Source organism: Carassius carassius, chromosome 11 (assembly GCF_963082965.1).
Source record: "Carassius carassius chromosome 11, fCarCar2.1, whole genome shotgun sequence".
NCBI lineage: Eukaryota > Metazoa > Chordata > Actinopteri > Cypriniformes > Cyprinidae > Carassius > Carassius carassius.
This window is the reverse complement of record NC_081765.1, coordinates 18,493,313-18,565,401: the sequence shown is the minus strand read 5'-3', so window position 1 is coordinate 18,565,401 and position 72,089 is coordinate 18,493,313. Positions and strand designations below refer to the sequence as shown.

At 38.2% G+C, this 72,089-nt stretch overlaps 2 protein-coding genes across 2 annotated transcripts; both read right to left on the bottom strand.

Moving 5' to 3' along the window:
- Positions 1-29,998: 29,998 nt before the first annotated feature.
- Positions 29,999-47,110, bottom strand: LOC132152946 (ephrin-B2a-like). Its single transcript, XM_059561966.1, has 5 exons — positions 46,258-47,110; positions 39,734-40,017; positions 33,672-33,764; positions 32,571-32,678; positions 29,999-31,975 (listed from the first exon to the last, which is right to left on the bottom strand). The coding sequence occupies exons 1-5, from the start codon at positions 46,368-46,370 to the stop codon at positions 31,572-31,574; spliced, it is 1,002 nt and encodes a 333-aa protein (XP_059417949.1). The 5' UTR covers positions 46,371-47,110; the 3' UTR covers positions 29,999-31,571.
- Positions 47,111-50,412: 3,302 nt separating this feature from the next.
- LOC132152945 (arginine and glutamate-rich protein 1-A-like) lies at positions 50,413-56,928 on the bottom strand. The gene is made up of 4 exons (XM_059561965.1): positions 56,406-56,928; positions 54,850-55,075; positions 52,648-52,731; positions 50,413-51,513 (listed from the first exon to the last, which is right to left on the bottom strand). The coding sequence occupies exons 1-4, from the start codon at positions 56,693-56,695 to the stop codon at positions 51,349-51,351; spliced, it is 765 nt and encodes a 254-aa protein (XP_059417948.1). The 5' UTR covers positions 56,696-56,928; the 3' UTR covers positions 50,413-51,348.
- Positions 56,929-72,089: the final 15,161 nt, after the last annotated feature.

The following is a 72,089-nucleotide window of genomic DNA, read 5'->3' as shown; positions in this document are numbered from 1 at the left end:
TGCTAAAGTAGTATTGGTCTGTCAAGTAGGGGTTGGTAAAGGGTCAGTTGTTCTCAGAAGTTTATTATATCCGACAAACCCTTTCTTTCATTAAATTGTGTTTATCCGCTGTATTTCAGGAGTTGGGTGTGGGTTAGTCTGTAGCCATTAGAACTATCTTTGAATAAAAACAAAAGAAGAATACTGATGTCCTCATTTAAACAGCTAGGTTAACGTATGTATGTGTGTGAGTGAACATTTCTTCATTTACGCAGTATTCAGGAGGGGTCAGATATGTTTACTTATGTGTTTGCATGAGGGGGGTTGTTTGCGACCCTATAAAAGTGTGTATGTTCGGCAGGATGTAGGAGCTAACTGGAGCTGACCAGCCATTCAAAACCCAGCAGGATTCTGGGAACGTGTGTGAACACAGATGCTCTCTGCGTTGCCCAGCACCATCAATCTCTCTTACCTGTCGCATCTGTCACATCAGAGCGAGAAAAACAGAGAGGTTCATGAAGAAAGCGACATCGGAGAGACAACATGAGGTAAATGGATCAGGATCCACTCCCCTGATATGCTATTAAGACCCTCGTGAGAACAACACCAGTTATCCAGAGGGACCTCAAACACTTAACACACACTTCCTGTCCATCTCCTCCCCCAACAAACAGGTCCTTGTTGTTTCAGATGGAAAGGTGACCTCACTTCTGCTGTGCTCTGGTTCCCACTGCTGTCATAGAGGGAAAGATAAATGAAACATCACTATTACACACACACATTGCATGAATGTAATGCATGCAGATTTCCATAAATAGACCCACCAGGCCCACACAGAAACCTCTTTGCGTCATGTTTGTGGACTGTAAATCGCAGAATAATGAGGCAACAGAGAAACAAATAGCAACTTTATGAGATAAAGTTAAGTAAGTTGAATTTGATTGGAGTGTTTGTCGTAATGTTGGCTCTGGCTCTGTTTAATAGCAGCATAAATGTTAACAAGTGTACAAGCACAAATGAGCAAAGCAGCAAGTCACAGGGTTTATTAGCACCATGGGGAGCAATCGGCAGGTATTCCCAGAACCTAAGGAGAACAGTACATCTAACACATCCACTGGGTGGCTTTCTGCCCTCTGTTTGAGTCTGTTTGTCATGACGCCGAGGGGTGAACACACTCACACACTCACAGCAACACACACTCACAGACGTACACGACTCCTTAACGTTGGATGACATTAACATGCTGGCTGCATAGGTTACTTCCAGCAGGCCCTTTGTGTGTTGCTGCTGTGCTGTTAGCAGTTGTTTGTTGTGTGTGTACATGCGTATGCAGAAAAGAGTAAAGTTAAATACACACACTCTTGTATATACTCCCTGGTTCACATCCTTATAGCAAAGCATGGCTGAAACACAAAATCCGAAGAGCCGCAGTGCAGAAGGGTGGTTTTTGAAGATAAAAAGAAAGAAAGAACAAAAACATCCTAGATGAGAAATATTTGGAGACTGATCAAATAGGCTTTTAAGGTTGAATGTAGAGCTGGCCCACATAGACACAGAGTGTTTGTGTATGATTGGAATTTAAAAAACAGGAAAGAGTGGGACAGTTTTCCTATTCATAGGGTCCCTATGCTTACTGCTCTACACACTGAGTAGGAGTTTCATGTTAGACTTTATATTATATTATTAATATAGCTTAATATAGCTGTAATATAGCTTACCAATATATTACTTACCATTTTCACTTAATTAAAAAAATTATCATGTATAAACTACCAACGGAAAAATATTTAATATTTTAATGGTTTTAAAATTCCCTTATGCCCATCAAATGTGCATTTTGTATCAAAAATACAGTAAGAATGTAATACTGTTAATAGTAATAACAAAAATATTAATAACATTTAAAATAAAATACATTTCAAATTAGTTTTCAGTTTTACCTGTGCTTATGGCTGTAAGTGTGTTTCAGTCTTTTATTCCTTTCATTTAGTTCATTTACACCATCATGACTCACAAAAACGGGTCAAATAGTGTAGTGTCATGAGGAATTGTGTTTTAAAAAGAGTGACTTTAAGGGTCAGCCTCTACAGTTCCTGACAGGACAGAGTGATGCTATTTCATGAAATGAAATTTTTCTGAGATTCTGAAATTTGTACAAAGCTCACAGTTCTGAAAAGAGAGGTGTGCTCTGATTGGCCAGGTATCCAGTGCAATTTTATTGGCCGGATGCCTCAAGTGTGTGATGGAAATGTTACACCCCTTAACATACTGTGATGGCGTGTCCCTGTGTGACAAGACAAAACCATTCAAACCCATTACAAACGAGGCAGTTGTTGCATCCAGTAGGAACATAATTATGGATTATAATGACTTATACTGTCTTTTTACGCATTGTGTTGCATCGTGCCACGTAAACATAAAACCATGTTTGCATTTGTGATCTGAGAAATGACAAACTACCACTGCTCTACACTGCTAAAAACACACATTTGAATAGTCAGTGGCAAATCCGTTAAATATGAAAACTTACTTACAGGCTGTGAGTCAGCATTATTTGTCAGAACACCAGCATTGTAAGCTGTTCTCCTAGGAAACAGTCCTTCTCCTCCATAAAATACGCTGCACACATCAGAATATTTGGTTTGAACTGTTCTGGAACTTAACCATTGAATTCTAGTTGTGTCCTCTTTTGGAAGACCAAAGTTTCGCTTTCACAGTGAAACACACAGCGTCTTCACGACATGGTGGCGGCAGCATCCAATACTACAACATGAAACAAAGTAATGCCTTCCTTCTTTGCTTGAACATTTGGGTGGTGTTATGCAAATCTTACCACACAGTGACGTAGACATTTGGCGGTGTGTTTAAACGAAGTGTTTTAGGAGGGTGTGGACAAGTCTTAACTTTTAGGAACAATATCACTTTGGGTTTGAGATTTTAGTCTTTGCAACGTGCATGCTTGTAACACTCCAAAGAGAAAAGAAAAATTGAATTCGCATCATATGACCCCTTTTAAACTGTGGTAAGAACTAACCAGTGCTGAAACAGGATATTTCATAAACCTTTAATGTCTTGAAGGTCTGTTCTCTCTTCTTGAGTAATATTATTCTATCCCTCTCTTGCCCACTACCTCCTACTGAAATCACAGACTCTCTCATCTGCTGTGTGTAATTCAGCCATATGGCCTTTGCCATTCCTCTTCCATCTCCAGATAACTGTGTCAAGATCACATCAGTTCACCAGACCAAGACTGACATGATGTGCCGAACAATGTAGAATAAAATTATAGCCTACTGCTCTTATGAATGCAGTATATAAATTGTGCACAATATATGTATGCCTAAATAAGAAATATTACAATGATATATATATATATATATATATATATATATATATATATATATATATATATATATATATATATATATATATATATATATATAAATGTCATCTTTAATTTGATTTAATATGTCTACATGAGTCTGAGAACATGAGTCATTCATATGCTTCACATGTGCTGTTTTGGACCTTTTCTTAATTTCTGTTTCGGATTTGTAGGTTAGATTGAATTAATTGAAAGTAAAACATTCATGTCATTCAGCGGTCTTTTTTCTCAAGTTTACTGTTACTGTTTTACAGATTGAGAAAACTGCTCTAAATGAGTGAACTGAGTGAATTGCGAACTTGTCCAGAACGTTTTGCTAGGAAAACTGGGCATCGCTAATTTTGAATCTAAAAGCCGAAAGAAAACTCTGGACACATGAAGTGGTTGCTGAAATAGTGGTAGGAAAATATAGCCTAACGTTGTATTGTTTCTCAACACAACACAGCCAAAAAACTGCATTCTTCCATCTTAGAAACATTGCCAAGCTACGAAACATGTTATCTGTTTCTGATGCAGAAAAGCTAGTTCATGCATTCATGACCTCTAGACTGGACTATTGTAATGCACTTCTAGGTGGTTGTCCTGCTTCGTCAATAAACAAGCTACAGGTAGTCCAAAATGCAGCAGCTAGAGTCCTTACCAGGTCAAGAAAATATGATCATATTACCCCAATTTTACAGTCTCTGCACTGGCTACCTATTAAGTGCCGTATCAGTTACAAATTATCATTACTTACCTATAAGGCCCTAAATGGTTTAGCTCCTGCGTACCTAACTAGCCTTCTACCACGCTACAACCCATCACGCACCCTAAGGTCACAAAACGCTGGACTTTTGGTAGTTCCTAGGATAGCAAAGTCCACTAAAGGAGGTAGAGCTTTTTCACATTTGGCTCCCAAACTCTGGAATAGCCTTCCTGATAATGTTCGGGGTTCAGACACACTCTCTCTGTTTAAATCTAGATTAAAAACGCATCTCTTTCGCCAAGCATTCGAATAATGTATCTCTTAAATTGTGAGTGTAGTTGCATCTGCATTTTTATTCTTTAGCTTGGGTTAAACTAATTTTACTTTGTTGGATCAGCAGCTATGCTAATGATGTCTCTATCTTGTTTCTATGTTTTGCCACGGGATTTACATCCCGTGGTAACTAGGATTTACACAAGCTCCAGTCTGGATCCAGAACACCTGAGAAGAGATGATGCTGACCCTCAGAGGACCCCAGATGATCCTAACCTTGAATCAACAAACAGAACTAACAATTATTGCTACATGTGTGACTGCATCATATAATTACTATTAATTAATAATATTGATAGTTCATCATCTAGCTGACTACGTCTTGTATTATTATTATTATTTTTATTTTTCTAAAATCCTGTCAAACGTGCACAAACTACTAGCTACTACTAAATATTGTAGAAACATAATTTTCTGTAAAGTTGCTTTGTAACGATTTGTATTGTAAAAAGCGCTATACAAATAAACTTGAATTGAATTGAATTGAATTGAACTTAATCAGCAAGGTTTGGCTACTGAAATGTGAAAAGGTATGTAAACTTGCAACACTACATCGATACTGGGAATGTAGTTTAACAAATTGATTTCTTCTTCATTTTTTTTTTAAATAAATTTTTAAAACTACATTTCATGTAAAATATTAATAAAAATCAACATACATGTAACTTTTGTCATGTAACAGTATTACTGAATAGCCCACTATATGCACTGTTTCAGAATGTAGGCAGAATATTCTGAACAGAATGCATTCATTCTGAGCATAGCCTGAGAGTGTCATGATGGTTCCCTCACTTCATCTGCGTGTCGTTGAGCATCTAGAGTAATTGGTTTAAAGAATGACACTGCTCAACAGAATAACACAGTTCTCCACATGCACGAAACACTCTTTGGGCCATCAGGGAACCTCTGATATATTCAGATGAGATGGTACAAGCGAGACGCCGCTAGACTCTCCAACGAGACAATGGAGACGCTATAATGAGATACTGATGAGATCTGGGATCTGTGGGGAAACACTGTATTATGGATTATGAAAATGCGATTATTGATTCCATTGAGATTCTGGAGATGTTGATGTTCAGACACAAAGCAAGTTCAGCTTTATCTGATGAGGCCATTGTTGAGAGGATCCTGACAGAAAAGGGTTTATTTTTCTACTGATGGCAATCCCTAATGACTGATCATTAAGTCATTTAAAATGTATTGCCTTGAAAAGTTCCAGATAGTTCCAATTTACCCTTTAATTTACTGTTCTGATGGTTTATCTTTTTCCTTTTCTCTCATCTCAGAAGTCTCACTATTTAGGCTCCTATACTGACTTGAGCTTCCTGCTGCAGGCCTTTGTTTCTGCAAAATAACTTTTTGAAGTTCTAGTCAGCTCAAATTAGATCTGGTCTGTTTCTGGATGATTTTGTGTGTACGCTCAGAGTTCAAGTTCAAGTTCAAGTCTGCTTTATTGTCAATTTCCACATGTACAGTACATACATACAGAGAATCGAAATTGCGTTACTCTCAGACCCCGGTGCATACACATAAAATTAACATTAAAGCCTAAAAATCTAGATCAAATATAAAATGTAGATACATTTGTATCTGTAAGTATTTGTAAGTGACAAGTGACAAAGGGCTCAAGAACAGTTACTTTATTTAACTAACTGATGAGGTAGTGGAATGACGTTAGCTCCATGCTGAAATAGGTAGTGAGCAGACCAATGCTGCACAAAGTGACTAGTGCATGCCATCATATAATTAGTGTGTGTGTGTGTGGGGGGGGGGGGGGGGGGTGGGGGGGTTCATAGTTCAGTGGTGCCTCGGGCAGAAGATGGGAGGGGGGGCAAGTTCGGGTGGGAGTTCAGCTTCCTGACAGCCTGATGGATGAAGCTGTCCTTCAGTCTGCTGGTCCTGGCCTGGAGACTCCGCAGTCTCCTCCCTGATGGCAGCAGACTGAAGAAGCTGTGTGATGGGTGAGTGGGATCACCTGTGATGCAGAGGGCTTTGCGGGTGAGACGGGTTCCATAAATGTCCTGGAGGGAGGGGAGAGAGACACCAATGATCTTCTCAGCTGCTCTCACTATGCGTTGCAGAGTCTTTCAGCAGGACGCGTTGCAGGCGCCATACCACACAGTGATGCAGCTCGTCAGGATGCTCTCGATGGTGCCTCTGTAGAAGGTGTACATGATGGGGGCCGGGGCTCTGGCTCTCCTCAGTTTGCGGAGGAAGTAGAGACGCTGTTGTGATTTCTTGGCCAGTGCTGCGGTGTTTTCAGTCCAGGAGAGGTCCTCTGTGATGTGCACACCCAGGAACTTGGTGCTGCTCACTCTCTCCACAGTCACACCGTTGATGGTCAGAGGAACGTGCTGAGTGTGTGCTCTCCTGAAGTCTACAACAATCTCCTTTGTCTTCTCCACGTTCAGAGAGAGATTGTTGTCACTGCACCACTTGGCCAGGCGGCTCACCTCACTCCTGCAGTTTGTCTCATCTTTGTTGCTAATGAGACCCACCACAGTCGTGTCATCTGCAAACTTAATAAAGAGGTTGGAGTTGTGTGAAGGTGTGCAGTCATGGGTCAGCAGAGTGAAGAGGAGGGGGCTCAGCACACATCCTTGGGGGGCCCCAGTGTTCAGTGTGATGGTGCTGGATGTGTTGCTGCCAACCCGTACTGCCTGAGGTCTTCCAGTCAGAAGGTCCAACAGCCAGTTGCACAGCGAAGTGTTGAGCCCCAGCTGAATCAGTTTGTAAATGAGCTGTTGAGGGATGATTGTGTTGAATGCTGAACTGAAGTCTATGAACAGCATTCTGACATATGAGTCCTTTTTGTCAAGATTTGTGAGTGCTGAGTGAAGGGTAGTGGCGATGGCATCATTGGTCGACCGGTTGGACTGATATGCAAACTGGGGAGGGGGGGGGGGGCAGACTTGATGTGGTGCATGACTAGCCGTTCAAAGCACTTCATGAGGATGGGGGTAAGTGCAACAGGACAGTAGTCATTGAAGCAGGATGGAGATGGCTTCTTCGGAACTGGAATGATGGTTGTAGTTTTGAAGCATGTGGGAACAACAGCCTGACTCAGTGAGATGTTGAAAATGTCTGTGAAGACATCAGTGAGTTCTGCTGCACAGTCTTTCAGTACACGCACAGGGATGTTGTCAGGACCCGGAGCTTTGCGTGCATTGATCCTGCTGAAGGATCTCCTCACTCTGTCTGAGGTCAGCGTCATCACGTGGTCGCCGGGAGGAGGTGGAGTCTTCTGTGCAGTGGTGCTGTTTTGTTGCTCAAAGCGAGCGAAGAAGGTGTTCAGCTCGTTCAGTAGAGAGATGTTGCTTTCACAGGTCCGTGGTGGGGGCTTGTAGTCCGTAATGGTCTGTATCCCCTGCCACAGGTTCCTAGTGTCTCTGCTGTTGCTGAATTGATGAGCTATCCTCCTGGAGTGCTGTCTCTTAGCCTCTCTGATGCCACGGGACAGGCTGGCCCTAGCTGTTCTCAGGTCCACCTCATCTCCAGCTCTGAAGGCAGCATTCCGTGTCTTCAGGAGTCTGTGGACCTCCCGTGTCATCCATGGCTTCTGGTTGGCCCGGACAGTGATGGTTTTTGTGACCGTTACATCATCAATACACTTGTTGATGTAGGCAGTGACAGTCTCTGAGTCCTCCTGGAGGTCAGTGGTGTTATTTCATGTGGCAGCCTGCTTAAACATGTCCCAGTCAGTTGTGTTGAAGCAGTCTTGAAGAACCTCTGATGATCCTTCTGGCCACACTTTAATCTGTTTGTAAACTGGTTTGGCGACTTCAATGAGTGGTCTGTATGCAGGCATTAGCATGACAGTGATGTGGTCTGAGGCTCCGAGGTGGGGGAGGGGGAGGGCTTTGTAAGCTCCTCTCTGTGTGGTGTAAACAAAGTCCAAAATGTTATTACCTCGTGTTGGAAAGTTAATGTGTTGGTGTATTTTTGAAACACACTCTTTATGTCAGCATGGTTGAAATCCCCAGCTATGATAAGAAAAGCATCGGGGTGTGCTGTCTGCTGCTCACTGATGTGCTGGTACAGTGCGTCATTTAGTGCGTCTTTCCTGTTGCTGATGATGTTGAACGGGGGTATATACACCGAAATGAGCAATATAGCAGTATATTCCCTCGGCATATAGAACGGCCGCCACTTAATAATCATAAACTCCACCAGTGGTGAGCAGTGTTTGCTGATCACAACAGTATAGCGGCACCACGCGTCAATGATGTAAACACAAAGCCCGCCGCCGTGGGTTTTTCCTCCCACGACGAGAGCTCTGTCCGCTCAATAGCACGTCAGCTGGTCGAGCTGAATAGCGCAGTCTGGAACGCTGTTGCTGAGCCATGTTTCCGTGAACACAAAAACACAACAGTCTCTTACAGTCCTCTGAGTTGAGCGCAGTAATCGAATGTAGTCCAGTTTATTGTCCAACGAGCATACGTTAGCGAGTACGATGGTGGGTATAGATGGCTTGTGTGGGTTAGCCGTTAGCCTAGCCCGGATACCTCCGCGTTTACCCCTCTTCTGCTTCCTCTCACACCGCTTGTGGCGCCTCAGCTGTGGGCGAGATGCAGTAGTGGGGGTCGGTGATGGTGAAGGCCTCCTTAGCAGACCGAGATCCCGCAGCTGTTCTGCGTGCGCAGAGTTTAACTGTAAAAATGCGGTTCTGCCGACATCGAGCAGAATCTCGCTACTGTATTTGCACTTACAGACAGGTAGACGGGACGACATCGTACAAAAACACTGCGACTCCCAAGACAAAAAACACGAAAACACCATTCTGTCAGGACAGAGAGAAGCCGCTGCGTGTGGACGCGCCTCCATCTTGGTACATTACTTGGTACATGGAGAATATGGTACGATCGATCAGACCTCCTCTAACTCCATTTACTAATTGACAAAACTTCCCTTCGTTTGGGTTTAGCCACTTGAGAAATCAGTTTCCTAATCCTGAGGCCTGTATATTATTGACAAATGTATTCTGCTGTGGTTTCACATTCACACCTGCAGGGGCTGGTTTGATGCAGCTGATGGATTATTTAGAAATACATACTGAATTTGTAGATTTGGCAGTTGAGATGTGTGTGTGTGTGTGTGTGTGTGTGTGTGTGTGTGTGTGTGTGTGTGTGTAAGTGCTGGCATGCACATCAGCACATGGTCTAAAGAAGAAAGGTTCCTTTCATCAGCATTAAGTCTGACGCATGCTCTCGCTTCAACAACATCCAAAATCAAAGAGAGTGAGCTCTCATCCTTTTTTCTTCCTTCATTACTTCCTCCATAATCCCTTTAAGACAAGTAAAGCCCAAAGTGTACTTCAGTTTTGAGACAAATGCTAGCCGAATGCTTAGCTTTTCAAATATACTTTATTGATAGTGTGTGCAAACTTTAATGTGTCTGTCTTCATGCGCACTATCAAATAAAGTTATTTGTACTTGATGGATGATCTAAGAATGTAACCTTTAAACAATATTTTAATCATAACATAAACATGGACACGGACATTTTGACGTTCTTAGAATATTAAAAATAAACATTTAAATAATATTCTATTTTGAGTAAAAATTCAGATTAGTAGAACATTGTTTTTGTAATCTTTGAATATAAGATAATAAAACTGGACATTTCAAAATTGTAGAGCTTTCAAAATAATTCTCAACTCTCAACATTTTTTTTTATAACCAAAATATGATACCTGCCTGTAGAGCCCCATTCTGCTTGAAAATCTGACAGTATCATAAATATTCTTAAATATTTAGATGGGAAAAAAATATATATTTTAATTTGATGCAAATGTTGAAAAATCTGATCAGTGAGAATATTAGAGTGAGGGGTCTAATTTTTGGAATTCCTATTGCCAGAATTTTCAGTGTGGTTTCAGGATTGTCTGATTCTTTGCTCTACCTTAAAATGCATCTTTATGCATTGTTCTCCATCAAACGCTCTGTCAGTGCTCTTATTCTGCTGTGTGAAGTGAGTTAGTATCACAGTGTCTCAGTGCTGTGCTAACAGAGAAAACATCAGCATCTGTTTATCATCTCTGCTTGACATCATCAGTCAAAAGAAAAAGATTGATACAGAGAGAGAGAGAGAGAGAGAGAGAGAGAGAGAGAGAGAGAGAGAATTAGTGGAAGATTGAACATTTTCTGTTCAATTGGCTTCTTCATGTCCACTTATTTTACAGTTCCTGTCCATTTTTTGCCTCTCTCCGCTTCTTTTAGTCCCTGTGTGTTTTTTAGCATTAACCTTTCTGTTCTATCTCTCTCTCTCTCTCTCTCTCTCTCTCTCTCTCTATGAGTGTCTGCAGTGGGCTCACCTCAATAGCTTTATCTTTCTTTTTGTCTTGAGATTAGGTCAGATACTGAAAGCTGAGCATCATGTTGTTTGAGCCTCTACAAGAGTACATCTCGCTCAATACCAATTTAAACACAAACACAATTACAAACACTGACTCAGCTTTGGATGGGTTTTGCCAATGGGCCAAATGCACCACAAACACACACACTCTCTCACACACACACACACACACACACACACACACACAAGATGTTTGAACAGCCTCTTTCATTTGCATTCTGTCTTGTCAAATTGATTGACATATATTTTACATTTTCCTGCATCATAACATATTTCTGTCATTTCCTGTCTGGGCAACTGGGCAAACTGGGCAATGTGACCCAACAGAGTGAGTGCATTGGTGTGTGTGTCTCTGTGTGTGTGATCATGCAGTAGTGAACTGAGACACAAGGAACATGATTTAAGTGTAAAAAAGGGACTACTGTGTGTGTGGTCCTGGTATTCACTACATTGTACTACATTGAATTCAATACACAAGTATAGCAATACCCGAAATATTAGATCTTATGGGGATATTTCTGGTCCCCATGAGGAAAACAGCTTATAAATCATATTAAATTATTTATTTATTTATTTATTTACCTATATGAGGTATGTTTATAAAACATGGAAACCCATAACACTCATTATATCAATATTTGAAAATGCATATTGATAATTTTATGGGGACATGAAGTCAGAAAATGCCAGGGTAATTCAAATGTCCTGACAGGTCCATAACAACAAAAAAGCCTTATTAAAAGAATGAAATTCTTGAGAATATTCCCCCGTCATGAAATGTGTATATTTTTAATTAAATATTTGTTTTATTATTATTACATTTTTGTATTACAATAAACAGCCTTATTAATACAACTTTATTAAAAAATTTAAGTAATAAATTTTTTTGCCAACATATGGCTTTACATGTTGTCGATGACTTAAATGAACTGTTGAAAAAAAATTTTGAACAGGTTTGTTGACACAAAATGTTCAGAGAAGCATTTTGCAGAAATGAGTCAGACGTCACATTATAACTGTCTTCAGGCTCGTGTCTGTTCTACAGTTGACCCATCTGATGACAGACCTTCTTTGTCTTCTTGTACCTGTGCCCCAGGAGACCACCGTGTCCGATCAGAATCTTCCTCACATCTCAAGGTGTTAATGTGAACGGTGACAGCTGTTGGTGATCTCTAACCCTTCCCAGGATCCTCTGTTCTGATCTCCATTATTGTGTCGATTTCTCTGGTCCATAAACATGTCAGTTTTGTGTTTGTGTGCTGTGAGTACAACCATATGTACATCCATCTAACCTTTGATGCCGCCTAAAAACAGATGCTAAAAGGGACAACAAATTATGTTAACCATATGATTTTTCCCTTAAAACCCTTTTCTAAAGAATCACAAAAGGCCAAATTTAAAGTATTACTGAGGACAAATAAAGATTAGAATATGTAACAACTGAGAGTGCATTGAAAAATAAAAGTATAAAAAAAATATGTATAAAATATAATATAAATGACAATATGTCTTGAAAAGTTATTTTATTGAATGATGAATGATGATCTTGATCCATTCCACTGATATCATAATGTGATATTATGTTTTTGAGGAGTAGTTTTGCTCTTAAGACAACAAAATCATAATGGTGGGTGATATTGTATGTGTTGTATTTTCCATTTATACATTTTAATCTCTGAGTCTTTTTATTCTCTTCTTACATGTTCTCCAGTCATCTTTCTTTTCATCCGTACTTCATCCGTATTTGACAGAGGTAGCACAGATGTTGTTAAATCTCTTTAAACTTGGGTTTGGGATTGTTTGCAGGTTGATTAATGGGAAATCTCGCTGTTAAGTGACAGGCTGCCTTGTAAGTGAATCCTTCTGTCTGTTCGTTCTGTTGGTGTAGGACCATAGACAATGTCCAAAACAGTCCAGAAACAATCTTGTTCAAAATCATATTTTGCTTTTTCACTTTTTCAACTTTAGTTAGTCTGTAATGTTCCTGTTTGAGCATAAAAAGATCTGCAAAGTTACAAAGTTCAAAGTCCACTTCAAAAGGAGATATTTTATTTAACAGAAATCACTTTTCAAAAACTAGACAAACGACTCGTTTGGACTACAACACATACTTCCGGGGATTTGTGATATCATAAATATTGATGAATGGGACGAGACCCGGTTGAGCTGAACTTGGAGTGGTGACAATCATCCGGGTTTAAATCACACTCAAATTGACTTGATTTTGATGCAATATTTACACTGACCTAATCAAATTGCAGAAGGCGGGCCTTCATTTGATACAGGAGCTATTTGAGCCATTTATGCCAGACTGGGGAGAGAGGTGTTGTAATAATGTAAACCATGCAAAATAATGTGTTTTTCGAACAACCTAGTATGAGAGCCTGTTCTAGTACACGCCCAAAACAAAACTGAGACTTTATAAAAGAGCATAATAGGACCCCTTTAAAACAGTCATCATGAGATCTCCATACTTGCCTATATACTGTAGAATGTGAAAACAGTAGCATGACCAAATTCACATTATTTATAAAACAGTACATGAGAAGCAGCCAGGTGATCTACTACTTCTGGCTAGATGTTGAAATGTCCATCTAAAGGACACCTATCTATCCCATGATGCCTTTTGAAAGGCAGTGAAGTGACGCTATTGATGCTTTGCCTGGATCACATTCATACTACACACATTCATATTATAAGAATATACTTTTAAACAGTTGCAAGGTAGTTATTTTTTCAAAAGAAGTACCTGCTAAGAGGGTATGTGATTTCAGATGCAGCCATTGTTTTTGGTGCCACTTGTGGATATGAAATTATACACTGTAGATTTAAAGGATATTTCACTCAAAAATCATTTACTTACTCTCATGTCATTCCAAACCACTGATGTTTTTTTTAACTGGAACATAAAGGAAGATATTTGAAAATCTATTTATTTTTTGTCTCTGAAGTGGAACTGAAACTGTTTGGTTGCCAACACTTTTCAGATTATTTTCTGTTATGTTCCACAGAAAGAAGAGCATCAAACATGTTTGGAATGACACGACAATGAATAAAAGATGACATAATTATCCTTTTTGGGTGAACTATCCCTTTAAGAGAGCTCTATGTATTACTCAATCAGGAAAATGCACATACGCTCCTGTCGCCTCCATCATCCACCAAAATATATGGCATGTTTGAGTCTTTATCACATGCATATTTTATGAAAATTCTTGCTGCACTATGAGGCACTGTAAACGGTTCCTGATCCACATAAACTCTTCTCCAACACCGTAAAAAATTAAAGCTCCAAGGACTACTGGCATAAAAGTCTGATAGATCCCATCCTGTGTGAAGATCTTCATATTTTGAAGAAAAGGAATACTGAACATTCACAAACCGGGAAGCTAAAGTGAACTGAAAGCCACAGAGACAGAGGACGTGCCGTGGAGAGATGAGACTAATGGAAATGTGTTTAGTCGCACTTCAGTCAGCTTTAGACAGAGAGATGATGGAAGCTACACAATAGCAAATGCAAATGTGTGTGTGGGTGTGTGTTGTAGACAGAAGTAGAGACAGTTGTAACAAACAGTGCATACATACTGCAAAGACAATGACAAACGCGTTTAAAAATTGGAGTGAATCACATAAAATTATCATTATGTGTGTGTACAGAACACAGGAGTCTCAATGGTTGATAGTGATATTGCAATGTTTTGATCTCTCATGATCTAAATCTGTGACAGATGGGTTTGGTTCAACTATAAAACTATAAAATATGAGGCAGAGTTTGCAACAGCAGTTTATAATGTATCAGTATGAATAATTCATCTTATTTGAACTGAACTAAAGCTGAATTAACTTTATTTAAGGTGCCATTGTTATGCATACCTAAAACGTTGTGTACTTGGAAGAGAGACCTTACAGTCTTGATTTTGTATTTATTTATTTTTTGGAGATATTATTTTATTTATGATTTAATTTGTAATCAATAAACTTTGAAGCCATTTGTCTAAGTTAAAATTTTTGTGTAGTTACTACATACACATAATTTGAAAGTTTAGTTGACACTACATCTTTTTTGGAGTCAATTTGGTTGTTGTCACCAAATATCCAAACAGTGTGTATAAAGAATAATAGCAAGTCTTTGTATATGGTATATGTGCATTATGTATCAGCATAGCATTATATGTGTGTGTGTTTATATAGGGAATATAATCCACCTGGCCTCTACAACACACCTAAACCCTCATGTTTATAGTCACTCAAAAATAAAAACATTAATAGAGCTGACAGTCAAAATTAACTTTTAAAGTTTTAAGCCCTATTTAAAGATAAAAAGATAACAAATACATTTTGTGTAAAAGTCAAGAATATATCAAGAACATCATCTAAACCCAACCAATGAAGATAGATAACCATTCACACATCTCTGTTGGACTCCATTTTACCCCAAAACATCCAAAAATGCAAGTATTTAGGACTGATGTATAATCATAAGTGAGTCAAGGCAAGTATAAATGAACAGGCATGCTTGGGTTTACACTTCTAAATAATCCCTACCAATATTTCTAGTAATTACACAAAGTATTGAATATAATGTAAATAGTGTATGTTTATCTATAATTTTTTATCTCAATCGCAAAATTAAAGTATTTTCATTTTCTATCTGAATGAACATTTATTAGAATCTTGCACATGACTGTGCGCCAGTGGACTTCTTTATGTTTGATGGATTCACTTTGACGTTAACCTCTGCAGACAGCATGCAGCCTCAGAAGATATTGCTCTCTACGTCTGTAAGGCAGTGGTTTTCAAACAGAGTGTAAATAAGCAAATAGTACAAAGGGTTAAAACTGTGGTGCATAAAATTAAAATTAGATAGATAGATAGATAGATAGATAGATAGATAGATAGATAGATAGATAGATAGATAGATAGATAGATAGATAGATAGATAGATAGATAGATAGATAGATAGATCATATTTGTTGATCCTGGAACTACATTCTAATCAACCAATCAGAACAGAGATATAACTTTTCAGGAAATATCTGTTTTATGCTCACAATCAGTGTTGGATGCTTCAACACCCTTGTTAATCAGCTATCATTTCCCACTGATTTTAGGAATGAATTATTGCTAGGGTTAGGTTTAGTTGTAGGAATTAGGTTAATTCTATATTTTTGGACATTAATGTTGATGCAGGATCATCAGAAGACGTTGATCCAGGAACATGTCTTACTTGGCATAATCACGGCAACCAGATAGATAGATAGATTCTTAGGGTATTTTCAGACACCCTACACCCTTCTGTGATTGTATCAGGTGAGAGCTCAATCAGTCTCTTTTTTTTTACCACAGTAAAGCAGAGCGTAGGACTGTAAACAGCTTTAGTGAGTGTTTTCTCACAGACATCGTAATGTGACACTGGCCCTCTATCCGAAGGGTTTCGGGGTGAAAGTGTGTGTTTGGGGTTTTGAGTGATGGTGCATTTGTGCAAGTGTGTGTGTGTGTGAGTGTGTGTGTGCTACTGAACACAAAAGTTAGGTGTAACGTTACACCGCTCTTCCGATTATTGTGACAGGTTCCCACACACTCCCACCAGTTTGATGAGTCTCTCACACACAAGTACCCCCCCCCCCAACATACACACACAGACACACTACAAATATGTTGCTTAAACTGAGGTTTGACTGTATGTGTGAAGTGTCCTAGTTCAACATCATTCTTACATTACAGGAGTGTTCTGGGTCAGACAGCAGATATGTTGCCCTATCTTACAGCTACAGGCTGTTTAACTCCACACACACATTCAGCATTGTCCTGTTGTTATCATATACCTGCATGTGTGTGCGAGTGAGTGAAAGAGGGGAAGTCAGAGAAAAGAAAAATGTTTTCATCAACTTGAGTGCTGCTAGAATAAACCATGCCATGAGGCACACAAACACACACACACACACACAGACACCACACACACACACACATCGTTATTTCACCTATAAAAGCCTGTAGCCCATCCATACGAAAAATACAATGGAGACTTGTTCTCTTTGTTATGAGAGGAGATTGCTATCTCCAATACAAACACAACCACTGATGAATGTATATTAGGATGAGATCAGCCACCTGTAGTATGAAACAGACAAGTGTGCTGTAGGGCTGCTGCCAAACAGAGACGAACAAAGAAAGACAGAGAGAGAGAGAGTCAGTATACTATTATACTAGTACATTTTATCTGCCATATTACACTGAATTAATGTAGATAGATAGCTTAACACGAGGGGGACTATTTTGCGATACAAGTAAAATTAATAGAGTGGCTGTAGATTAATAGAGTGAGAGTTTTCTATAAAGCTCTCCATGCAGAGAACTGACAGCCTGGCAGCACAAGAGTTTAAAACAATTGCTGACCATTTTTTGTTGTTGTTATTATTTGTTTTCCCCCCACTTTATTGTTTTCTTGTTTCCTTTTTTTATTTTCAAGCACAGAGGCAATGTCATATATCAGCTGCTATTAAACCCCCTTAAACTGAAAATGTTTTAAAGCTGCTTTACAACAGTCTCTCTAGTTGAGTTTCCATAATTTATTCTGCTATTCTTATCATTGGTAAGTGACATCATAGATCTTTTTTGCTATAATGTTGTTGATGTACAAATGTGAGTTTAATTACAGAAATGATATGTGAATGAGAGGTATATTCATAAGTTGAGTATATTTACATTGGCCCAGTTGATGGGATGAAAGCTGAAAGGATGAAGACCTCCCAGTAGACCAGATTAGTTTAAAAGTGCCTGTCGGCAGTTGGTCTCAAATTAATGCAACATAACAAGGCCTCAGTGATCGATCATTAGCAGTCAGAGATATTACATGGTGCTCTATTGATTTACAAACGCCACAGCATATTGAAGCATGTGTATGGGACAGACTGAGAGACAGGCATCATTTATATGTTCATTAATGTTGTTATACAGTCTTCTTACCAGAAATGTTTAAGTGACAAACAATAACAGCTCTCTTTCATGTAAGTTCCTTGAGAACATTTTGTCAGTTGCTTGGTTTTTATGTCTGCAGTGTCAAAGTAGGTAGCTCCGTCCACAGAAAAATCTCAGCGGACCAACAGCAAATCAGCATGATTTCTGAAGGATCATGTGACACTGAAGACGGGAATAATTTGAGCAAAAAAATCAGCTTTGGAATGATTTCATTTTGAAATATTTATTGCTATATTGTACTTTTGAGCAAATAAATGCATAAGATACTTTTATAAGCATAAAACAATTACTATGACTAGACTCTCTCTTTCTCTCTATTAAAATGTGTTAATATTTATTTGTTTGGATCATATATCACAAGAGTCAACGTTTCAGTGACATCTTCAAAATGTATTCTTTATTCATCTGTCAATGTTGAATGAGCTGTTCTTTAGAAATGTGTTTGTTGTTTTTATAGAATCCTCCAGTGAATAAGGCAGGTGTCATGACATCAGCTCTTTCACTCTCATACTGTAAATGAAGAGCCAGGACTTGAGATTTCCTACACAGAGACAGAGCGAGAGACAGATGCTTCAATGAACACATAAATTACTGTGCAAAGCATTCAGACATGGATGATCCTAATTCCTGACCACAAAGCGTTCTTGTTCTCATACACATAGGGTGAAATAAAAAGCTCATTATGTTCATGTACCTCAAGGTATAGCTGTATTCTCTCATCTCATCTCAAGGCTGTGAATATTAAAGGATTTCCCTATTTTATTTCTCGCTCTCTCTCTTTTACCCCACAGGCTCTGAAGTGGAAATAAATTGCAATTACACACATGCAGTTTCTTCTCTCTTTCCTTATTATTTCATTTTCATGACAGCAGTTTTTATCCTTGTGTTAAGTCTAATGCTCACAAGCGGCATGCACAATGCTCATCTGTGTGTGTGTGTGTGTGTGTGTGTGCACTGGTTTGGGTGGTTTATGAGGACACAAATTTGTATAATGACATGGGTATGACATAGTTATTACAATATGGAAGTGGTTTAAGAGGACACTTCCAGTGTCCCTGTAATTCTAAAGGCTTAAAAAACATACTATATTGTGTTTATTATTATTATTATTATTATTTATCTAAATGTGAGGGGTAGGTTAGGGGTAGGGTTGGTGTAGGGTGATAGATAATACAGTTTGTAAAGTATAAAAACCATTACACCGATGGAGAGTCCACGTAAATCACCAATACCAACATGTGTGTGTGTGTGTGTGTGTATGTGTGCCCAGAACCCAACAGGGATCAGAAGAGTGTCACTCTTAAGTTAAGATCAATATCGTACCCCCCACCTTTCTGAACTACAATTCATCATACACACACACACACACACACACTCCTGGGGTGGACTCCACAGTCTTCATTGTACCCATGACAACAAGAGATGTGTACGACCCACTGCTGAAACATAGCCGAGGGTCTCATTTGAGTGTGACTGAGTCTAAAAATGAAAGAGCGCACTGTGAACATTCAATTCAATTCAATTCAATTCAAGTTTATTTGTATAGCGCTTTTTACAATACAAATCGTTACAAAGCAACTTTACAGAAAATTGTTTCGTAGCTAGTAATTTGTTAATTACCAGACGCCACCTGATTCAAATATTCCACCAACATTAAATAGTAATGACTTTATGAATTTCTTCACTGATAAAATAGATAACATTAGAAATACAATAGCGAATGTAGATTCTACAGCGTCTAACACTTCAGTTTCATCCATCGCACCCAAAGATAAACTGCAGTGCTTTACAAATATAGGACAGGAAGAGCTAAATAAACTTATCACTGTAAACTTATACAACATGGTGTGATATGTGCGTTTGTGTTGTAAATCATAAAAATTTATTCTGAAGCAATCCACTGACCATATGAGAAACTTTGAGCCATCTTCTAAGTTGTGTGTGTGTGTGCATGGTTGCATGTCAGAACTCCATGCATCAGTAACGGTGTCTCATTAAGGCCAATTTAAAAGCAGCTGCTTCAGATTTACCGCTCAAGTCTCTTGATATAGCTAAAAACCCGTTTTAGCTATTAAGTGGCATTTCTCCAGCCGAATTTATAATGGTGGCGAGATGGGAAAAAAAGGAAAATGTATATGACCCTATAGATTGAACTCAGCGCTTTTGAGATGCTATCTAAGCACTGAAATGTAAGCTAAAGCTGGGAGGCATTACGGCTCTTTACTGTAAAGTTATTCATAATTTTCCCCCTTTTTCTCCATCTGTATCCATTCACTCCTGTCTGCATATATAAGTGTGTGTGTGTGTGTGTGTGTTTGTATCTTAACAATGCTCCCCATTGTGAAACTGGCATCTAGAGCCCACAACACATACAAGCACATTAGCATATTTACTATGAACCAAGTGAGAAACAAAAAAAAAGTATGTTCTAAAAAGGAGCAATATCAAACTTACTAAAAGAAATAAATAATTTAAGCTATAAGCAATAATATCCTTGTGGGGCTGTGAATGTGCTGATGATTTTATTTTATACAGAAGTTCAATAAAAAAAATAGTAACCTTCATTTTGACACAGTATTTACTTTCTGTATTTTTCTTCCATCATCAAAAACAGCTCCAAATGAACCACAGTGCCCTTCGTAAAGACCCGTCCCCCTTAGTTACCATTGCAATGTCAGACAAGGCATGGTGATCTCTCACGACACACATCATGTTCTCACACAGTGAAAAATACATCCCGGAGCCCACAGACAAGACAAAGCAGGTTACTTTTAAACAACGTCAGCTTTAAATTTTAGTCATTTTTTAAATGAAATTCAAACAATAAATAGCGTTTTTAACAGTGACAGATCACTAGTGCCTCAGTTCAAGCAACACGTGAACTGATCATCTTTTCCTCTTTTCTAGTTATAGCACAACATAATCATGATTGAACATTAGAAGGTATTTTGTTTCAGCTGTGGTAAGATGAATCAATACACATAATTTTTCAATTTCAAGTCCACCGACATTAATCTACTTTCCTGTCTGGTGTGTTTGTCAGACAAAATGGCAGATTTGCCATTATGATTGGTCAGATCGCCTGTCAATTGAGCTCTCATCAAGGGGCCAATTAAGGGCCAGTCACACTACAATTTTCAATCCAATTAAATACTAAGTTTTTGCTAGTTTCAGCACAGACATTCACATCACCGCTTACTGTAGTGACCTGCAGAAAGAGTCATGGGGCAATAATCATTTATTAACATTCGAAATGTTAAACTACATTTTATATAATGTTATATAGCATAAGTTCATAATGTAAATAAGTGTTACTTTTTCTTTAATTTAGACATTTATACACCTTAAATACATTTTGATGTGGATGTGAATTAATATGACTTTGATGTGAGGTAATAAAAAAAAATAGCTTAATTAATTTTGAAGTATACAAACCTTTCTACATTATCGATTTTTACTTCTAGAATAATTTAATTAGATGTAATATAATATAACATTTTAAATTAATCCTATGCCCTTGGATTCCCACATTCAGATTCGATCTTCCACAGGTGTCCTTTCGTTCCATTAGAGTGTAATCTAGTATCATCCTCTTCAGAATTCTCTTTCACTCAGTCGGTCTTTTTCTGGCTAATGTCCTTTTATGATTCTTTACCCAACAGCCCTCACATTGTTCTCCTCTCCTCCTCTCACACTCATCTTTCACTGCGTTCCCTCGCTCCGTTCCCCTCTCTGTCTCTGACTGTCTTCGGATGACCTGCCACGAGAAGACAGACTGACAGAAGTGTGACAGGAGTACGATAGTGACGTCTATGTCAACAAGAAAAGGAGAAAATATAAATTCAAAGTACCAGCTTCAGACATAACAATGTTCGTTAGTGAGTAGATTAAAACGTAAACTAAAAATATAGACTAAATGGAAACTTGAAAGATCTGAAAGCCAAGCCTATGTTTCAATAATAAAATGATATAAAATAAAACAAAAGATATCGTTAATCACTTTGTGTGTTATTTCTTTGGCTCTGTCATGTGTCTGCACACTGTTATTCTCCCTTTATTCAAAAAAGTAAAAAAATAGCTATGTTTTGGTCAAAGACCTTCGTCAGGAAAACATGTTGGCAAAATATATAAATAGGTCTTTGACCGAAACGTTGCTATTTTTTTACTCTTTTGAATAAAGGGAGAATAACAGTGTGCAGATCTTTTTTCTATTATTTGATGTACCTTTTGATCTTGCACCTGGCCAATACTTTTTTTTTGGATACGCGTACTTTGACCCTTTCTTTCCGTCATGACCAATGCAACATTTTGAAGGTGTCTGAACAAGACTCAACTCTTAAAGTTAGGAGAAAACATAGTTAGAAACACACTGCTGGGACTGGGAGAGACAGAAGGTTTCAGATTAACTCAATTTAAGATGACCGTGAACAAACCAGGTGTCATTCTTTCTGTAAGAAATACAAATGAAACAGCAGAGAACTTTCTCACACTCACTCTATAAAGGCAGAAGATGCAGAGTCATTGACAGACAATAGTAACAGGGTCGATAAAAGCACAGCTGACAACAGGTGCTTCTAACTGTATGGCAGTGCATCATTAATATCTAAGATGCATGATACTATTTAGAAACCTTAGACTTTATGAAACAAACTGAAACATGACGTCTTTGTGTATTTTGCTTAAACTCCAAATCCAACTAACAGCAAAAAAGCATGAGTGGTATATATTACAACATGTCTTCTCATTTGTTCTGACCTTCATTGAATACCAAGACTAAACTGCAATTTCTTGTTGAGCTGCCTGGTGCAACTACATTATAAATTTAGAACTTTTCGCCAAGTTCGGGGGAGAGTACCAGATGGTAGTTCAAATACTACTGGAATCACATCCGACATAAAAAGAAAATTAAATCAGTAAGAATCTGATCACGGAAACTGCTCAGAAAGGCCCACATGATCTTAATGAATACCATACATTATTATATACATAATGGTATAAGTATATCACATACATAAGTTGTTCATTTAGATGACCTTTACATGACCTTCCATGACTCTCACATCAAGAGAGACACTCCCATCTTAGTAAAAACCAGAGATCCCAGTCCCATCTGAATCAGTGCATGAAATCACAGATGTCCTCTTTTCATATGGTTACTCAGACATTATTAGGTAAACTAATCCCATATGAATAGTGATTATGTTAAGCTTTATTGTATCGTTGATTAGTGAATCATTAGTCTCATGTTCAGACTTGCTGATGTGACACAGGTATCAAACACAAACACATAATGTGGCACATCATGGTATCTTAGTTTTCAAGATTCACAGCTCTCTGTGGAAAAACACATCAAACATATCTCACAAACAGCACACTGAAACTGTATTTAGATGAATCAATACAGTTTTGTTAATTATGTGCTTTAAATTAGGAGCAGACCAAAAATATAGAAGCTATATATCACAAAAATACTCTTTCATATGAAAAGTAGTCTATAGTACTGTGTGAAGAGTTCATACATCCACAAATAGACTGTGAGAGTCCAACAGGTCACTTTTAACATAGAGTCCACATGATCAAAGTCTTTAATACTATTTAATCACAGAGGCAAGGAGCTAATTCATCAATTTATATTTATATATGCAAAGATCCACCGCGGTTTTTCCAACAATGCAAATGAGTGGAGAATCAGCGTGTTAATTCAGATCTTTTACACTCAAACCCCAGTGTGGACTTGAATCCTGACCTCAGCTTTAGTCACACATGAGGGAATTCTAGAAATAAAAATGATTTTAATAAATGCATAATTCTGGCTGTATATGTGCGCACTGGGGGACAGACAGGGACAGGCAGAGCGTGTCCTATGCGCTATTCAAACAGTAGGATGGTCTCATGGGGGTTTTAGAATCCATTTTTTTATGATTATTGTTGTGTGTGTGTGTGTGTGTGTGTGTGTGTGTGTGTGTGTGTGTGTGTGTGTGTGTGTGTGTGTGTGTGTGTGTGTGTGTGTTCATGCATCAGCTAAAGTTCCGTCACATCAAGCTGAAATGGTGTGATTGCTATGACAATGCTTTTGATGGACAGCTCAAAGCTTCTTCAGTGACAGGTGGAAGTGACAGAGGGTGGGGTATCTATTGTGACACGCCTCCTGAGAGCTGTCAATCACACTGATTGGTAGGCCTCAGTAAGCTGAAGCTCTCTAGATGTTTGTCCGTTTGACAGTGGAAGTGGAGCCACTGTAGGAATGAGGACAACAACCAGTGTTGCTTATTTACTAATAAGCCCAGACGGAATCAGTGGAACTTTTCCCATTTTTTAATGCTGGCTTTTTGGGAAATCTGATCTAAAATGATCTATTCTGCAACATTTTTTACAGACATAAATCACATAGAGCCATTCAAGTATTAGCATTTTTAATGTTTTAAATATATATTAGTAACATTTTTTTAACGTTTTTGAAATAATGCTCCCAATGGCTGCATTTATTTGATTAAAAATACAGGAAAAACTATTATAGTGAAATGCACTTACAATTATATATTTTATAATATATTTATAATATATATAATATATAATATAATTTTAATATATTTTAAAATCTTTATTCAATGATGGTAAAGCTGAATTTTCAGCATCATTACTCCAATCTTCAGTTTCAGATGATCCTTCAGAAATCATTCTAATATGCTTATTTGCTGCTCAAGAAACATTTATTATTATCATTGTTGACAACAGTAGTGCTACTTCATATTTTTGTGGGGAGATCTGGGATACATTTTTTTTTCCAGGATTCTTCATGAAAGTTCATCAAATTTTGATGTTCAAAAGAAAATTATTTATTAGAAATAGTAATCCTTTGCAACATTATATTGTTATACTATGTCTTTACTATCACTTTTGATCAATTTAGTTCATCCTTGTTGAACGAAAGGATTAATTTCCCAATCCCTGGCCCCAAATGTGAACGGCTGTAAAAAAAATATTTGAAAAGAAATATTTGAAAATATGAAATTATGTATAATATATATAATCTGAATCTGATGCTTTATTATTATCCTTACAAATAAAATATAAAAACAAAATAAATAAAAATAAATCATGAATATTATTTTTCTACTAAAATTTCACATTCACTCTTTGTTTAATTTGCTGTTCCAATTAAATATACAATACTTTCAATGTCAATTTCTGAATGTTTTTTTTTTCTTTCTTTTTTTTCAGTGTTGTTATACAATAACTCATTGGAATTGGCATTAGAATTCACCAGTACTGTTTTTAAAGGGCACGGTATAATTGCTCAAAGTTACAAATTTGACAAACAATGGGCTGTTCCTCTGATCCTCTGGTCATATTTACAGACATTCATATTTTAGTGACAGATAATCATTTTCACATTGGCCAACCTGAAACTGCACTTATTGAAATACAAAAAAATACTGATCCACACACACCCAAACACACCCATTGCACCTCTCACACAGGCCGTGTTTTTAACACACTCTACATTACGAAGAGGGCGTATATATGTGTGTGTGTGTGTGTGTGTTTCACAGGCTCAGGATTCAGAGTAAGGTGTATGGTAATAAATGAATACAGCCACGTTCCAAGCTCCATTGATTCTTCTCTCTTGATTATTCATGCGATGATGACTCTTGTCAAGTGAGGAATTTTGACATTGCCTAAATGTGTTTAGTGTAAACACTGACAAATTGTTTTGTCATTAACCACATGTGTATGTAACTATCTTTCTATTTGAATCAGCATATTACAAATATTGTGTTTTGGTGTCAGTAATGCTGTCCACACTGTACTTCTAGACCTTTCTGAGACAATACAGTAACTGTTCCCAATTCACATCACATTCATTCATTCAAGTCCTGAACTATCAACACATTCTGTGATAAGACTCTCCTTGAATGACAAATCCTAGTGAGAAGACCTCTGGTATTAATTCAAATCAACGTTTTGAAACAAAAACATTATTATCATTCTCTCAGTTTGTGGTTAGTTCTATGTATTTTTCACCACCTGAGACTTTGCTGGAACAAAGAATTCAACTGCGAAACGTTGCTCCTCTGAAAGAGAGCCAGTCGCAGTAATCGGCACAGATTCTTTTCAAGTGGATCTCTTGGGACTCCAAGCTCTCTCAAAGCCACAGCTTCATTTGATTCACTTATCCGTATATAATCAGAGGTATGCTAAATGAATGAAATGTGTAATGTGGCATAACAGGAACAGTTTCACCCAAGATCAAGATAGTTAAAACACGTTTTATCTTGTTTGTGACACACAGATGTGATTTCCAGAAGCTTCAACCAGTCATTGATTTGAGGTACCAACTATATATGAACCTTAAACTCATAACCTCTTGAAAATATTCCTTTATTCCTCACAAAAGTAAGAAAAAACCTTATAAAGGCCTCTTTGATTCTTTATTTTCACTTTAAAAAGGAGAGAAGATATAGAAGAATGTGTAGAGAGACAGAAAAGTGGTAAAGAAACTCTCCTGAGTGCTGAAAGGAAGTGCTCTGGGGAGACCACCGTGTAGATACTCCAGTGTTTCACAAAATATAAAAACAAGAAAGAGCACATGACCACAAAACTCAGCGTGCATTCAAAGAATCGAATGTTTGTACAGCCTGAGCGATGATCTTCAGATAAACTTGAGGAGAGAGAAGGAACACACCCAGTATAATTCCTCACTTCCTGTTTTGTTTTCCCTCAAGTGGTAAAGCATGCAGATGGTACACATCAGATGAGTTTTGCCTTAAATATTGACAACGAAAGACATGGGAAAATAAATCTGCTTAACGTTCTTCCATTAGGCGTTGACATTTGACAACTGTCATTAAAAACTACAGAGGGTAAGAATATTGATTTTAAGAATGATCGTGATCTTTATTTGAATGATTTCGATTCTTGTTTCTTGTACTGTTTTGAATGTTGGCACAACCTACAACTTCTAAATCTTCAACTTCATGGCATAAAATATATTTTAACTTGAGTTGAAAGTCTAAACTCAATGAGATAATCTAAAAATTTCAGGTACTCTGCTCAATAATCACAGCTTGACTATTGTGGTCTCAATCACCATCAAATGACTTTTTTATCAGTTATTTTAAGAGAATTAAAAACATACAGTGCAACTTATGTCAACCAGTTAATGAAAACATGACTCATGAGTGATCCTTTTTAGGGAATTTAAAATATAAAGCTTAACCAGTGTGTAGGGTGACCATATGGGCCATTTTCCCAGGACGCGTCCTTGCCAGGATTTCAATATTGCCTAAAACATCCAAAGTAGTTTGACCAATAACATGAAAGTATGGTACATAATCAACCAATTGTGGCATGTGAGAAGGTGAGATCTACAGAGAACGATCAAAGCAATGCAAATACACGTACATGTTAGGTGTTTGTTCATTCATTCAACTTAAAGCGTCGCTGCGCACCGATCATTGTATGACACCAAAGTACCAAGAGAGTGATTTTAATGCATAAGGAGCCGTCTGCTCTGCTCTCTATAGCTCTTATGAAAGTCATACAATGATCGATCTGCACAGCAAAAACAGCCAAAATCTGGATATTTTAGGCAATATAAAAATCCTGGCAAGGACACGTACTGGGAAAATGGCTTATATGGTCACCCTACTAGTGTGGTCTGATTCACAAACACTTTTGAACTGGTTCTTTTAATGAATCAAAAACCTACTCTGCAGCCAGAGTAGTCAAATTTATGAAAACTTGTATTAGAGCCGATTCCTTTTAGTGAATTCAAAGCAGTGATTCATAAACTCTTTTGAGAGAATCAAAAATATACCGTGTGCCTTTTATGAACAGTTGACTTTTACGAGACAGTTCTTTTAATGATCATTCAAAAATACATTTTATAGACAGTTTACTTATTCTGGTGCTCTTTTTGGAGTTTATAACTCCAAAAATGACATAAAATGTTTATGGATTCATAATTTTATAATAATTGTACACATTTACAGAGCTAAAATGAATCGATAGCCTGCCCTAAACTGGTCCTTTTTTCTTTAGAAGATTATGAAGCCCTCTGAACTTCTTGAACCTTTTGCTTAAATATGTTTGTGGTTAAGTAAAATGATCAGAAGCTGCACCACAACATTGTTAACAGCTTATGAACCAACCACAAATGTGTCTGGGCAGGTTTTCATTCATGGATATCAGCCAGAATTTCAGGAAAGATGCAGAAAAATTAAGTCTAATTGTAAACGGATGAACTCCACCTGACACAACGTGCCAAGCCGCATCGAATAAATATAAAAGAGAACTGAAAGTTCCATAGGAAAAACATTTTATTGAAAAACATTTTCAGTTTGTAACAGACTGGTGGAATGTGTGCCATTTCATTTCTATGACTTTATAAGGTTGCACGTCCTGACCAGATCTTACTGCGAGAGAAGGATGGGCGCATGGGCCAACGGGAAATGATAGAAACAGAAAGATAACAGAAAATGGAGAAGTTAGGGAAAAACTCAAGTGATAATACTGAGGTTGTGTACAAACTGGGTAGAAAAATCCAATAGAAAAAAGAGCAAAAACAAAGAATTAAATAAATATCTATGGTACACACATATGGCACAAATATGCAGCAAGCAGTCAGTTTGGCAATTCTTTATCTCATTTTCATTTTTAAACCAGATCACCATGGGAACAGTGCAAAAGGGTTGAGTGGGAGGGGTCTGACGAGTGCTAGCTAAAATACATAGCAAAAAATTCCACTTCTATACAAAACATCTTACTTAAGAGTTTATAAAAAACAATTTATTGGCTTTGTCGTCAATATTTACACAAGATATTTTCCAAAAAAATTAGTATGCTCTCTTTTAACTGAAGTGAATCATGTTTTTTTTTTTCTTAACTTCTTTTATTTGCTAGAAATGTGAGAATAAGGCTATTGTAACAACCGGGGATCCATATACAATAAAAACAATAACGTATATACAGATGTACGGTGCAAAAACTAGAGTCTCGTGAACTCAGGGTGACCATACAAGCAAGGCATTTTACAGTGGCCCGAAGACACTTCTCACAGCGTTTCGCAAACCTTCCATCCACATCGGTGCAACATCTTACGCTACTAGTTAAGTCCTACCGCTCCTAAAATGCAATGGGAACATTTGCAACCTGCTTGCCAGGACAGTGTCTTCGGATTCAAAGAAACTAAGGAGATTGTCATATTTAGCCCATGTGGGACAGCAACCGAACAGCAATATGTTTGTAGTTTTTGTGGCATGTGTGTCTTCTAAAGTTTCAAACAACTGCTCAGTCTTCAATATGCATTTGTGTGTGTTCATGTTTCACAGTTTACCTCCAACCTACAGCACAAAGTAAAAAATAAAATAATAATAATAACACACCGGGTTGTAGCGTTTTTGTATGCTGTATTATTTCATTTAATTTTCAGTGGTTAAGAACACTTTTCCATAGGTGAACGTATATCATCTTCTTTTCTCAATTGTTATAAAAATAAATAAAAATTGCATATTTGCAGATTTTGTGGCCTCTTACAGAGGCACAAAGCTCAGATCACACAAGGCTTGGCTTCTCAGTGAGATTCAAGAACCTCCATGAACAAGTGAAAACAAAATGGATGAACAGTTGATGTGCGACTATGGCAATCCAGTCAGTTTGTGGACATGTTCAACTCTCAAAGTCCACCTTTGGTGAACGATTTTGATTTCAATGTAAGAAACAAATGAAGATAACTGTCTGCAGGCTGGCATTGCTCACGAAGGGTTTCGCACGAATGACGACACACACATAAAGGGTTACAAAATCCTCTGGGAGCTGCGGGTTGCGGGATACTCTGGCCTCTGCTTGGCGACTTCCTCTCTAAAACTCCACTTGTGACCTCCATCAATCATAATGTGTTTTTTCCCCACCGGAGACCTCCCACAATTGGAGCTTGAAAGATCCCATTTCATGCAATTTACTACATTTAGTCTGCGCTCGTTCTCATCTGGTATGCTCACTAACCCACGTCTACTGCTTTCCTTCCAGATTAAGGGGCCTAATTTCGACCCAGAGCACATCTGAGCTTCATCAACAGAGACAGGCAGGCTGGAGAAGTTGGTTTAGTCAGGACTCTGTTAGACGTGCCTTTCCTTTGGTCCGTTTCTGGCCCTTCCCTCTCATTCCTTTTGGCTATTTTAAAACCCAACATGCTGTTTTCCCTGAGGGCTCCTTCCAAATCCGCCCCTTCCCTGGCCATGAGCGCATGTGCTTTTTGTGCGGGTATGTGTGTGTGTATGTCGTCAAAAGGCAGCTATTCATGTAGGGGATCGATGGAAAAAGCTAACAGCAAGATGGAGAAATATCTGTCAACGAATAGGAAAATTTGAAGCTTGCATAATGTGCAGATTCGCCATAAATTATTCATATTCTTGCTGTTTCACACCAACCTGTCTGTATGGTATCATAAATAAAGTCTACTTGGAGTCTTTCTGGCCGTTTTCATCTACAGCTAAACAAATCTATGAAGAAATGCTAATTAAATCTTTTGTTTAATTTAACACTAAACAATTATATCTTGATGTCCCTGTGCTTTTGAACAAAAACGTAGAGCACCAGTTCCTCTTTTTCACAATCTGCACAGGCCACTGGTGAACGAGAATGTGCGTGTGTGAGTGTGTGATGGCAGAAATACTAGAATAACAGTAACTTTTGCAGCGACATGCCTGGGGAAGGTGGCCATTTCGTGTCAAAAATGACAGATTTTGCTATTACATCTTGAGTAATTTGCTCTCTGCGATCTCTGTCTTAATGTGTTTTCTTGAGTTTGTACGCCACATGGGAAAGGTGGTGAGGCTTTCAAAGTGCTGCTAAAGTGTTCATGTGGGTCCTCCACCTTCCCAGCAGGCAACAGGACAACAACTGTACCAAATATCGACGTTCTTTCCTTCCTTCTTTCTCTGTTTGTCTCATTTCTCCAGCCCTGGCAGCAGACGTATATGAAATGAAATGTGTGTATGTGTCTTCCATACTACTGAACGGCACATAAACCAGCACAAAATGATCTCTATGTCTTCTACCAAATGAATCTGCAAGTGGACTGCACAGGGAATGACAAAAAGAAATGCATGTGAGACGCAAGACCGTACAAAAAGACTTCAAGTAAACATTGTGAGTCATTTTGTAGTGGTGAACAAATGAGGAGAGCTAATGTAAATGAAAATAGTACGAGTGAACGTGCAAAAACAGATGATGTCCATTCAATTGTCCAACAGTAGGCTCCGGAGAGCTTCCTGCTTCCTCGATAAATCCACTTCCTGTAGCTCTGGCCAATAGGCTGTATTCACTTCCTGTTCTGAGACGGATCAGCCAATCATAGTTCATAGTTCTTGTTGTGTGGTACAGTCACGTCACTTCTCTTCTCCATCTCCGTGAGTTGTGTCTTTAAGGGAGATGATGTAGTGGAAAAAAAGAGGAAAGATTCATTGTCTTGACCTCTCTTCTCACGGCCACCCCCTCAAACCCCCTCTCCCCCGCTCGTCTGATTCACACACACTCCCTCGTACACATGCTACAGTATCCGTTGTAGTGCACGTCAATCTCCCGGAGGGTTTCTGTTTTCTTTTTTGTCATTTTCTATGTGTTTGTTTCGTTTTTGCAGGTGCAAGAGCAGCAAATCAGGAGAGTCTCTCCACCATCAGCAACATCTATACTGAGAGTAATAATCAGCAATATTGTAAAATAAAGAACAACAAAAAAAATAAGAGCGGGCAGAACGAGGGTGAGCCCAGGCATCGATTCCGCCCACGGGGGTTTCTTCAAGGGGCATGTGGGGGGTTGGAGTTAAAACGTCCAAAAGAAGCGTGTCCATTTTCACACTTTATAGTAGATGTTTGCTGGGCTTTGCGGCGGCATTTCTTGTACGATGTAAACGGGGTGTCCATAATCGCCACTTACTTTCTCGTAATGTGGGCAGAAGACACTGTCAGCAGTCCGAAGCGGGATGATGATGTCACTCGGCTCTGAGCCGTTGTTGTTGCCTCCGCTGCCACCCCTCTTGGGCGTGGCTAATGTACTGAGTGACAGCGTGGTGGCATGCTGAGGCGAGTGTTTGCGATGGCGTCGTCGATACTTCAGCAGGAGGAATACTAGCATGATGATGATGATAATGACAATTACGCTGGCTGAAGCGATGCAGGCGAACAGGGCAACCTCTGAGCCAATGACTGAGGATGATTTATTTCCATCTCCCTTCTCTTCTCCTTGTTGCGATGCATCTAAGAGGGAAGAAATAACATGAACTTAGAATAAAAAAAACAAAAAAAATTAATAAGAACTGCCTTTATCTTAATGGTTTAAATTAATTAGTTATGTGCTTGTGAAAGCCGTCAGTTTTTGAAAGACATTTTGAATTCAAAAATGTGTATTAGGATAGATAATGTCTAAGAAACACTCTGTGTTCATGGAAAGCTGAGGACAAAGTGACCTCGCACGGCTTTGGACTCCAGTGAGTTTGTCTGGAGTGGCCCAGATGAGTCTGGCGGAACAGATGAGCTGCTAACACTCACACTGTTTTACAAGTGGATTATTGTACCTAAGAAACTCCACTCAAATGGCTTTGATGTGCATATGCTTCAACGTAGAAGGAAAGAAGCTGAATTCTACAATTAATGCATTCCAGCAAGTCATTCTTGCTCTGTCACATTAACGATTTACTTGTCAGAAGGATTTTATGAGAACAAATCAGTGTGCATATCCTTGTAACAGAGGACTGGTACTTGCTCAGCAAAAAAGGGATTAAAAAGCAGAGAGAATGATGAATCAGTGAGCGTCCCTTTACAGGTGTGTGAGGTGATAAAGTGTGCGACGTACCAGGCTTTTCAAGTACTTCATTCGATTTGGTCTCCTTGCCCACTTCGTCGGGGTGTTTGGGAGTGTAACTGGTGGGGTATTCTTTGGGGGAAATGGGATCGGAGGGGTCTGCAAAACATAGATAAGAAACACATTTATCACTCTGATATATGTATGCATTTTCATGTGGAGAGCTATTACTTTCATGCTGCTCAGCGAAAATAAAAGTGTGCGCATGTGACTGATAGCGACCATGAGAGTGTATGTGTTTGTGTGTTCATCATTAAAACACAACCAGCCATGATTAATCTAGTGACCTTCAGCTTGTGTCTGTATGTTTGTGTGAGAGCGGAAATTCAGTCACTTGTGTTGGTGGGTGTGGCCTACAGTAATTACTACAGATTTCACTGGTGAGGTGATTTATGAATAACCGTCATTAATTACAGTGTAGGGTCTGCAGCAGGTTTGAAGAGCTTTTGCTATTGTTTTACACCCTGGTGCCCACAGTACAACCGCTATTAGACACCCACATAAGCCCCTTTCACACTGCCATTCTGGCAAATACACGGGTAAAGTGTTCCGGCAATTGTTCCCTGGTCGATAGATTTTGCACTTTCACACTGCCAGTGATTACCTGGGATATGTGCGTGCTTTCACACACAACCCGTAAAGATCCCGTAACGACACGTGACATCAGGGCGTGACGTGTAATGTACGAGTCGAAAACGTTAGGCACGTTATACTTTCACTGAAGCAAGCAAACGATCTCGGCGTCAGCGCGGAAAGTGAGGAACTAATTGATCTCTGCTTCATTACAGTTTGCACATATTTTTTTGTCGCGAACTTTGATCTTCCTTCAAAACAGCCAGTAAAAGAGTCGCGCGATAATGCGCGTCATCACTTCGACACGGCATTAGATCTGGCTTTTGTTCACACAGCGCTCGTCCCGGGTTGAACCCGGCAATGTTACTAGGTCCCTGACCCGGGTCCAATGCCGGAATCAATCCCGGGACGTGTTTTCTTTCAAACAGAAGGCGACGTGGCAATGTTCCGGCAATATGCCGGGTCCGACGTGCAGTGTGAAAGGGGCTATACACACATGACAGCGAAACGATTACTCACTTTGTCCAACCTTCATGATGATTTTCATCGACTTGGTTTTACACACCCCTCCTTCCTGATTATCCAGCCCTTCCATCGTTCCATTAGATGTAGCTGAAACACAATGACAAAAACAATCAACATGTGTTGCTATTATATAAGCAAATACATAACTGAGATTGATCAAAGAAGGTACAAGCTATTTAGATGATGTTACTGCAACATTAACACAACTACTGAATATTCATGCAGTCAAATCTCTGTGCAGAAACCTCATAAATCATGTAACCAAACTTTTAGTAGTCCTAGCTGTGTCCTTTATTGTTATTATAATTGTATTTTTATTTTATTTTTTTGCACAGGCCAAAATTTTGTTTTTGATGGTGTTGAAAGATGAAATGGTCAGAAAGTGTGCCTTTGCTCTTTAATAACTCAATAGGAAATAAGAAGGATTAAAGGAATAATAAAAAGCTGATTTTGTTTTACAAGTGAGGCGAGGGCCTCTAGCACCAGGAGGGGTAGTTAATAATTCAGCGAATAAGGCACAGAGAGAGAGTGCTATTAATGAATGTGAGTTTTGGAGCGTGTTTAAGAGCGTGTAACGCTTTAGCCACGGCAGATGTTTGCCAAAAAACAAGTGAGCGAGTACAAAATAGACTAAATAATTAAAGAATATTTCTTTTTGAGCAGATGTTGAGCTTGCTTAAAAAATGAAGTGAGGGAAACTAGTTTTCTACATGCAATTCGACTTTAACATGAATTTGAACTGAATTAAGTCATTTGACATCGTTATCTGTTGCTAAACAAACTATCAGCAGTACTCTGGCCACTCCCACGTGTCCTATGTGGTCTTTTAACCGAACAATGTAGCTATGCCATGTGTGTGTGTGTCCACGCCCGGCAGGCTTGCGGTCTATTGGGTCAGTAACACAAAGCTAACGAGCTGCCAAGGGCTTAACGTCTGGTCAGCGTCCAGAACAATGTGGCCTGCATTCCGAGAGCAAGAGAGGGAAAGAGACAGGGGAGAGATGCTGGAGTCTATAAGGCGCCTGTTCCCCAGTCATCACTTTGTTTTCCAATGCTGCCACTTTGATGAAGTGGATGGAGTGTGAGTGAGTTATGTATGCGCCATGTGATGGATCTTTCTGATTCTGTGTTTCTTCTTTATTTGTTTGTAAGGACTGCAGAATGACACCATCTAACTCTCTCTGTTGATTCTTTGACCTGTGGCTTTTTAGTGTTAAGAAGAACACAAGCTCATTACATGTAAAGCTCCTTAAAGGCTTGCGATCCTTTCAGTGTGTTCATTTCATAAATCTGGCAAATGAGCCTAAAAATGCACACATTAAAGCAAACACATTGCTTAAACAATAATCACATGATGATCACATTCCAGGTCAACAGTATACCATCACATGACACACACAGTTTATTTAATTTTAGTTGACAAGTGACAAGTTGATTAGAATACAAAGATACTTTTAAAGCACTTTATAGATGAGTTTAAGTTAAATTAGAGTGTTTGACTTTGAACTGAAAGACCAGCTGGCAAAGAGAATGTGTGTGTGGGACAGGTTTGGCCTACATTGTGAAGGCCACATTTCCCCAAATGGATAGTAAAAACCTGAAACCTACATTGTGGAGAGCAACAAGAGGGCTCAATAAAAAAAAATAAAAAAAGGTTTAATAAATAGGCGGAATACTTTAATTTAAAAAAGGCTGAAAATGCTGTGCATTGATAAAAGAATAAAAAAAAGAAAAATCATTAGAGCAGTACAAAAACAATAAATGCCAAAGGAAAGTGCCCACAATAATAGAAAACACACAGTAGTTTAGTAGTAGTACTGCTGCACTATGTATTGTATATAGATATGTGTCATTTATAAAAACAACAGTAGACTAGGTTATGCTCCCAGCTAAATAAATATGTCTATGCACAGCATGTGGACACAAAAACCCAATACTGACACCAATACCTGTTTGGTGAAACCCTATCAAGCTCAAACAGACTGTGAGATATGTCAAGTCCTGCCATGACAATAGGGAAACCAGAGGGACAGGACTTGACAATGACATCATGCAACAAGCATTAAATGCTTGGAAATCTTTGCTTAGTATTCGATTTAAACATAAAATTATTTTTAAAATAATAACAACAATTATTATCATTAATCTAATTATTATTATATTTAAAAATTAATATATTTTTGTCTGTTAATACCTCGACTAATGCTTTAGCAATACAGGTACATGAATGTGAATGTGAGTTGTGATGATGAGCTGTAGCTGTTGTTGTGGAGTTTGACCTGATCAACATGGCGTCAGGGTCACAGAGTGGTGAACAGCTCTCAGGCCAATAATTAGAGCTGACACACAACAATACACACACATACAAACATTGTACATCTACTCTAATGAGATATGGCACGCACTTTGAAATGCCCTCATTGGCTTTGAACAAAGGCTAACAACATTTCTCTCTCTTTATGTCTCTCTCTCAAAGTCAACAAAGCGTCATTGGCATTAGGGATTCACCAAATGTTTGGCAACCAGAATTTTTTGGCAGAAAATAGCAACTAAAGCTCTTCAGGTGTTTGGTGAATAAGCAAAAAGACTGAATAAATTATACCAAACAATGATGTGACACACTCAAAGAGGTGCGCACTAATGCAACAAACAAGACGGCAGTATTGAAGCATTTACAATTGTCCAAGAAAAACACAAAAATCAACACAAGCATGGAAAACGAGAGACTGTTTAGCACTGCGTCTCATGTCTTCAATGAAAAGTGGAAGGGGTGGTTGTTGCTGGTTACTGTATGATGACTGAAATCGTGTAATGCCCTAAAACAATTAGTAAATAATCTGCAGAACGTTGTGTTTTATAATGCACAAACAAATTGCATGCATTCTAGCAGCGCTGCATGAGCTCACGGCGCCATGGTTCAAAGTCCAAAACGCAAGGAATATCTGCGCTGAAATTATACAGAAATTATACTGAAATTATTCGTCAGTTGCTTAGTAACATTTGTATGAATTTTTTGACAATATCATACATGCTACAAAAGTCTCAGAATCATTATAAATCTGCTGTTGTCAAACCAAAAGTGGCACTGAGGTCTTCCTGTGGGTTTCTGCCAAAATAAAAGCTGAGAAAAAGCAAGAACTCCAACAACATTAACAAATGTTATTATTGAAATTTTACAGTTGTTCTGTAAAATAAAATAGACAATAATAAGAATAATAAAAATTACAACAGCTCTATTAATACACTTATAATAGCATTCACACATATTGTTCAGACTGGGATCTTTTATATTTTCTTATGTTTTAAAAGAAGTCTCTTCTGCTCAGCAAGGTTGCATTTGTTTGTACAGTAAAAAATGCATTCATGAAGGATGTCTCAAAAATGGCCCAAAGAATATAATTTTACCAACTTATTAATTTTAAGTTAAATTGTGTTTTATTGGTATATTGTCTGTTAGAATGTAAAAAAAGTGTTCAGTGTTAAATAAATTTTTTTAAAGCACATTTTGGCTATTTAATGGAAAAAAAAAAATTGGCAAAATGGGGGAAAAATGTGAAAAAAACTTATTTGGTATTCAGCTTTCGGCCCAGTGTTTCATTTTGTTCAGTTTCAGCTTTGGCCAAGAATTTTCATTTCGGTGCATCCCTAATTAGCATGATTGTTAACTTTTATAATTTTGTCAAATCATAAAAAAAAAAAGAAAAACAGAAGAAAAAAAATAATAAAATGTAAAGGAAAAGAATAAAAAAACTGAATAAAAATAGAAAATACTTTAAACTCAATATATGATTTAATGTTATAAATTACTTCTCACTTAACAGTAACAAATGCCCATCATCACTGGCTTCTACTGACATGCTCACCCTCAGGAAATGGCATGCTGTTACATAACTAGTTGCTAAGGGGAATCGTTTTAATTTTTCATCATCTGTCAGTATGAGGAAGTCTGAAAACTAACTCAAAGAATGTGAGTCTCTCCCTGAACCTGCAACTTCAGATACCTGCTAAATGTTTCTGCCAATCCCAGGACACACACGACTTTTGTACTGTTGTATTAGATTAGGACAATAGACTGACTCAAAGAATAACCAGTTACAGACACCATCCTAATTAAAACTGATGTGAGTGTAAACCTGTTACATTCAGCTTTTAAAGCACTAACTTATTTTATTCTTAAGGAACTAAATTACTGAACACACCTTAAAGATTTACATGAACATAGTTTGTCTGTGCTTTATTCGATTATCACATCTTTCTGCAGATTGTATTCTTTTTTTATGAAACATTCCTGCTCTCTCTAATTCTCTCTCTTGCCATATTTAGATCATGTTTCTCTCTCATGGCTCCGAGCTCGAGGGCAGTCTGTCAGAGCAGATCTCATCAAACTCATATACACACACACAATCATATCAGAGTCAGCAGCATCAGGCTGCATGTGAACAATAGAAGAGCCAGCGCACACCAACACACACCAGGGCTCAAAAATAAAGCAATAAAGATGGACGATGACCCGGGGTCAGTGTGAGAGAGCTTTAGGCCAGCTGACCAACTGCATGCTTTTATCATGTACATATTTTGAACCAGCCAAAGTGTGTTTATACACATACATCTGTCATGATGTATGAAAACGTTTAGAGGGTGTAATTTTTGTTTCATGCTTTTGAAGTCTCTTATGCTTATGAATGCTGCAAAATCAAAACAATGCAAAAACAGCAATATTGTGAAATATTGTTACAATTTAAATTAAATATTTTCTACTTTAATGAAATGTATTCCTATAATGGAAAATGCTGAATTTTCACATGATCCTTCAGAAATTATTCGAATATGTTATTTGTTGATCAAGAAACATTATTATTCATGTTAAAAACAACTGTGATGGATATTATTTATAATACATTATTTTATATATATATAGATTGTTGTTTTTGTAACAGTGTGGTCTTTTCTGTCACTTTTGATCAGTTTAATGTGTCCTTCTTGCATAAAAGTAAAAAAAAAACAAAAAAACAATGAGCCCAACCTTTTGAACCGTATTATAAATACAGTGACCAAATAAACAATATATGTCATTTTTTAACACATATTAAAATATGTTGCTCAAAAATAGCCATTTAGCATATTTATGCGAAGACCAAGTAAATATCTATACTACTGACCAAAAGAAAAAAATCGTGCACACACATGTTTGGCTTCCTGAACACATTTATAAGGGATTGAAATCATCTGATTGGTTTCTGAGCAGATCCAATTGATAAAGACAGTGATTAAACTGAGCTATTAGGATTCAACTTTTTTAACTCCAGCTGTACACCAGGGCAATTATCATCTACAATGCAGCAAAATGAACTCATTTCTCTTTCTCCACCTCCTTTTTCTCTCTTTCACTGTTCTTTCCATAAATTAGAGTTCCTTAAGAGAAACTGAGAGAGAGCAAAATAAAGGAGGAGAGAATTTTCCCAGAACGGCAAAATTGGATTTTCTCTTTATGCTGGAAGTGAACTCTCATTTTGAGGGAGAGCGAGAGAACGGCTCAGGTCTGGGCAATGAGATTGACGCTGTGTATCAAAGCACTCTCTGTATGTGTGTGTGTTTTATTCCATTTGCTAGATCCCTGCATTTCTCTTCCACATCACCCGCTGTTTAAACAGCTTGCTTTGAGCCTGAAGTGTGTTTGTGTTGAGGCCAGGTGAGCAGTTATTGCTCTCGCAAATGTGACAATTCAACACATGCAAAATGATACAGCGTGAATACAAGAAGACATTTGTGTTTGTGCTCATATGCGTTCGTGGTCAAACGCCACTCACAAACAGAAACCTTCCTTCTCTGTACCTCTGGATTGAACAACTATTCCTGCCAACATAAACAGACACTAGCAAATGCGATATAAACGTGTCATTATTTGCACCATGACTCACTAAAACATTGCTAATTTAGTTTACGCCTTAACGTCAACCTTTCCCGATACTCAAAACCACATAAACAATCCCAAGCTAACATAATTGACTAGAACGGTGTGGCAAGGGTGGTTTACAGAAATCCGCTGACATACTCACATATAATGTAGTAGTCTTTCCCCCTGAAGAACTCCAGGCCCCACAGGTTTGGGCTGAACTCCTGGAATTTGAGGGTGAATTTGACGTCCTGGTCCGGTTTGACACAGTTAAGTAGAGGTGTGTCTGCCTTTGTGACCTGACAGGACTTTAGTTGTTCCAGAGGAACCATATAGAGTTTATAATACTCCACTCCTTCCATAGAGCCGCCCTCCACGCGTGGGCAAACTATGTCCATCTTATCCCCGATCTGTGGATAGAGCACCAGACCCTGTCCTGGCACGAACCTTTGAGAGAAAGAGAGTGAGTGAGACACATCATAGAGGATAAACAATATTCATATTCACTCAATATCAAAAATATGCTGGATTGTGAAGCATAGTGTTGATCAGTAATTACAAAAAGTGGATGATCAATTACGTAGCAGTGATTATAAATGATAAAACAGGTTCTAAAGAGCTAGCTGGATCATAAAATCTTAGGAGAGTAACTGAAATGATCCTAAACTGTGTGCATGAGTGTTTTTAAGTTCCTTTATGAGAAACCAGAAAAGAAAATGGAGCAGCTAGAATAAGACAAAGGTGTTGACTCACGGATCATACTTAAAAAATAAAGGCAAATAGTCTCTCAGATGCCAAGTGCTTAAACAGCAGCGCTGTGAAGAAAAAATGATGTCATGAGAAATAAGGAGGAAAAGTGCAGCAGCTCGCATCAGGCGACGCTCTCAGCCATCTGCCTCGAGGGACTAAAACAGGAGTAGCTGGGAAAACTGCTCTGCTGTGTGTGTGTGTGTGTGTGTGTGTGTGTGTGTGTGTGTGTGTGTGTGTGTGTGTGTGTGTGTGTGTGTGTGTGTGTGTGTGTGTGTGTGTGTTTGACGTGCAGCACGGTAGCTGTCAGGACTATCTGCATGACAGATCTAGCCACGCAAATCCTCTCTAGACAAACACTGGATTGCTATCTCGCTTATGTCTTATCGCTACGCGAGCTCATTTGAAAACCCTAGAACAGTTTGCTTGCATGTGTGTGATGTGTTCAAATATTTGCCTTGGGATTGTTCAAAGGAAGAGGGTGAGACTAGACTAGTAAATTCCCAGAGTAAAACATGTTCACACCTTAAAAGCACACACACACACTTATAAAACCACCTTTTTTTCCCAAATAGAAAAAAATTGCATTTGCAACAGAATCTCTTCAAAATACAGGTTTCAAAAGGGGGGTTTTACAGCAATACCAATGAAAAACAATTCTTGGTCCAAATGTAGCATGCTAGTTGCTATACACATTGTTGCAGCCCAGTCAGTCATTATCCTAAACCACAAGGTATACAGGTCACCCCGCAGCCCATACGCACACATTCTGCTATTAAAAGAGTGTTTTACATGTCTGTATTTTACAGGAGCCACTGTAAAAACAGTCTAAATTTTGTTTTGAGTTGGGAGCGGGATGTAAAAGTATTTGAACAAATAAAGCCAGAGGTCACAGTCATGTTTGTAAACAGCCTTAATCCTTGTCTAAAAGACACACTTTAACCCCCAACCTTAGCCTTGGTGATTCTCCCATTGGTCATAAATATTCTGGGACATGTGGATGTGAAAAACAAAAGGATGACAGAATAAAGGTTTGCACACGTTTAACACAGACCGCTCATTCTGTTAACAAGACTGCAGCTGCACACAGAGAAGTCATTAAAGCCGCGTTCAGACTGCACGATTTTAGCCCAGTTTTTGTCGCCGATGCCCGTGAGATATTTGGCATGCTAAATATCTAGACCTGTCGGCAATCCAAAATCATGCTGTGTGAAAAGTGTTCTGACTGAAAACTACATATGCGATGACCGACAGCCAATGAGAGAGCAAGATACAGAGCAGCGGGGAGTTCGGGGAGGAGTTATAGACCACAATATCAGCAAGCATGATATAAGAACACACAATCCTTGTTCCTTGCGTCTGCCCAACCATTTTCTATAATCTTCTTTTCTTTTTCTTGTTTTCGCGGCAAATCAGCACACAGGCAATTCTTACTGCAAGCTTCTTGCGGGATACCATTTTTAATAATAATCCCAGTTTCACGTGAGAACTCCGGTCTTGCATGCATTGTTTCCTTGTCACATCTCGCGTGTGTTTGGTTGTGAAACGTAGTTTGCGTGCCAGACAGAGTTGTCGGCGATTCTTCGTATTGTAAAGTCATGCAGTGTGAAACCTTCTGTCGCCGATCCATCGTGCAGTGTGAACACAGTAGTGACTGAATACTGGCCAAGATAGTCATGCAGTGTGAAAAGAACAGTGACCCGACTACTTTGAAAATTGTGCAGTCTGAACTCGGCTTTAGCCGGAATTAAGTGGGTGTGTGTAAGAGCGAACGGTGGAGTGGAAAAGAGACATGGCTGTGCTTCTTAAGGACGTTTCTCCATAATTTCATTTGTGATCCACATTTTCCCGTTATATGTTCTTTATACTCATAAGGCATCTGTTTTCTCTTTGTCTTCTTCCCACTGACTCATTCACTTGTGCTCAGACTGAAATATACATTTTTGGCAGCCTTTCTAAAAGCACTTCAAAATTAAGTAATTTAAATAAACTTATAGACATTAAAGCAAAAGAAAAGAGAAAGTTGTTGATGAGTATAAGACTTTCAGGACTCTCCCTGGCAACTTAGGTACCATATAAACATTTTTATTTTATATATTTCACTTTCTTCAAATGGTGCTTTTGCATATGGATCTTTGTCCATCAGCTTTTTCATCTCTTTCTTTCTTTTCCCGTGTTAATCTCTAGTTGTGTGGGCCAAGCCATGACACAGTGACAGCAGTAGCCTAATCCTGCCCCAATAGGAACACAGCGCTTTAACCCGAAGATCTGAGGTAGCACTGGGTGAGGGAAACATTTGGGCAGAGGGAACTTAAGCTGTTTGACTTTCAATCATCAGACCAATATGAAGGTTCATTGGCAATAGAAAGACATGGCTAGAAAGCAGGGGACAAAAGAAATCAACAGACATCTCACGGTTTAATCGCTCCATCATGCTTTGCAACCAAGACCCGCATTGGGTGAGAGGGCAAATCGACCAGACAGGCGTCTTATCCCTTTGTCAGCCTATATCCCTTCATTCTTTCCTGTTTTCCTCATCTATTCAATCCATAATCCCGAAAGACTCCATCTGCTCTCCCCTCAAATTTTAAAGCAACATAAATGCCATTTAAAAGTGAACTTTTATTCTCATTACATCACCCCTTTCTTGTCCTCCCGCTATCTCAGCGGCAAAACAATACCTCCCATCTGTTAATATGATGACGACATATTTGGAAAATGATTAACTAATTATAAGCATCTAAATCATAACAGCCTTTTGCTAGCAGTCTATCATGAAGTTTCTGCCCCCTAAACACAGAAAGGGGGAAGGGGTAGTTATTATTCATGGCCCACTCGCCTCTGGTTCATTCATGCTGTATCTGCATGTGTATGAAGCCATGGATGTGCCCCCATCAGAACCCTGCTAAGCAATGTAATCTCCTAATGAAGAGAAGGGGGAACCTCCTTTGACTGAAAACGTGTAGAGCAGGCTGCTTTTGTTTCTCCACCTCTGACAAAATGGATTACCAGAAGGAACAAGAAAGAGGGAGAGAGAAGTGAGAGAGGAATAAGGAATCTTTACACTGATAGATCAGAGGTAAAGCAGTGAAGGGGTTAAAAGGTCTGCACACTAGATTGACACACATTTTTTGCAATGGGAGGGAAAAAAACCCAGCTATCACACACACTCGCTCAGTGATTGTGTATTGTGGGAGTTGGTGACGGTTGTCTCATGTACAGAAGGCCATAGGGAGTAGAGTATGGATATTAAGCACAGTTCTCCCATTATGCAGCACTGATACTTTAGATAAAGGCATGTCCCATAGCGCTGCTTGGTACTCACAAGCATTATACATATAGGATTTCTCTCTAATCTTCAGATAGTAAGTTGTACTTTGTGTTTATTGGGTATTTGTGTTTCTAAAACGAAACTGGAGTCGAAACAAGACGGGAGTCAGGGTCTCCTCAGTTCATCTATTATTGAAAAATGAATTCATGAATCATATCATGAAATCATTTAATGCCAAAGGAAAGAAAACAAGCCAAAAAGCAAAAAGGCAAGTAGGAAAGAAATTAAGAAAGAAATTAAGAAAGAAAGAAAGAAAGAAAGAAAGAAAGAAAGAAAGAAAGAAAGAAAGAAAGAAAGAAAGAAAGCATGCAAATATACTTGAATGTAACAAGATTCCTGGCATGTCATAACGTTTTGCTCTGTTTATCTTGTCACATGGTTAAAAAAACAGCCAACGCATACAATGCTATCAGTGCCATCACCATTTAGTCCTGTGCCACAAAGAACTATACACTGAACTGCCCCAACAGAACAGCAGGAATGTGTGCAGTGAATAACTCCGTGGAACGCCGGCTTTCCTGGGGAGAATGAGGCCTGCATATTTACAGTGACACGCACAATAGAGAGAGACGCCGCTGGAGGTCACTTCATGGTCGCTCTGGGTCTCTATCAATGAAGATGTCACAATAGTTATCGACATGGTGGTGACACTTCACATTCAGTATAGGTTATATATACAAATTTAATGAACTAAAATAATTTGTAATTACAATTACAAACTACTCCACAAAAACAAAACTACACTAGATTTGTAATCACCCACAAACATAAACGCTAAACTGTGAGGAATCTAAACTACTCCCACACTTTTTGACCAAAGAATTTCTATGATTCTTCAAATTTGAATATTTAAGAAATCATTAGTTTACCATTTTTATTCCAAGTACTAATCTTTGAATTAAAATAATTTTACTCAAGAGGACTGAATTCAATATTTGGGGAAATATAAATATTTAATTGAAGTTATAAAAATTTGAATTTACTATAAGAGACGGCCACAACTTTTCAATGACTTTTCATCACTTCATGTCATCCTCAATATATATATATATATATATATATATATATATATACACACACACACACACACACACACACACACACACACATACATATCTGTCCACTCACGGCAGAATTTCCTACAAATAAAGCGACAGACAGTCGCCTATTTTTTCATCATGCATCCGTACTAATCTTTTTTCTCTCTCAAGAGAATTTAGAACCAGCTAAATTTGGATTTATCATTATTATTAATAATAATTTACTTCGCTTTTTAACAGACAAATAATCAAACAAATAAATAACGCTCAATAGTACAATATCGAAGATCCTCTAAACAACTCAATCCCAGCTAAATCCTGTTCAGAGCAAATCCTTTTAGATCAATTACACTCTTGTTCATTAACGTACTTAACGCTTGCAACACTGTCAGATGACTTACAGCCGCTCTTTTACCTGTGTGTAGGCTACTAAAGACCATAATTATCAACACGGGACACCTGTTCTGCGGTCTACCCATGCTGTCTCTTGCCCTATACATGCAGGCCAGGGGTAAAAGAGGGAAGTCTTTCTCTATACAAACGGGCCGAGAGCGAAGGGTGAATTACTGAACGAGTGTGGAGTTCATCTACGAAGCGCTCGAGACGCCTTCCTTTCAGCCTTACTTGATGTTTCGATGTTTTAATACACGATTCAACGTCGATGTGCTACGCGTGCGCTCATATTCACAGTCACTGAGAAAGAGAGAGAGAGAGAGAGAGAGAGAGAGAGAGAGAGAACTATTTTTACCTTTTAGGAGAAACCCTTCCTTCAAGAGAAGATTTTTAGAGATTTATACACGCGATTGCTCTAAAAAATGCTTCATCGCATCTAAAATTAGATGAAAAAAAATAATCATAGAAAAAATAAATAAGTCTATATCACGACCAAAAGAAACCAAATTAAACGGATCATTTGCTGAAAACGGTTTGAATGTTTGATTTTCTGTCTGATGATTGGTAGCCACACATTTTCTGAGGTAGCCAACGTTAAAGGACTTGAGGCCTATGCAGTTCAATAAAACATTACGCCAAAGTTGGAAATAAGCAACATTTGTAAAATCAACGAGAATATTTCTCTATATAAACATGAAATTACTCTCCTGTGATTTCCCTTAATTGTTTTGTCAAAATAATTTTGTGTCATGAAACAACTCCGATTACTGGGGGCAAAAATCCTCTGAAGAGTTGTGAACTGAAGTCCTGTGGGGCCATTCAAAACTATTATTATTTGTTCTGTTCTGCCTCAAAATAACAAGTTAGCACGAGGAATTATTGAGTAGGCGTACTGTGAAATGCGACTCGGTTTCTTTTTATGTATTTATTTTTTTTATCAATGCTCTAAACCCCTGAGTGGAAACAACGCGTCACTCGCCTCAGCTCGACAATCCACATCACCTGCTATTAATTTTCATTTACAGTACAGAATGAACGTTTTAACACCGTACAAAGCCATTTAATCTGTTTTACTGAACGTGATTTGACCAGCATCACCCACTTTCAGGGTCTGAACGTTGTTGCTCTGAGGGAGTGAGAGTGAGTAAGATGTGATGGAGCTTTGCCAGCACTTACTTGGTATTCGTCGTGTTCCAGTATATGGAGTCCAGGATGAGCGCGCGGGACAGGTTCACCTTGCACGCGATGACTAAAAATCCAAAATAATATCTCCACAGAGAGTCGCCCATGGTCCGTTACGACCGTTACGGTCAAAATCCGTTTCGCGGGAATTTATAATTTGAAAAATATAGAAAGCGTCTTGTGGGAGTGCTGTTTGTGAAAATCCAAACTCAATAACCAGGAAAAAAAAGTAAAAGAAAAAAAAGAAGCTAAATAGGAGCCCGATTAGAAGTGAAACATCCCGATGGGAAGAGCTACTCCCCTATTAGTCCTGCTCGAGATGAGGGAAAGCAGCACCGCGGACAGCAGGCAGTCTCTCATTCGGTAAAATATACGACTGAGTGGAGGGGAGCACGTACATTCCTCACCGGAAGGCGACCCGTGTAGTCGCCGCCGAAGTGCTGGATGTCCGTGGAGACATGGAAGTTAAATCCCCCCGGTGTGGATAAAAAAGGCAAGCAGGTAAAGTCACCAATTCCAAATGCGAGGTATTCCGTTCAGGCAGGCAAATTAGGTGAGTTCCCCCCCAAAAAAACGAATGAGGCAGTTTGGAAAAGATGAGTAAAAATGAATTAATTGCAGCCTATTAGATGAAACAAAAAATAAGAATGACTAGTGAATGAAAATAAAATGAAACGATGGAGTCAAATGAAAGTTCTCATGGGTCGCCGTGGAACCCGCACAAGAGCAGAGAACAGCTGCGGCTCGAGCCCTGCGGGTCCGGATTGAAATGCTGTGCGCGTGAATTGCGGGATGCTCGGTTCTCTCCGCGAGTCTGTACTTCAAGTAGCTGCAAGCGTCTACAACGCGGTATATTTGTCAGAGCGAGTTTTTCGCTGACTCCTCCCACCTGCTCTCTCATTGGACAGGTAGCAGTGGAGAGAAACCTGTCAATCAAACGGTCGCCGGGCGACTGGTCGAGCTATGAGAGAATATATCGGACTTCAGGTCGCCAACCCAGAATTCAGTTCGTAAGGATTAATGACATTTCTGTATTTCAAAGAGAACTTGTGGTACAGTGTGTATAATCGTTGATGTTACAATAACTACACAGAAAAACTGGACTAATAAGTACATAATGTAGAACCTACTGTTCATGCATACTAATCATTAGGCTAGTATTACTATTTTCTTTATTATATTTTATGATATCATATTTTATTTAAATAATTACTTGTAGTGTTATTGTCGTGTTCCAAGGCATGCACAAAGGTCGATTTCAATTCCCATATGACCAATAATCTTAAAATAAAGGCATTTATTTAGGTTGAGGTCAACAGAGACTGCTGAATGCGTGAGGGATTCATTTAGCAGTCAACAGCGCCCACTAGCGGGCAACTCAACTGAACCAACTCAATGCGTTAGAAACTACATTTGACTCATGTTAAATGTGTGTATGCATTAAATAACAGGTCCATTACAACAATTAACACTATTTTTGTATTTTACGCCGAAAAAATATACAATTTTTAATTTAATTAAGGGTATATGATGATATAGCCTAGACATTACTATTATATAACCCAGTAAAAGTTCATGTAGTTCAGCTTTACTTGCAGTGCACCACAGAAGCACCAATTTAAATAAAATAGGCCTAATTGAAATATAAAATAATTGAAGTTAAATAAAGAGAATAAACTATTATAAGTATAAACAGTCATAAAATAAGTAATACAAAAACGTCATACAAATATTTAATAGGCCTATATGTTTTACTACATTATATTATTGCATTATATACAGACTGTTTATCTACTACTAAGTTCTGGAGAAATAAACAAATGAATGAAGTGTATTTTCGCCATGTCCAGTCTTAAGGAAGCAGCCTAAAAACTAAATTAGGACGCAAGTGTGAAAAAAAACACTGTGTGAAAACAAAAGCATCCACACTTTCCTGTGAAGACAAATCAAATCAGCGTAAATGCCTATTTACTGTTATTGCTGAAGCGAAAATGAACACACTACATCTGCTGAATACACAGACTGAATGATTGCTGTACATTAATGGAGCAGTTTATTAACGTCTTACATCAAAGACCAATTACCTGATTATGACGTCTATAGTTGTCTGTCTAGGCTAGATTACACATTGGTTATTGTGCTACATAAACTCATTTTTTTGTCAATATAAACCCTAAACTGCGAGTGCATTAAAGAGGCAATCTTATAATTGTTTTTCAAGCACTACTTAGCCCACAAGAGCTCCAGGGTAATAAATTATTTACTGTATGCAACAGTAGTCTGTTTCTGAAAATGCTCCCACACTACCAAACAAAAGCAAACAATAGGACGAGCTAACACAATTCAAGAAGTCATCCCAACGGGAAAGCAAGGAAACGGCGATTTCCTGAACTATCTTAAAAATAACCAAAGCAGATGAGATATTGAGATATCAAAGTGCCTTGGTGAAGAAGTAAACGTGACTTTTCCATTAGAACATTTCTGTTAGAACGAACACCGTTATTTTTAATTAATTAATTAAATTAATAACCCTAAACCAAGTGCAAGGGAATAAATAGTAGCCTATATTCAATGGAAACATATTAAACTGTTTCTTCTAAATTATTTAGGCTATTTATATCGAATCGATTTTTTTCCTCCCCTTTTTTCTGATTGACATTTACATTTTTAAATATATTTAGATCTCTTTAGATATAAATGGCCCTATATCAGTTGAAACATCTCAGCCTAAATAATTTAGCCAAATGTTCCCAAATTCTCAGGACGCTCCGTGAATGAAAAACAAACAATGCTTCACACATTCAAGATAAACTCTGAGCAACTTCTCCGGTCTTTGAAATCACAGGGTCAAAACGATGTTTATTCAGTTTCACGTGAATAATCTCACTGTCCGCGGGTCCCTCGGAGCGTGATTAAACACAGCAGGGTAGGCTACACTTACGAGAAAACACTCCTGCTGGCCTCTACACGCACAAACAACAGCTAAGTATGGGCACCTCTCGCCAAACTCTACGCATCGCTTCTCAGCAGATCATAATAGCCGTTATAACTTATGCCTGGCTCTCACTCTGTCTTCGAATCACTGAAAGAATTGTGGGATCGAACGCGCGCAGGGCTCGAGCAGACGAGCCCAGTTTCGGCGTTACACCGGTCGTTCATCAGAGCGGCATTGTTAAAGCTGACGGTGACTAATACACACAAGACTGCTTCATGCGGGCTCGTCAAAAAAATCACACGTCTGTGTCACAAGAGTTTGCCAACATTTCCATTAGCTTCTCACTAAAGCCACCTGAGAACCCGAGGAAACGGCTAGAAGTAACTTCGAGCTGAATCTATAACAAAACTGAAAGGGAGATTAGGTTATGGGTCTTTAACCTTTAAGATGAAGGGTTAAATTCAGAACATAGAATTAAACAAATTACGTGGCCATTCCCCGAAATGGGTTGGAAAAATGTGATCTTAAAAGTAAAATCTTTAGGATTTTAAATATTCTACTAGATCAAAAAAGTGTTAGCCTTTTAAAGAACATTGTGCCATTAAACTAAATGTAAACTTTGATTATTTGTTGGAATATAACTAACATTAAACAAATAATAATAAAATCAGAAGACTATGGTGTTCATTAGAAAAATAATGTGATATTTCTATAAATTGCTTTCTGTACTAAATAATGGAAACATATTAAATACTGTCCATTATTGACTATAAAGTATGATAAATTGTTTAAAAAATACTTGAGCTCACAACCTGAAATTTTTCATCTTAACTTAAAGGATTTAATGGTAATGGTTTACACGTCTGTTTTTGAGAAACCCTTTTTCATGGAATGACCTCACTAACCTTTTAATGAGGGCAGTTTCATGGGATTACGTTTAGTCTAACACTGATTCTGCACTTCAGATGTAAGACAGGTCAAATATAAATTCAATTTTACCTCAAGTAGATCTAAAACTGCAAAGGTGGTAGGTTTTTTTTTTTTTTTTTTTTAAAGAGTTTAGGTTTGACTGTATCATATAAAACAACAAATAGCTGGTGTGTTGCAAAATATATGCAGAATTAAAATAATCTGTCAAATTAAGCAAGTGAGCAGTTATTCCCAGAAGAGACACTGAGGCTCTAAACATCACAAGAAACATGATTCAGGCAATGTTGTGTTGATAGGATTTATTGGTCATTACACTAAATGTCCCAGTTCACAAGGAAAGGGGTAATTTCCCGCAAGACAAGAACACCCTCTAGCATATACTCACACACTCACTCGCATACACACCCTAACTAGTCTTACCTGTGATTCCCGATTTCCTTAAGGTTCCAACTGAACACTAGACACATTGCAAGACTTTGCAACATTGTAACCTTATTTTTTTTTTTCACCAAAATGTTTGTATTGTGAATGGCAATTAAGTTCTGGTCTCACATATTTCCGACATTTCAAAAATGAGCGATTTGAGTAAGGTGTATCAAAAAGGGCAAATTTTATCTAGGTTACAATGCTATAAATGCAACTCATATCAGGTGATTATGGGAACAATGTGTTAAGAAGCATTTTAGAAACTTCATGTTTTGAGGGGTTTAGTCTGGAATCTGAAAAAAAAAAATCTAAACGCTCTCACACACTCTTGCACACACAATCACTAATAAGCACAAAACAAATTTTGCCAATTTACATTTTTCAAACCATTTTTTGTGTACCCCCCCCCCCAATGCTTTGAATGTTAGAAAAGCAGTTAAACTGAGCTTGTACCAATAGAGCTCCCAAACCACTGATATATACTGACCAACCAGCCATGCACTCATATAAACAAATATTTACACTTATTCATTCTTATTAGCTTGCCATTAAAAAATAAACAAAAAAAATAAATGGCCCGCGTTTCTGAAGGTGCATCCAGCATAACAGTGTCAAATATCAATACAACACACTGAAAAAAAGCAGATGGCAGCTGATCTGCAAGTCTGTGGTGGTGCCTGCAAGTCCGGTTTTGAAGCGTGAGGTTTTCCTGGGTTTACAAAGAGTGATTTTTGTGGGCAGACCTTCGATTCACTTCAACATGAAGCACACATTCAGAGAGGAGAGGAGAGAAATCACTCTGTAGCTTTGAGAGTGAAGGAGAGGCGAGGTCGGGACTTGCCCTTCCCCAATATCATCCTCTGTTCCTCCTTCTGTTGTTTCTGCCTCTCCTGCTCTAGCTTCATGCGTTCCTCGTGGATCTTCCTTTGTTCTTCCACAATACGTAGCTGATCCTCAGCCTGAAACAAACAAACACAGGAGCTAGTGTGACTTTTTCAATCAGCCAAGACAAACAGGTACACTTTAGATCTTTTTATACACAAATACATTAAAGATGTACCTTAATTAGCAGAATGGTATGTACTAATGAAAAAAAAAAGTATTCAGTACTACCATATACATAAAATGGGGGCATTGCCAAGCACCCATTTTGAAAGTTCAGACTAAACATTTCAGAAAGGGCAGGTTTGACTATAGCACTACACAAGCGGAAAAAACACTTGAGCATTCACAATGAATTTACACAGTGAAAACCATCGAAACGCTTCATATCAAAACCGTGAGGGTTAACATTTTTTGGCCATTTTGAGGAAGAGCGACTTTATGGTAATACAAAAGGGCACAATTCTAATGACCTTGAAACGTATAAACACAAACACCAAAGTATCTTCACAAATTTGTTGTCAAAACTAACATTAGAGCTTTTGATTCTCATCTTAGGATTCAATATTAATCCACTGGTTTGATCTCTGCATGGGACAGTGTATATCAGGGTTCCCTCCTCCAAGACTATTCCAGATTTGCACTTATCATTGAATAACAACTAACAACTATTAAATATTTAAAAGAATATTATTATATTGTTAGTTACTAAAGATCTAAAGAAGACTTTTTAGATTTTGCCTGTTCCTAGGAGTTTTCAGGCGTGTATACCATCATTTCCTGAGAGAAACCATGATATTTAAAAAAAAAAAATGAAATATTGATATCATGTACCTTATTTTTAGTTGCTACCATTCATAAAACATTGTTTTCCAAAATGTATATAAATATCACAATAATATAATTATTGTTCATTCTTTTAACCACAATAATAGTAGACTTCAAATCTTATAGTGACCCTCCTTTCAGGTTTTCTATAATTATGGCACTGTCATGCATAACGAAAAAAAAGAAATTTTTAGTTTTTCATACAGACAAATCTAAATACCCCCCACTTAGAGAGCATGGTGTAGAAGCATACTCATTAAATATTACATTTAATTTTTGTTTTGTGTGTGCATATATTTCTCATTCGTTTTTTGTACATTCATATTTTATGTTCTGCTTTTGTTTCTTATATTGTTGACAAAATAAAACGGAGAAATATGTACCAGCTTAGCCTGAGCATCAGCAATCTTTCGGTTGTTTTCTTCCAAAATTCTCTCCAGCTCCTCTCGTTTGGATTTTTCTTCCTCCTAAAGGAGTGACACAGTGACATGTTAGGGTGGAGAGACAAATCTACTGAAATAAGTCCCCCACTTGCACAGTCAAACACGTCTACACTCGCACAAACAGGTACCAGCCAGCGACACACTCACTCGCTTTCACACCCTCAACACATTTCACATTCCGATCCGCAGCATCAAATGTCTGAAGCTAACCTCTATGTATGCAACAATGAGCAAAAAAACCCACCCATGGATGTATTCAGTCACACCTTTAATCCCCACCATGTTATATGTAAATACACATCCAAAAATCCATTAAGGCATTCATTGACATCCATACAGAACAGGTATGTAAATGCAACACATCGACAACTAACGAAGAGTTTCATTCGTTTGCAGATGAGAAAAAAAAAATCATTCAGCTAGTTCTCTCTCTCTCTATTATTATTATTATTTTATTTTTCAGCATCCATAAGCAAAAAGCTTCAAAAGAAAATGAGAGAGAAAAAGAAAGATCAAATTAAACAAAGGAGAGAGTGAATAGTAGTGGCTCACCAATGCTCGTATACCTACGCCTTTCTCCTTTGACTGTGTACTGTACCTACACAACTGCTGAATAAAGGGGTGAGTATTTACTGCCTGGTCCCGTATGTCCCGTCCTGGACAGCGCAGCACCTCCCCTTTAAACATTTCTGAGCTGCTAGCACGAGCTAGTGCTCTTACAAAGCAACACCACATGCAGTATATAGCACAGTCCAGGAAAATGAATTATGTTAATCATACAACATTACCGTGAGGGGACGTCAGGCTATTAACGTTAAACGATGTTAAAGACTGCAAAAACAAAAAGGTGGGATCATTACTTAGATGTGTTTGCTTGAAAACAAGAACAGTGATGTGTTGGCGTCTAAGCTCAGTGGTACAGTAGCATTGAGTGTGGATGTTGTAGTGTGTGTCTGCATGTTTTTGCGTGTGTGTGTGTGTGTGTGTGTGTGTGTGTGTGAACCCAATACGGCAGAACACCTGATGGAAAGCAAATTGTGAGGACACAAAAGTACTTTTGAATCACTGCACTTTAATGACGTCTAAACAGAATAGTCAAAGAAAAAAAATAAATAGCACTTAATAAATATAAAACACATACGACAGAAATGGATGAGCAATATTAGGAAAGGGTAGAGCATTTTGTGATCGATGGTGCAAATAAAGACAAAATCATCCTATGTGCAATTGCTGAACTACAGCAATACTGATTCATTTAATGGTTCAGTACCAGGGCTACAGATGATGGGCACAAATCTGAAATATACAGAAGGAGGGCACATATCTAACCCTATTAGTGCTGAGCCGCTGAATTTTGTGTGTGCTTGTGAAATGGAATTAGTTTCTCATTCATAACTCATTTTCGCTTTACAATTAGAGCACAGTAATCCTCCTTTATGGTATGGGTGGAATTACAAAATACGGATTTAGCAAATTAACTAGTCAAAGTGCAGTCTACAAAAGCTCTTATGTGTTTGTAACATTCAAAACAACATTACATTTTGACCTATCAAAGTGTATAATTGTAGATGTTCATACTGAAAGCTCAAGAACAAAACCAGGCATGGTTTGAATGCAGAGTGTCCTTTTTAAGAAAAGCATTTTATTGAAGACAAACAGTTTCATACACTGGTGACAGTAAAATGATAAAAGATATGAGTGAAGAGAGCAGGGTAGGGGTGGAATATAAAAGGGGAGAGAAAAGATGGGAAACATAATATTGGTCCATCACAGCTGTGGCAAAACGTTCAGTTGAAACCCCCAAGAGTGCACTAAAGGTGTGTGTGATTCAATAAAATCACGTTGATGTATTACAGAAAAAGTGCAGAGCTTGTCTGTCAACAGAGTGAATGAGGAATCCATCATCCGATGTCCTTAAATATTATTGTTCCCTAGACAGCAGCTCAACTGAAGTGCTCCAAGCATTATATCACACCTTGAAAAAGTTGCATTTTGTAATTCATTTTATTCCCCACCCAATAAATCGGGCTACCCTGCATCTACTGCTATATCTGGGGGGGAACCGAATTTTAAGTTGTGCCACAGCTGTGGGTGTACTGTTTGTGCCTGAGCTCCGCTGTGTTCCGAACGACCGAGCGTTACCTCTCTGGCTTTCTGGGAGTTCAGTTCGGCCTGCCTCTGCCTCTCTAGCTCCTGCAAAAGCTGTGCCTCCATGATGCGCTTCGCCTCCTCCACCCGCCGCAAGACCTCATGTTCGATCTCATCACGCCGCTTTTCAAGCTCCTCCTCTACACGCCGTGCCACAAGCTCCTCAACACGCCTCGCCGTTTCCTCCTCAATCAGACGCTCCTCGATCTCCAGCTGACGGCTGCAGAGGACACAAGAGAGAAAGGATCAAACATTGCAATTTCATCAGCAAACCCTTACATTATACACATTGATAAAAAAATAAATAAATTACAACATCATGATCAGGGCTAACAGTATAGAATTAATTTGGTTGCAAAATCAGGCCAGTAGTTCCCTGCCTTGACAACATTTTTAATGCCCCCTATTTAAAAACTGAAAACAAAATTGATTAATTCAATGTTTTATTTTTATAAACTTTCGTTTTTTTCAATTTTAAAATAACAATTCAAATTAGATACTATTTAAAAATATTTAATTTAACATTTAAATGCAATACTATTTGTGTGTAATTGTTAATTATTTCGTCAGAAAAGGTTACTGTGGGATTTCAGTTTTGTATTTAACTATTAATGCTTTGGAAAACATATTTCGTTTCCTTTAAAAATATGAAATTATTTTTTAGAAATTTAAAATTAACATTTTTAAAAGGCTAACATGAAAACAAATGAAACATGATTTCTGTTGTCACAGAAAGCCAAATGTTAAATTGTGTATTGCACAAAGATGCTTTGCTGATCCCTGAAGAAGAGGCAGATGATACTGAGAGGCTCCACCTGTGATCTGCACAAATCTAAAACAAAACACACTGTGCATGGGACGCTCTGACATCATAGAGCCACATGATTACCAAAGTATGTTTCAACATTATTTACAATTTAAGCATGACTAAACCATTAGAGGAGCGCAAGCTGTCACACCTGGCCTTAAGAAGGAACACAAAAACGTAGACACAACACTGAACCAAGTGACCATAACAATGCCCAGAGCCAAAACAAAAATCTAACAGCAGCAGCCATCTTTTGATTTGATTTCAGTGTCACGAAACATGATCCAGAGCCTCTCTTTGAGTTTTAAAACACCCTGAATGTGGTTACAATGCACTCGGGTGTAGCTCAAGCCTGGGGCTGCAGCTTCTTCTCTTCCTGTTCTTTCACTAGAAACCCCCTTTCCTTCTCTTCCCCGAACCTCTTAACATTATACCGGTGGTCTTCAATCACAAAAGAGATATGTCAACAATCTGTGACAGATACAAAGACATATCATCTAACATGGCCAGCAGATCTCAGTGTTGAGAAGACCTGATGTGTGACAGCCTCAGAGTCCAACGAGTGTTGAAAGTTCACTGATTGGTAACATGTCGCTTTTTGCACACTAGCTCAGTATATTATGTTCGTATCAATATTAAACAACAAAGAGTTGATCTTGAAGTATGTAAGTGACAGTATGTCGAGACATAAGTGAGTAAAGCATCCTCTCCATGAATATATTATGACATAAAGATAGCTTACATTTTCATTTGTCTCTCTATCTCTGCTCTCCTCTCCTCCTCTTCTCTCTTCTGTTTCTCGTCGGCGTTTCTCTTGCTCAGTGTCCGGCCGAACATGTCCGTTCGGATGGGGGGTGAGCCACCTCTGTCCCTCTTGCTGCCTGACCTCGAGCGGGACCTTCTGCTCCTCTTCGGTTCCTTTGACTTGCTCCTTTTCTTGCTGGATTTGGATTTGGATCTGGAGCGGCTCCGTTTGCGGCTGTGTTTAGAGTGTTTGGATCGGGACGAGCTGCGGCTCCGAGAGCGACCCATATTTTGCACGAATAAATCCGACGGACACCGCTAATGAGGGTCTTATGAATGCAGCAAGGTCTGCAACGACCGCATGCGAAATTATATTACGGTTACCTGTATAAGTGTTCAATATTAGCCTGTTTACATGACAGTGTTTGTTGTTCTCTGCTCCAGTGAATCTGCGGAATCAAACAATATGGCGAAAGCCTCCAGTCTTCCTTTTCCCAGAATGCAACGGGCTCGTTTCTTTTCGGATATTTCCGGACTAATGCCGAGTGACATAGCCTACACGAGGACACTGCAGTCTGCTGAAGCGTGAAGGCACTAAAGCTCACTGAAAGCTACTCTGAGGTATCTTCACACAAAGCGCTGTCGATGACTGCAAAGCAACAGCCATTTAAAACAACTGCATACCTCACACTATTTTAGTTCTGCACAATGCATTATACACAGTATACAGCTGTGGTTGTGGAGACAAATCCAAAGGTCATCCAGGCGGTCTTGCACAAAAATTGGTCACTGTTATATACTGTCCAGTGTCCACATAATGTATGCAACAGAAATAGTATGAACATTATGTCTTTAAGCCAATCAGTGGAATATTGCTTTTTATTGAAAACTTTTTTTTAAGTAGTAGCCTAAGTGAAACGGTATTCCACACTAAACAGTATGCAATTTTTTTTCATATGATCTCATCACATTGTGTAATAGGGGTTACGTGCAACCGGGTCTTGTTGCTTCCAGTTCTAGTGTTTGGCATATGCTTCTTTAAATATGAAGCAGTTTTACTCAAGATGCCTTCAAAGTACACAAAGTTTATCATAACCGATGTCCATCACATATGTGGACATATATCTAAAAGTTTTTTTCTTTTCACTAACATTTTCACTAAAATTTAATAAAATATCAACAATACAAACAGCTATTATTTCTGAATATATATATATATATATATATATATATATATATATATATATATATATATATATATATACAGTACAGACCAAAAGTTTGGACACACCTTCTCATTCAAAGAGTTTTCTTTATTTTCATGACTATGAAAATTGTAGATTCACACTGAAGGCATCAAAACTATGAATTAACACATGTGGAATTATATATGGAATTATATACATAACAAAAAAGGGTGAAACAACTGAAAATATGTCATATTCTAGGTTCTTCAAAGTAGCCACCTTATGCTTTGATTACTGCTTTGCACACTCTTGGCATTCTCTTGATGGGTTCAGGTCCGGTGACTGTGGAGGCCAGGTCATCTGGCGCAGCACCCCATCACTCTCCTTCTTGGTCAAATAGCCCTTGATGCCTTCAGTGTGACTCTACAATTTTCATAGTCATGAAAATAAAGAAAACTCTTTGAATGAGAAGGTGTGTCCAAACTTTTGGTCTGTACTATATATATATATATATATATATATATATATATATATTTCTGAATATATATTCTGAAATATCTAAAAATATAAATATATAATGTATATTATAAAATAATACTATAACAAGGTAATGTTTATTTTATTCTTATACTGTATATTTATTATATTTTATTGACACCTCACACATCATTGATCTGCATTTTCTTTCATGTATTTCTATAATAAAATAAATATGTGATATTTCTTATTATATAATCAGCATCAAACAAACAATATAGTTCTTATTAGTGATTAAAAGAGTAAAAATATATAAAAATAATAAAATTATGATTGCACAACCATCAATTAGGTGGCAATATGCACTAAGTATATAAATGACCACTGAACAAAAGAAGAAGAAGAAAGAAGCAGCATGGCATGCTTTTTCTTAGTGTTTCATAGCATCTCTTAGAGTCAGGGAACTACACTGCGACCAAAATGGTCGCATATGCGACCTTTTGAAATGCCATTGACCCTAATTTTTATGGGGTCGCAAATGTATCACTGATTATTTTTGTACCTACTTGTGTGTTATGCTATGATTTAATATGTATTTATTAAAACAGAAATGTGTATTTTAAGAATACGTTTTATAACGTGCTCCGAGCATTCAACACATCAAGTTAGCTTGCCAATTTAAACATTCAAAAGAGTTTAAAGCATTCAAAGATGCGGGAAAGCCGAACTGAGTAGCTGGTTATTCGCGCTGTGTTCGGTGCGCACGAGAGAGCCGCGTCTCACAGACAACAACACCGAACCGAGCTCTCCTTCAGGACGTTCGCATCCTCCTGCACCTGAATGAACAAATACTAATCGCAGTTTAAACAAACAGAAAAAAAAGAGCGAAAAGCGAAAGAGCTCAATTCAGCACTGCGGTGTTCTGGTGTTCAGAGACGCGTCTCAAAGTCTTCTTGCTTTTGTATCGACAACAAATACATACAAAATATGTCAAAATACCTGTCTTGGAAAGTGTGTTTGAAAAAGTCTGTGGTATGTCTTAAGTGAAAGTAAAGAGTTGAGAAAGAAATCGGATGTGTATCATTGGATGCGATCATTGTCTCTTAAAGTGACCGCGCCTAATTTACTAGCTCTGCTGTGAGTGTCTTTAATGTATGAAAATGAAAGTAAATCACTCACTGCTCTTGACTAAATTACATTGTAGTTTTAACAAGAATTTATCCACAGTCAATCCAAAAATCAGATAGTTTTGATTATATTGTTCTACTAGTGGGCACAGGAGACTAGTTGTTAAGTGAGTATAACAAAATACAGTGATCTGTGAAATATTGTACCCAAAAATTCTTCATACTGTAGCCTACCGGTGAAATTGATTTAATGAAATTGAATAATTTAATTAGGGACCTGACCATGTTGTGCTTAAATGTTTCTTTCTTTAATTGCTAATGCAACCTTTTCACACCACAGACTGAACAAAATTAAGCATTGCTTACTTGGTAACTGTTCAACAAAGTATTGATAGTTGTGTAAATATTGTCATATGGACAGTTGTCTGAAGTTTTGGTTGATTTCATTACATATCTTTCTATCAAAGTTATCTGACACATTATCAAGAGGAATTTGTTCTGACACAGTTTAACTCTGAGTTCTTGTCATATTTTATTACCAATTTCTAAACTATAGCAAATAAACTGTGATAATGTGAGAAATGTTGAAGATGTCTGAATACATTTTGGTTTGACTGTGTATTTTATTTTACAGTGAAGACTATGCAGTGCTATTTTAAATTAGTTTCTGGACACCTACAAACTTAAAAAAACGTAAACATTGTGTAAATAGCACAAATAAATAAATAGAATGAACATACAGTACAAATTAAACAATTTCAGACAGGGCCCACTGTACAACCTGCACCAGGACCCCTCTAACCCCAGCTATGTCCCTGGATTAAGGTACCGAGACGGAGCAATGCACTGTGTGTACTGTAAGAAATAAAACAAGAAGGCATGTGGTTTAAAAGATGTCAAGTAAAATAAAAAGCACATCTGTATGCAGTACAATTTCATTATTGTTCATTATTATCCAGAGCAGCTTCCTATAAATAATTTGTGCGACCAAATCATGTTTTGCGCCAGTAACTGAAAAAGTTAGTAGCGCAAGTGCCACCAGTGGAAAAGGTTAGTGTAGTTCCCTGCTTAGAGTTCCATGGTGACTTGTTGATTTGTCGCTCTGTTGAGAATGTCTTGTTGTGTTAACTGTGAGCATACTCTTGAGTTGACTGAACTTACTCCCGGACGCGTTTTTGGAACCAGCATACCTCAAGTAAGCAAGGTTTGGGTTAATCGACCGAGAGTTCAGGGTTTACTGTATGTGACGGTATGTTAAAGGGGTCATATGATTAAAAATTTTTATTTGTCTTTGGAGTGTTAAAAGCTCTTGGTGCATAAAGAAGATCTGTCAAGTTGCAAAGACTAAAGTCTCAAATCCAAAGAAAAAGACGCCACTACATGTCTACGTCACTCTGTTAGAAGTTTTACTTAAGACCGCCCAAATGTTCACACAAAGAAAGAAGGCGTAATTTTAATTCTCGCTGTAGTACTGTTGTTGCCGCCACAGCCATGTTGTGTAGATACTGTGTGATTTGTTGTAAAAGCGAAACTACTTTGTTTGGCCTTCCAAAAGTGGAGGATATCTGCTTCCTCATGCCTAGAGCTGATCCGTGCTGGTTGCTGAGGAAATACATCAACCTTGCGCTGTGGATCGCCAGATTGGGTCTCACCGTGGACGAAGCGGAGTCCAGCCCAGGTTCATCACATGTGGTTGCCGCAAGCCCAACGTCCACTCCTTCGTCGAATCCACCAGCCGTTCCTCACTCAAGCCCGCAGTGTATGATGCTGTGTTATGTATTTTATAGATGACCGTTTCCTAAACCCACAGAGTAGCCTACAATGGGTTTGTGCTCAAAGGTTGTTCTATAAAGTGGGGCAGATCCAACTTTGCAAGGACAGTTTGGCACTTCTGACTCACAGCCAGTAAGTAAATTTGTAATATTTAAAGAATTTGCCATTGTTGATTCAAACGCGAGTTTGGAGTAGTGTAGAGTAGCGCTTCTTGTTTGTCATTTCTCGGATCACAAATGCAGACATGGTTTTATGTTTACACAGAACGATACGCAACGCGTAAAAGCATATTATAAGTCATAATCAGTAATGATGTTCCCACTGGATGCAACAAATGCCTCGTTTGTAATGGGTTTTATTGTTTTTGTCTTGTCACACCGGGACACACTGCATCACAGTATGTAAAGGGTTATAACATTTCCAACACACGCTTGAGGTATTCACCCAATCACAATGCACTGGATAGCTGGCCAATCAGCGTACACTTCGCTTTTCAGAGCGATGAGCTTTGAAAAAATCAACCCGTTTCAGAAAGGTGGGGCATAGAGGAGCAACAATCATGCATCTATGGTGTTATTTTTTAGTCAAAAGTTATGAGCGTGTAAGACATGCTCACGAGCACATTATGTTATTTCACACGCGCAAAAATGAACCTTCAGCTGGCATGATAAAAGTACTCGCGCACAAATTCAACAACCGAGAGGTAGGACATCCTTGTACCTTGATTGACAGCTCTCATTACAGGAAGCATGGAGTTGGGTTAAGTTACCACCGAAGAAGAGTGGGAATGAATTAGAATGAGTTTTCTAATATACATAAAATGTCTCTGCACGTATAAAATGCTGCGCAGATCATAGTTAAATCAATTACCATCGATGTATATATTTGCGAACGATGAAGCCTACGTTTTGTTAAGTAAGTTAACATTAACGTTATATATTTTTGAGCAACAAGTAACGTAACTAGCTAGCCTACTCATGTAAAAGTACATGTGAAAACAATTATGTTATGATTCAGTTAGCCTAACGTTAATTGTCTAAGATGCAGTTTTTAAAGATTAAAAGTTTTAAAATGAGTGTCGGGCGATCAGCATCACAAGTGTTGGCTAAGGCGTTAGCTACAGAACGAATAGGCTAGCTAGTTACGTTACATAGTTATTTAACTATGATCTGCGCAGCATTTTATACGTGCAGAGACATTTTATGTATATTAGAAAACTCATTCTAATTCATTCCCACTCTTCTTCGGTGGTAACTTAACCCAACTCCGTGCTTCCTGTAATGAGAGCTGTCAATCAAGGTACAAGGATGTCCCTGTGTGAAAGTGACCAATCATAAGAGGGTCAGTGCCCTCCTTGGTTTCCACCCCCAAATTGTCAAAAGTCATGTAGACTCGAGGGAGCAGAAATCAGCTGAGCGAGCAGAAATCCACTGCGCGAGCAAAACAGCACTCCGCGAGCAGGATTCCACTGTACAAGCAGAGTTAACCTATGAGAGTATGCCAGGCGCTCACTCGCAGCTACCTGTACACCTCTCGGTTGTTGAATTTGTGCGCGAGTACTTTTATCATTCCAGCTGAAGGTTCATTTTTGCTCGTGTGAAATAACATAATGTGCTCGTGAGCATGTCTTACACGCTCATAACTTTTGACTAAAAAATAACGCCATATGCATCAATCATCATTTTTTGAACCTTGAGATGATAGGATTAACCAAGAACATTGCAATGTTAGATACAGTATTCCACAGAGTAACCTATGTAGTATACTACACAATTTGGCAAATGTAGTAAGAGCCTTTTTGCATTGTCTACATTGATTTTGGGGGGTTTATGAGTAGATAAACACTATAAAATGTGTCAAATTGAGCTTATAGGGTTCCACTCTATTATTGGTAGCTAAAATAAAATTAGTCAGAACAGACAAACATGCAAGTTGAATGCAATGTGTTGAAATTTGTGAATGACAGGAAATGCAGAGCTTTTTGTGGAGTTCTTTAGGTACAGATTATGTTTGGACCAGCTAATGGGTGATTTACTGAAATATAATAATTTAATTGTGCAGTCTGTGCAACTGAGAACATATACCTAACAGTCAACAGTCTACCATGAATTCCAGAAAATAATAATACGTTTCTCAGCCTCTTGTTTTCAATAAAATATTTCTTGTTCCATTCTGCTGGTCCTGTTTTAGCACATTTTGTTGGTTTCCTTGAGAGATAAGTTTATCCTAGCTCCATATGAAGACCAGTTCATAACTCACTCTATTTTTGTAAGGCCCATTTGCTGACAGAAGGGTCATTCTAAGATTAGGTCCAAGCCCATGCGAACTCCAGGGGAGCATTGTGACAGGTAGTTGCTTATTCTGAAAAACTACTGGCTAAATATATTCAGCCAGGGCTATTTTAAAACATACATGAGCAAAGCCATAGTGTCTATGTTTTAAGAACTGGGAAAGCTGGTCTAGATAAGAGCGGGAGTGAGGACTTTCTCTTTTATTTTGACATGTCAAGAAAATAATGATTGGAATGCTGGATAATTAAAATTTTCTGCATTCAAATGGTTATCGCTGAATTTTCACACAAATAGAACAGTTATGTGTAGATCTCGGTAGGCTATGTCTGTGTAATATCGTCACATATGACTTACTTCTATGGAAAACTAAAGTCTTTTTAACCAATGGCTAATGGCTAAAGGATTTTTGCAAAATAATAATGCACATCCCCTAAAACAGTTCTTTCAAATATGCCTCCATGTCACTATGTGGAAATATTTGCGTAATGCCGCTCAAATATTCATGCAAAGAAATAAGGCATGGTTTCAGTAACCGCAGTAAGTGTTGAAACAGCCATGTCAGGGAGATGCTGTGTGTATCGAGGCGAAAGCAAAAGCAGTTTATTTGGCCTTCCGAAAGTAGATGCATTTAGGAATCTTTAAGATTACTTACAACAGAACAGCAATGCATTTTATGGATGACCATTTTGTGAACCTAGGAGAGGAGTTAATTCTGACTTTGCTACAACAATCTGGCACTTTTGATTTAGATTCTGTAAGTATGTTTTGTTATCAGTTTAAATATTTGCTATTGACTGTTCAAATGCAGAGTTTTGCGCTGCATCACCATCTGTCACGTCACCCTGTTCCTCTTTTGGGCTTGAACTGATTGTAAAACTGAGAACATTATTAACTGTCTTTACATTAATTTTGAAAGATGAAGTTCGCGATTATGGAAAGGGGTGTTACATTTCTAATATATTTTATATGACCCCTTTAAGGGGGTCTTTATTTTGTCTGTTATGATCCATTGTCTCAAATTCATCCTCCTCCTGCTGGAGCTGGGGGAACACACTCTCAAGGACCATACAAGACTCTTCCTGGAAGTACCCCATTACACATTTATGAATGGTTCATCTGCCCTGATCTGTCTCTCTGCTCCGCCACCACCACATAGGTCATTCCTCTGTCCCTTGTGCCCCTGGTGCTGGGAGTTGCTATCTGGTGTGTGTGGGCAGCACACACCATCCCAAAACCCACTGCCAGTCACAAATTTCCACCCATGCTCCCTCCAACTCCACCTCTTCTCCAGTCTACGCCTTCACCTCTGCTGTCTCCTGTAAATCCATCTACTCACCCTCAGCCCACTATCAGTGGTGTGGTTTCACCGGGGGTCTGCCAGTTTCCAACGGGGTCTTGGCTGCAGGATCCCTTGTCTCTGCCTCCAGCCTCCAAGGCCCGGACTCCGCCTCGGCCTATTGACCCAGTGGCTCCACAATGGCTTTTAGCTCACTCCCTCCTTTCCCCAGTGCCCCATCAGTTTACCAGCTTTGTCGGCCTCCCTTGTCCCTCCAGACTCCGCTTTGGTCAGTCGTCGACCTGCCATTGCCTCATGGACTTCATTCCTCTGGCTGCGCCTTGTTATTTTTATTTGGAATTCTCTCTCTTGCTCCTTACAGTACCATTATGTGGCAGATTGAAGCAGGTCGCTACTTACTGCCATTATATAGGCAAGCATAGTTTTTTTCTCCTTTTTTTGTCTGACAAAGAAAGAGGGTCATACAGCATTTGAAAAACACCAGGTTAGAGTTTAAGTAGTAGATTAAGTAGTACTGTACTGTATGACTATATTTCTGTGCCGCAATAAATTACGTTGCAAAATCTCCATCAACTGTTGCTTTATGTTGTCACCACAATTTACTGTATATTGTGGCCCTATCTTCCCTGTTACTCAGAAAAAAGAAAGTCATGCAGGTTTGTGTTAACCATCCCTTAAACATTTAGGCACTGACCACTAAGGTAAAGTGATTTTATGGTTTAAACTCGGTTTCCAGGTCCCCATTGCATAAATTGTATTAAAAGTTGTAATCAATTAATTTCAAGACTGGTCATAACATTGTAAAGTCAGTTACATGAAAAGGTAGATGGTCTAATTTGAAAAGTGAAACTCATTACTGCTTGGTTAACTACTAGTTTCTCAAAGTAGGTCTTAAGACACATTCTTAACATAGTGGCTATGTGTATGCAACTGGCTCCAGGTCATAAATCACACATTTGAGCCATTATTGCCAGCAAGATGAGGCAGTGGTATCTGTTATATTTAAAAAACTTGTACACTCCAGTGTTATCAACATCACCTCAGCAAACTCTTCTTGAGTCTCTTCATCATTCAGTAAGGTGTGTTGTTATAGTTGAAGAGAATTTGTTTAGTGAGAATGAGAGAATGTTTCCTGAGCTAGTTTGGTGTTCATGGTCATTGTAACAGAATAATGTTCAAAGTTTGAAAAATGAATAATCCAGGAAGAGTGGGAGAATGCTGTCAGCACTATTAAAATGGAACTGCAAATTTGTGGGAGGAGTTAATTTTGAAGTGAAAGTTTCAGGCAAATGAGCAAAGCTGTTAGAAAGATAAAATGTTAGCAATTTATGTAAGCATGATGTTAGCTATTTATTTTCATCTGAGAAAGGATATTTTAGTTTTTTTTCTCTTTTTTTTCTGTGAACACTAATAAATTGTTCTCGTTGTTTCAGGAAGTAAACAGTAATATATGGATCTGACCTGATCAAACTAAATGACTTACTTCCCAGCTACTACAATAAGAACAACTGCATTTCCTTCCAGTGGAGTAATGACACAAAAGACAGACGTCACCACTACCTTAGGCCAGATCACTTGCTTTAAATCAAGCCATTTTACAATTCTCAAACATATTAACCTTTTCTTTATATTATTAGTTTAACAGAATAATACCTCAGCTTTTTCCCGCTCTTCTGACAAGAACGGCCTTCATGCTACTCAAGTTAACGAAAAGTCACTGCACTCTTTATGTCCCCCTTTTTATTGTTTGATCAAAGATGGCCTCTTCTCTCTGGCTAACCTCCCCTCTCAGTTGGCCGTAGTCTCTGTCTCTTGAGGATGAGGGCACTTTACAAACGCAGGATCCCACCACTGGGGCACATTGTCATGTTGATGTCTCAGGGGCCCCTACACAAAGGGCCATTGAGGAGAGGAAAGGAGAGAAAGACCTGCGATGGAGAGAAAGGGAGAACCAGGCTCTCAGGAAGAGTTTCTTTAACCCGTCCTGCAGCGTGTGTGTGTGTGTTTTCGGGGGAGGGCCATACTGGCTATAGTTCCAGTGTTGTTGGTCGCTGGACTGATCCTGGTCACCGACTTCTTAAAGTCTCCTGGGGTCACCTTACTGTGTGTGTGAGGTTTCATGGAAATTCAAGAAGCTTTTCATTCCGATATGCTTCAGTTGCTTGCTAACTCTGTATCTTTCCTTTAGGTGCCATTTAAAATGGTGAACCTGACACAGATTGCATTAAGCTTTTCATCGCTTTAACTATTCCCCAAACTTCTCACCCTATAAATTAAATCATCATCAAATAACACATCCATATCTAAGGGACAGAATGATCATTCTTGTCCCAAATGGTACATTTGATGTGTACTTTTGGTCTTGTGGAGGTTGTTTAATGTGGAATCTGACCTTATTTGACATTTTGGGTTGAAGGGTGGCTTTGGGTAGGGCTGGGTATCGATTACTGATGTGAATCCAGTTTGCAAGCTCACTTTCTGAGAGCAAATTTAGATTTTATTAGATTAGGTTCTTATTCCTTTGAGCATATGTCAGTTATAATGTATAATATTTGGCTTGAATAACATAAATTGTCTGTCTATATCACACACACACACACACACACACACACACACATACAGGTCCTTCTCAAAAAATTAGCATATTGTGATAAAATTCATTATTTTTCATAATTAAATGATAAAAATTAAACTTTCATATATTTTAGATTCATTGCACACCAACTGAAATATTTCAGGTCTTTTATTGTTTTAATACTGATGATTTTGGCATACAGCTCATGAAAACCCAAAATTCCTATCTCAAAAAATTAGCATATTTCATCCGACCAATAAAAGAAAAGTGTTTTTAATACAAAGAAAGTCAACCTTCAAATAATTATGTTCAGTTATGCACTCAATACTTGGTCGGGAATCCTTTTGCAGAAATGACTTCTTCAATGCGGCGTGGCATGGAGGCAATCAGCCTGTGGCACTGCTGAGGCGTTATGAAGGCCCAGGATGCTTCGATAGCGGCCTTAAGCTCATCCAGAGTGTTGGGTCTTGCGTCTCTCAACTTTCTCTTCACAATATCCCACAGATTCTCTATGGGGTTCAGGTCAGGAGAGTTGGCAGCCCAATTGAGCACAGTAATACCATGGTCAGTAAACCATTTACCAGTGGTTTTGGCACTGTGAGCAGGTGCCAGGTCGTGCTGAAAAACGAAATCTTCATCTCCATAAAGCTTTTCAGCAGATGGAAGCATGAAGTGCTCCAAAATCTCCTGATAACTAGCTGCATTGACCCTGCTCTTGATAAAACACAGTGGACCAACACCAGCAGCTGACATGGCACCCCAGACCATCACTGACTGTGGGTACTTGACACTGGACTTGAGGCATTTTGGCATTTCCTTCTCCCCAGTCTTCCTCCAGACTCTGGCACCTTGATATCCGAATAACATGCAAAATTAGCTTTCATCCGAAAAAAGTACTTTGGACCACTGAGCAACAGTCCAGTGCTGCTTCTCTGTAGCCCATTTCCTGCACACACCTGTGCACGGTGGCTCTGGATGTTTCTACTCCAGACTCAGTCCACTGCTTCCGCAGGTCCCCCAAGGTCTGGAATCGGTCCTTCTCCACAATCTTCCTCAGGGTCCGGTCACCTCTTCTCGTTGTTCAGCGTTTTTTGCCACACTTTTTCCTTCCCACAGACTTCCCACTGAGGTGCCTTGATACAGCACTCTTGGAACAGCCTATTCGTTCAGAAATTTCTTTCTGTGTCTTACCCTCTCGCTTGAGGATGTCAATGATGGCCTTCTGGACAGCAGTCAGGTCGGCAGTCTTACCCATGATTGCGGTTTTGAGTAATGAACCAGGCTGGGAGTTTTTAAAAGCCTCAGGAATCTTTTGCAGGTGTTTAGAGTTAATTAGTTGATTCAGATGATTAGGTTAATAGCTTGTTTAGAGAACCTTTTCATGATATGCTAATTTTTTGAGATAGGAATTTTGGGTTTTCATGAGCTGTATACCAAAATCATCAGTATAAAAACAATAAAAGACCTGAAATATTGCAGTTGGTGTGCAATGAATCTAAAATATATATGAAAGTTTAATTTTTATTATTACATTATGGAAAATAATGAACTTTATCACAATATGCTAATTTTTGAGAAGGACCTGTATATGCTGTTATTTAGAAATTTCTAGAATCCCACAAAAAATGTATAACGGTTTCCACAAAAATATTCAGAAGCGTGGCATTGATAATAATATAAAATGTTTCTTGAGCACCAAGTCAGCATATATGATTGATTTCTGAAGATTCATGTGACACTGAAGACTGTAAAGGGCGCTGAAAATTCAGCTTTACCATCAAAGTAATAAATTATATATAAATATAGAAAATATTATTTTAAATTGTAGTAATATAAAAAAATTAAATGCAGCCTTGGTGAGCATATACGACTTCTTTCAAAAACATAAGAAACCTTATCAGCCCCAAACTTTTGAATGGTAGTATTAAATATATTATTTTCAGAGTATTTTATTAAAATATTTCAGGACAGAGACAGAGATCATGGGAATTGTTTAAATTTGGCGAGTAACTTTACAGAACACCCTTACGGCCATATAGCAAAACAATAAAATCACATAGCAACTACATAAAAACCACCCACAACATCATATAAGTGTGGCAGCGAGTTTTGCATGGAAGAGCAGTGTATTTTCTTAAGAAATCTATAAAGTGCTTCTCAACCATTTGCAGCAGCCGCAAACAAATATCCAATAATCTGTATCTTACATCCTTCATTTTCTGGGTTGTCCCTCCCCATCATTGGTGCAGCCAAAGTTGTTATGTCTCAAACAAACAGATTTCAATTGTGTTTGGTGCAGCTAGTGACACACTTCACTTTTCATAAGCGTTACAAGTTTAAATGCAGATCCAATCCATTAGATGTGGAACCAAAGCCTCTGTCACTGTAGAAAGAAGTAGTTAGTGAGCTCTCTTTCAAAGAGCATTGAGCTCTGAGACTCTCTTTCATAATAAACAGCTATATAGATGAAAGGCTGTAACAGGCCAAGCAGAGGTGAAAGGTCATTTCTGCAGTATTGGATTGACCTGAAATCTGATCAGACACAGATGAAATGTATAGGTCTGTCTCATTCATTCTTTCTTTTGGTGAGAAACATTTCTGTGTGCTTATATATATATAATGGTTAATAAGATTAACAGTTAAGAAGAAGATATTTTATATATATATATATATAACATCTTCTTCTTAACTGTTAATCTGTACTAAGAGATCCTTGAGAAAAAAAAGGGAGGCAGAGAGACGTTGGCAGCACAGGAAAAAGAGCCTGAGAAAGTCCCTGCAGGAAAAGAGCCACATCCATCACGGCTCCAGACCTCCTCTCCTCACCTCACTCTCTGTCCCATTCTCTCTCTACCTGATCTAGAAACAATAGTCATTTCCTGATACTGAGTCTTGAGACTGGAAGCTGGAATGGCAGAGTGAATAATCATGTGAGAGAGAGAGAGCGTGAGAGACTATTCTGCAAGGAAAGAAGTAAGAGTCCCTAAAGTTGACGTCACCTTTGTGTGCACACATGTGCGTACATGCATTACTTACATCTGTTTTGATGGTCACAATAATTTATTAACAGAACTGTACAAACATCCTCATGACAGACCAAACAGTGAAAATCAGTCCTGGAAAAGTAATGATATATATATATATATATATATATATATATATTTTATTAGGGAAAGTATATTTTCCTATTTATTCTCTGCTCTAACATATTTCATATGCTAGGTTTTATAGGGTAAACTTGCTCACATGCCGTAATGATGGCTGATTTGTGAGTGAATTGATTTTTTCTTTTTCTTTTTTTAGTTGTTGTTTGAATGAATCTATTGAACTGAATCTATTGAACTGATGAACTCTGTTTGGATGATACTTAATTTGGGTACATTTGAATTACAGTGATTTATACATGTTCTCATCCAGTAATAACAAATGTATGGAGACCGTAAATTGCAGAAAATTACGTGTGTTACCATGGGGAGAAAATAGACATACATAAACCAGATAACTGTAACACATGGACACACAGACATTTGTCTTGCATTTGCAAAAAAATTTATAAAAAACATTTTCTGAAAATGTCATTTTAGAGGCTACATTCAAATGACTGGAAAGATCATATATGTTCATTAGTAAAAATGTTTATTTATTTTTTATTTTGCAGCCTTTCAAATTAAAATAGTCAAACTTACCCTTTGTTAGTCAGGTTCCACAAGAAAACTCTGTGTTTCACAGTGTTCAAACATCAGATTATACTTATAATAAAGGTAATAGTTTAGTGATAGCGTAAGTAGGTGATTTTGAAAACTTTAGAAAACTGCATATGGACAATGAATACCATTACACAATACTAAACTCTTTTTAAATGCTTGTAACCCTCATTCCCTGCATCCCTAAAGACCCCTAAGGACCATGCCATCCTCTTTATACAACAAACACACATGCACAATGAAAGTCCCTCATGTTTGACTGTTGTCCTGTTGCACAGTCAGATTTGATTGATCCGTTATATCCATCACACCAGCTGTCCGGAGCACAGTTTGCTGTTACCCTCTTGGTTTCCCCTCCCATTTTCATGCGGCGTGTGCATGTCACTATCACTTACCGCCCTTTTGTTTCTCACCTCGTCCATCTCACTGACGCTCAATGAATCAAGCTTTTAAAGTGAACTGGGGTTTGGATTTGCAAATACATATCTGCGCGTGTCAAACACTCGATATGTGAATATCATTATGATCTGAGAAGCTGTTTAAAGTGGTGTATCTGTAGGTGTATGTTCTTGTTTAGCACTGTTGCTTTCTGTATTGATGGTCATCACAACCTTTCTTTTGGAGGTTAAGGTGGAAACAGACAGGAACAGGGCACTTAAAAACACTTTTTCCTCTCTCAATATAAGAGTTTCTCTGAATTTGCTCAGGGAGGAGAATACGAGGATGAAAATATTTGGGGCTAATCGTATTGATTAGATTTGCGAAACAATATCATATCATTATTTAAACCAAGTAGTTTTTATCATATATACAATATTTTTCTTTCATTTTTAGATTTCAGGTTAAGCTTTGATCAAGATACACAAATAATATGTCTATTCATATCTCATTGAAAATCAGGTATCTATCTGTATGTGTGTCTTTTCTGGGAAAGTTTATATTCTAAACACTGATGGAAAAATATTTGGCTCTTTTAGTTATCACTGAATTCAGGCAAAATGCAATTAGATACATATAATTTTATTTAAGTTATTACATATAACAACAGATGTTAAGTTTTTATGGTGTCTGAAGTAGCACACAATGCAGACACAATGTACAAACAAATAGAACCACACTGCTACATAAAAGTATGAGTAAATTAAATGATGGTAAGAATCTCCTCATCAAAAGGGCTTTAAAAATGTTTTAGAAGAGCTGATTTACACTGCTTATTGTTTTTGAAAGAAGTCTCTTATGCTCGCCAAGGCT

What these genes read in the sequence shown, in the direction of transcription:
- LOC132152945 (XM_059561965.1), bottom strand. Translation starts at nt 56,695, where the DNA reads ATGGGTCGCTCTCGGAGCCGCAGCTCGTCCCGATCCAAACACTCTAAA. An exon ending in ATAGAGAGACAAATGAAAAT is followed by an intron (nt 55,076 to 56,405) that starts GTAAGCTATCTT and finishes TGTCCTCTGCAG; the next exon opens with CCGTCAGCTGGAGATCGAGG. An exon ending in ACTCCCAGAAAGCCAGAGAG is followed by an intron (nt 52,732 to 54,849) that starts GTAACGCTCGGT and finishes TCACTCCTTTAG; the next exon opens with GAGGAAGAAAAATCCAAACG.
- LOC132152946 (XM_059561966.1), bottom strand. Translation starts at nt 46,370, where the DNA reads ATGGGCGACTCTCTGTGGAGATATTATTTTGGATTTTTAGTCATCGCG. An exon ending in GAAAGACTACTACATTATAT is followed by an intron (nt 33,765 to 39,733) that starts GTGAGTATGTCA and finishes ATTGTGTTTCAG; the next exon opens with CTACATCTAATGGAACGATG. An exon ending in CATCATGAAGGTTGGACAAA is followed by an intron (nt 32,679 to 33,671) that starts GTGAGTAATCGT and finishes TATGTTTTGCAG; the next exon opens with ACCCCTCCGATCCCATTTCC.